Source organism: Chelon labrosus (assembly GCF_963514085.1).
Source record: "Chelon labrosus genome assembly, chromosome: 14".
Lineage (NCBI taxonomy): Eukaryota > Metazoa > Chordata > Actinopteri > Mugiliformes > Mugilidae > Chelon > Chelon labrosus.
The window spans coordinates 5,362,465-5,432,061 of NC_140347.1; the positions used below are offsets into that span (position 1 = coordinate 5,362,465).

General features: G+C 43.7%; 7 protein-coding genes across 8 annotated transcripts; 4 read left to right on the forward strand and 3 right to left on the reverse strand.

Moving 5' to 3' along the window:
• The first annotated feature begins 10,421 nt into the window (after positions 1-10,421).
• On the forward strand, positions 10,422-13,137 carry atf3 (activating transcription factor 3). The gene is made up of 3 exons (XM_084559747.1): positions 10,422-10,838; positions 10,950-11,057; positions 11,175-13,137. The coding sequence occupies exons 1-3, from the start codon at positions 10,578-10,580 to the stop codon at positions 11,484-11,486; spliced, it is 681 nt and encodes a 226-aa protein (XP_084415873.1). The 5' UTR covers positions 10,422-10,577; the 3' UTR covers positions 11,487-13,137.
• Positions 13,138-20,590: 7,453 nt separating this feature from the next.
• batf3 (basic leucine zipper transcription factor, ATF-like 3) lies at positions 20,591-22,393 on the reverse strand. Its single transcript, XM_084560850.1, has 4 exons — positions 22,226-22,393; positions 21,892-21,996; positions 21,162-21,206; positions 20,591-21,073 (listed from the first exon to the last, which is right to left on the reverse strand). The coding sequence occupies exons 1-4, from the start codon at positions 22,301-22,303 to the stop codon at positions 20,930-20,932; spliced, it is 372 nt and encodes a 123-aa protein (XP_084416976.1). The 5' UTR covers positions 22,304-22,393; the 3' UTR covers positions 20,591-20,929.
• Positions 22,394-23,263: 870 nt separating this feature from the next.
• nsl1 (NSL1 component of MIS12 kinetochore complex) lies at positions 23,264-27,990 on the reverse strand. Of its 2 annotated transcripts, none has more exons than XM_084560238.1 (6): positions 27,792-27,990; positions 26,712-26,784; positions 26,480-26,613; positions 26,299-26,353; positions 23,720-23,787; positions 23,264-23,613 (listed from the first exon to the last, which is right to left on the reverse strand). In XM_084560238.1, the coding sequence occupies exons 1-6, from the start codon at positions 27,969-27,971 to the stop codon at positions 23,374-23,376; spliced, it is 750 nt and encodes a 249-aa protein (XP_084416364.1). In that variant the 5' UTR covers positions 27,972-27,990; the 3' UTR covers positions 23,264-23,373. The 2 variants fall into 2 exon arrangements, with proteins under 2 accessions (XP_084416364.1, XP_084416363.1); XM_084560237.1 differs by having other exon boundaries at positions 26,480-26,616.
• Positions 27,991-28,086: 96 nt separating this feature from the next.
• tatdn3 (TatD DNase domain containing 3) lies at positions 28,087-33,641 on the forward strand. Its single transcript, XM_084560581.1, has 10 exons — positions 28,087-28,235; positions 28,691-28,723; positions 28,947-29,020; positions 29,899-29,983; positions 30,378-30,440; positions 31,321-31,430; positions 31,572-31,627; positions 32,684-32,796; positions 33,052-33,132; positions 33,219-33,641. The coding sequence occupies exons 1-10, from the start codon at positions 28,179-28,181 to the stop codon at positions 33,363-33,365; spliced, it is 819 nt and encodes a 272-aa protein (XP_084416707.1). The 5' UTR covers positions 28,087-28,178; the 3' UTR covers positions 33,366-33,641.
• Positions 33,486-35,584, reverse strand: spata45 (spermatogenesis associated 45). Its single transcript, XM_084560582.1, has 2 exons — positions 35,185-35,584; positions 33,486-33,608 (listed from the first exon to the last, which is right to left on the reverse strand). The coding sequence occupies exons 1-2, from the start codon at positions 35,426-35,428 to the stop codon at positions 33,589-33,591; spliced, it is 264 nt and encodes an 87-aa protein (XP_084416708.1). The 5' UTR covers positions 35,429-35,584; the 3' UTR covers positions 33,486-33,588.
• A 1,827-nt stretch (positions 35,585-37,411) lies between these two features.
• On the forward strand, positions 37,412-48,457 carry flvcr1 (FLVCR choline and heme transporter 1; the record flags this gene model as incomplete). The annotated part of the gene is made up of 10 exons (XM_084561034.1): positions 37,412-38,146; positions 39,165-39,309; positions 40,231-40,377; positions 41,682-41,749; positions 42,585-42,688; positions 42,882-42,992; positions 43,986-44,091; positions 44,620-44,731; positions 44,838-44,905; positions 47,930-48,457. 10 exons carry the CDS (start codon positions 37,412-37,414, stop codon positions 48,026-48,028), a joined length of 1,695 nt encoding a protein of 564 aa, XP_084417160.1. The 3' UTR covers positions 48,029-48,457.
• Positions 48,458-52,401: 3,944 nt separating this feature from the next.
• Positions 52,402-58,971, forward strand: LOC311499403 (uncharacterized protein; the record flags this gene model as incomplete). Its single annotated transcript, XM_084560354.1, has 6 exons — positions 52,402-52,408; positions 53,653-53,964; positions 55,914-56,219; positions 56,302-56,403; positions 56,479-56,507; positions 58,554-58,971. 6 exons carry the CDS (start codon positions 52,402-52,404, stop codon positions 58,593-58,595), a joined length of 798 nt encoding a protein of 265 aa, XP_084416480.1. The 3' UTR covers positions 58,596-58,971.
• Positions 58,972-69,597: the final 10,626 nt, after the last annotated feature.

Here is a 69,597-nt window from a genome sequence, read left to right on the forward strand (position 1 = left end):
AAAAAATATATATATATTACTGTATCTTATATAAATATGCGACTATAATATGGGCAATAATAAAATATTATAAATAAATAAAAAACAAATAAATGTATAAACAAATAAATAAATAACATAATAGTATAATATGATATACAGGCTACAATAATATTGGCAATTATAAATTATATTTTAAAGATTAAATCAATAAATGTATAAATCAATAAATAAATAAATAAATAAAAATATAATATAATATAATATAATATAATATATAGGCTACAATAATATAGGCAATAATAAAATATATTTTTAGAGATTAAATAAATAAATAAATAAATAAATAAGAATCTATTGCATGATATATCTAGTAGATTACAATAATATTATTATAATAATAATAATAAAACATATTAAATAAATAAATAAATGAGTAATATAATTAAAATGTGGATTAATTCTCATATAATTCTAGTAGATGTGATTTCACTGAAGTAAATAAATATATTTTATATATAAATACACAGTATCTGTTTTATTTATTTATTTAGAGTTGTAGCAAAACAAAGCCTCCTCCTCCTCCTGCTCCTCCTCCTCCTCCTCCTCATCTTTTATTCTCAGCTGCTCCACATTACGTCATCCTCTTCCTTTCCGGGAAATAATGCCTCTTATCCTTCAGCTGGATTTACCGGGCAGCCGGCGGGGAACCGGGAAGAGATACCGGCAGAAATCAGAAAGCCTCCTCCTCCTCCTCCTCCTCCTCCTCCTCTTCCTCCTCCTTTACCAACACACATCACGTGACCCATCATCATCATCATCATTATCATCTCTTCTACTTCATTATCAGTTCAGAGCCGGTCTGGGTGTTCAGGAAACGGGAAAGGTCACGGCCTACGATCACAAGAAGCACAACAACAAATCCTCTCCTCCTAATCTGGAGCTGAGGGGGCAGGAGGGGGGCAGGAGGGGGGTAGGAGAGGGGCAGGAGAGGGGCAGGAGGGGGGCAGGAGGGGGGCAGATTGTTAGAGAGGTCATTTCTTCCTGTCTGGACTAAACTGACCTAGATGGAGCTAAAGCTGAACATAAACAGAAATAAATAAAGAGGAGGAGGGAAATTCAAAGGTGCACTCACACGCCAAAACATTAGGAACACTGGTGAAAACGGGGTCAAGGTCAAGGCAGGTCTGTTCCTGGAGATTAGGGACGGAACTTAAATATTAAATAATAAATAAATAAATAAATAACAGGAGGCAGCACCTGAGTCAGTTCCTGCTCTGGAGGATAAAATCTGGGTCTAAAGCCTTGACATGTTTCTAAATGCCAAAACATTAGGAACACTGGTGAACTCATTCTAACCTCCCCCCCGACCGATCTGATGCTCACTTTAAAGGTGGTGATTCAGCTGGATTCAATTAAAATAAATAAATAAAACTTTGTTATTTAGCCAGGCCCACAGGTGGCCAAAATAATAGGAACAGCACAATACAGGTCAGTGGTGCTACAGACCACAGCCTCAGACCACAATGGAAACCCAGTGTGACTAATAAAAGTGGAGCAGGTGTGTCTGCAGGATGATGTAAGTTTCATGAGCTCGACTGGGATATTAAAAAAAAAAAAAAAAGAATAATATTTTCATGTGTCACAACCAGGTCTGCTGCTGAGGCTTGTTTACAGTTTCGTGTGAGCTTTAAAAGTGCTTGTTTCTCTCTCTGTCTCTGTGTGTGTGGACGACGCCGACAACCAGAGCTCCTTTCTCTTTTCACTTTCTCTTCCACAGAGAGTTTTGGGATGAGAAACTCCCTCATGTTTCTGGCTGTCATTACGAAACCGACGCCGCCGCTCCCGCTTTTCTTTCTCCGCCGACGTCCGGCGGAGGGAACTGAAAGCTGGCAGCAGGTGAAAGTGAGAGCGCGGTTACACCCACCACCGCTCTCTCACTTTTGCAAAGAGAGACAACGTACACCAGTTAGTCATAACATTATGACCACCTTCCTGATATTGTGCCGGTCTCCCTTGTTGTGGTGACTCATCGGGGAATGGACATGGGTCCTTCTGAGGGTGTCCTGTGGTCTTAGTGGGGGGACCTTTGAGGGGAGGGGCCTATGTGGATCATCCCACAGATACTTGATCAGTTTGGGATCTAGTGAATTTGGAGGCCAGGTCAACACCTTGTGCATTTCTTCATGTTTTTTTAGTTGTTCCTAAAGTGTTTTTGTGGCTGCATCCTGCTGGGGATGGCTGCTGCCATCAAGGAGTGTCATTGCTATGGGGTGGGGGTGCCTGGTCTGGTCTAGGTGGGTGCTACATGTCTAAGTAGCATCCACACCAATGAATGCCAGGTCCTAAAAAAATCTCCTGTCAGTGGTCATAATGTTGTGGCTGATTGGCGTATAACTACATAAATATGACCAGAATAAAGTACTAAAGCGCACATCTATGGATCTATGGATAAGTACACAATGAAAAGCAGTTAAATGACTTTTAAAGCATCTTTTATATATATATTTTTTTCTCTGCATCTTTAATGAAAATGAACCTCTGCAAGTTAAAACCTTTGGAGGATGGAGATCTAATAATTTCGCAAATAAGCTGTAAAGTAAAAGTAAATCTAGTAAATAGAGACACGTCGTTCAGGTGAAATGGAGACGACTGAAAACAGAAAGAATCTGGAGTTTCTGAGCGTAGAGAAGCAGCTGGTCGGCCTGAAACCAAGGTAGTAGTAGAAAAAAAACACTTTCATTTATCCCTACGTTTCATAACGAAACGTAGAGATAAATGAAAGTGTGACGCCCGGGGCGTAGCAACAGGATGACTCAGCCTCCCTTTTTACTCCCTTTTCATGTCAACAGATGAACTATGATACCCAAGAATCTCAGTAGAAGACACCTAAACCGACCTAAAGACCTACAAAGTTGATGGTTTATGTGGTTAGACCTGTGTTGTCGTCCTTAATCAGTGACTTCTTCACAATTTTTCTAAAATGAGAGCGACTCCGTTTCAATTCAGAGCTTCTCATCCGAGAGAAACGTGTTAAAAGTTAAATATAAATCTGTTTCTCCTTGTTGAAGTGTCTGCTCAGGAGTTTCTCCCCACGGTACCCGGGCGGCCTGGCATCGAACCCCTGCAGATGTAAAAATAGAGAATGTAATATCCAGGAGGAGGGTTAGCAGCGCTCCTATCATCTGGTATTAATAGTCGACGGAGTCAGCAGTGACTTCACGTCGCAGAATCAATCTGGATTACCACGCTGACCCCATAAACTTTTCAACGCCTCCCTCCCCCAACGGTCCGTCCGACTGTCCCCGATTATAAATACGTCTTTCAGCTCCAGCGGTTTCTAAAAATAATTTTAAAAAATACAACTGTGTCAGGTCTAGCCGGACGCACGGCGGCGTGTTTAGTGATGAGGCGAGGAAGCCGTGGCATTTAATGTTTATTAACGCCTGTTGTGGTCTATTTGACCGGTGGATCCACTGGTGGACGTCAAATGTCCTCTCCTCCACGCGGCTCAGACTGGGAGAGGCCTTCACATTCATACATCTGCTCCCCGTCGCTCCGTTTGAACTGGTTTTGTTTAGTCTGAAACATTTTTCTGCCTCAGTCTGGAGGTTTCCATCCTCAGGGAAGTCGGGGGAGGGGTGGCGGGGCTGGCGGAGGTGGCGGGGGAGGGGAGGGGTGACTGTGCGCGAACCGAGGCCCCGTCGCTCTGGAAAGCCCCTCCACCTGTTTCACACCGGGGGCCGATCGCTTCTGTAAGTTTCCACGATCTGACACGGTCCTGGATTTCAACTTCTCTGTCGGCAGCTTTATTTTCCAACTAGACCAGAAGTAAAAAACATGAACTAGTGCTCTCTCTCTTTCTCTCTCTACACTGCAAAACATTTCAAGTCAGTGAAACTTAGAAACTAAAATTCACCTGCTGCCTCCATCCATCCATCTCGGAAGGACGGAAACTCATTTTATCTCATTACATCTGAGTTAAGATCTTAACATCTTGACGATTAACGGCAACAGGTTCAACTCTCGTCTTGGCAGAAACTCAACATTTATTTTATTTAGGCCGTTTAGAGAGGAGGAAATTAAAACTTAATCCACTTTCCAAAGAAATGTCAGAGGAACGGCTTCTAAAATCCGCCAGCCCTTATTGTAATACCGTGGTTGTAGAGGCTTGTTTCATTTTACAGTAATAGTTCTGTCTGATTAAAATATGCGAAAATAACGGCAGCCTCTAGATTTCCCAGTATTCAAATCACCCTGTCACCCTTCCTCCTCCTCCTCCTCCTCCATCTCTTTTTCCAACTCAAAACTTAAAGACATGAGTTGAATGAGCATTGACCACACAGACAAGGAGTCAAGACAATAGATTACTTTAGGTTTAAGTTTAGGAAAATTAATTAAATTGAGTTCAAAATCAAAAACTTGACCTGAACATACTGTGAGCTGCAGGTATGTATAGCCTGTATAAAAACAGGCAGCACCTCAACACCATCAGCAGCATTTAATAGTACTCCACAGCGTTTACTATCTATCTATTCAATACCAAAAACTTGTTATGACTGTTGGAGTTGAAGAAAAAACATTCACATAACTTCACGGGGCTGTGATGTGAAGTTGTTAAGAAGCACGTATCTGAGCGTATATATTTAAAAGGTTCTGGTTTCAGTTCAGAGCAAACGCTAAATGCTAACTTTCTTTTTCTGAGAAAGGCCAGAAGGCACAACTGCATCCTCACTGTCCCACGTTTCTGCTCCCTGGTTGAATATTTACAGATTCATGGCTTTTACAGCTGCGAGTCCTGCACCATGACCCCCCCCCCCCAGTTATATGAGCAATACACAAACGGTTGAATGGAAAAAGAAAAAGCAGCCGTTTTCAGGACGTTACAGAAGCTTCCCTGGAAACCATGCCAGCGACAGCAGGTCAAGCAGCGTGGCGTCACAGAGCCCCGTTTCCTGTCGTACGATTCATTTCGAGAAACCGCTTTGTTTTCGTGGGATGCCAATGCAAGAAGTTCTGACTGCTTGATTTTTTTTATGTTTCACAACTCCTTAAGCAATGTTAGTTTCTGAGAAAAAAAAAAAAAAAAAAGGGGACGAAAGTGAAAACCAGCGGAAACGGGAAGTTTCTGGATTACAACAAAGACAATTTATGAGCTGGACGTGACAGGAAATGAAAGGAAGTGAGGCCTTTTCCTGAAAGCACTAATACAAAGAATGTAGGTCAAGTCAGTCACGCATAAACAGCAATATTAAGCATTTTGTGCTTTTATTGTCCTCTAGGCCTTTAACTTTATCGTTTTTCAACCATGTTAGGCGTCAAGATTGTAAAAGAATAAATCATTTGGATGGATTTGCACCGATAAGGCAGCGTAGCTTTAAATACCAAAACCATCTGAAAGCTCCTCAAGTGCTAACGTCATGAATACACCCAAGCAGCAGCTGTACGTCTTGATGCAAAGTCATCTACAAAGAAAGTCTTTATCAGCGTTGCATAAAGTTCATTGTTGCCGGAGACGTCCTGCGTTGCCCAGCCCTGTTTTCCGAGCAGCTGAATCTGATCTGAATGAGCCCACGTCAACAACGGGCTCTGATGTCGGCCACCCTCGGAGAAAAGGACAAAACAAAAATTATCGTGTTCTTATCTGAGGCTTTGGTCGCAGCGGTGTAACAGGGTAAGTAGGGAATTCCAGACACCCCCTCTCCATAGCAACACTTTCCGCTTCTTCCTGGTGGATCCCAGGCCGGTACAGATATACAATCCCTGCCTGGTAAAGCTCCAAACACTAGGCATCCTCACCAGATCCCCAAATCACCTCAAATAGAGCAGCGATTCTACTCTGAGCTCCTCACCCTCTCTAAGGCCGAGTCCGGCTGAATCCTATAGATTAACTTTTCCTTTTCATATCACTAATAAAAAAAATAAAAAATAAAAACACAGAAAGTAATGAAATCTATATTCTTGACCTGAATACTTATGCTGAGAACAACACACACACTGTGAGCTACAGATATGTATAGACTGTATAAAAACAGGCAGCACCTCAGCACCATCAGTAGCATTCACGCCACAGCGCGTTGTTAGCCAGGTAAGCTAACGGTCTAATAACTTTATCAAATAGTTGATGTGCAGCCTCCTTCTCTCTGTTACCACAGGACGTTTGGTGAAGTTGTTAACTGACTGCTGTCCAGAGGATTTGGACCGTTCCTCTGCTAGCGTTAGCGTTAGCCTTTTCAGAAGCATTACAGTAGTACTCTAGTTGTATTTCAGGGCTGACGTGTCACGTTAGTGTGGGTTTCATCTTTAGTGAAGTATTTCCACACACTTGATGAACCACTACTAGTTTGCTGCAACGACCCACTGGGCTCCTCACCTGTCTTCATGGAGGTGTCCATGTTGTTATTGTCACGTGATCACAATGTTAATACTATGGAGGCCCGTCAGGGTCTAATTTACTCCGCCATGGTCTTATAATGAATCTGAAATATTTGTGCACGTCTCTAATGGTCCCGAAATCATCCCTCCCCTTCCCAAACCGCCTCCCCCCAGACCCTTACCTGCTTTGTACCGAAAGCTATTTGTGTTGTTCGCTCATAAAAATTGACGTTACCGCCACTTTTTGAAACCCGATGTTTGCGCTCTTTTTTTTAGACGGTGGAGATTTAAAATTATTTAAAATTATTTAAAGAGAGTTGATCAAAACCAAGAGGAAACGACTCCAAACATAACGTGAACTAGCTTAGCTTTATAAGCATTAGCTAGCAACGTTAGATTGAAAGTCTACTCTTAATTAGATTTATTCGCTGAGCCACAAATTACCGTAATATCTATGTTATTATGGTAATTTAAAGACGGAGTGATACAAAATCCATGATCTTAGTCTATGTGCCATAATAGTTTGGAAATAGTTTTTAATAGTTGGGATAGCATCAAAAAAAAGAAAGTCTGACCAACCTCTAGCAGTTACTAAAAAATTAAAAACATTATAATCGTATACGCAGACGATACGCTACTAAATATATACTGATATTGGTGCGACGTCAGCGTTCCTTCTTAAACGATAAATATCATGTATTTCAGAATCAGACCAACACCTCCTCGCTGCTGCTATCAGGTAATCTGTCTCAGCAGACGAGTAAACAAGCTCATCAGATTAAAGACTCATCAACAACGTAGCATCACCACATGCAGTAGATTACAGTGAAGCCGCCTCTCGGCTGCCACGGCAACTGTTTCAGACCAACAAGAAATAACCAAAAACCTACCGACCGGATGAAGTTCAGGATCATTTCCATCTCCACCCGTCGCTGTAGCCTCTGGGTTTTATAACCCGTCCCAGAGGGATGTAAGCCCACAATAAATAACCGGCTGGTGTCACTCAGCCACCCCTCCCTCCCTCCCACCCACCCTAAACAGACTTATTCACTCGTTCATGAGGAATGTCTGGAATGGAAATCTATGTCAGTGTCAGAACAGGGAGAGGAGAGTTTCATTCAGGCCCTCTGGATGTGTATTCGTTTATATTTAGAGGGTGAGGAACGTGGGTGAGGAGAGGGAACGAAGGAGAGGAAAACGAGTGGCGAGGAAAGGACGGGAAGTAGTTGGGAATGGAAAAAGAAGGGAGGAGACGGGAGAGAGGGTGAGATAAGGATGGAAATGAGAGAGGGAGTGACGAGTGACGAAGAAGACGTAACAGGAAGGAACATAGAAAGAAAGAAAGAAACTGATGAAGGAGGAGGAAAATAAGAGAGGGGGATGAGCGGAGGAGAGGTTGAGAGGAGAGGAAGCAGAGGAATGGGGGCAAAAGAAGGAGAAGAAGATAGAAAGAGTAGGAGTGGAGGGAGAGGGGGGTGAGGTAATGATGGAGGGATGGAGTAAAGGATGAAATGGAGGGAAGGAAAATGAGTGAGGAAGAAGAGGAAAGAGAGGGAGACGTGAGGAGCAGAGGATGAGAGAAAAGGAAAGAATGGGTAAGAAAAGAAAGAGGGAGGAGGAAGAAGGGGTGGAGGGAAAGATTGGGGGGGTGAGATAACGATGGAGAGAAGGAAAACGAGATGAAGAGGTAAAAAAAAGATGACAGGAGGATGGGTGGATAAGAAGTTGAGTAAAAGAAAAACAGAAGTGAGTGATAGAAAAAGACAGGAAGAGGAAGAGAGGAAAAAAGTAGACGAGTAGAAGAGAGTAAGGAGTGAGGTAATGATGGAGGGATGAGAAAAGGATAAGGGACAGTGAAGAAGAAGTAAAGAGGAGAGGAGTAGAGGTGGAGAAGAAAAAAAGAGGGGAGTAAAGAAAAAAGAAAGAGTGATAAAAGGAAAGGAGGGGAGCAAAACAAAAAACAAGAAAAAAGGGGCGGATGGAGAGAGAGAGAAAGAAAGGAACGAGAGATAAAAGAGGGAAAGAGGAAGAAGAGGAAAGAAGAAAAAAGAAGAGAGGAAGATTTGAGGAGTAGAGGTGGAGAGGAAGAAAGAGGGGAGTAAAGAAAAAAGAAAGAGAGGTAAAAGGAAAGAAAGAGAGGAAGATATGGGGAGCAGAGGTGGAGAGAAAGAAAAGCAAGAGGAGGAAAAAGAAAAACAAGAAAGAGTGATAAAAAGAAAAGAAAGAGGGAGGAGAGAGAAGATGGAAAGAATGAGGACGAAGAAGATGTAAGGGTGGATGGAGAGATAGAGAGAGAGAGAGAGAGGAATGTCAGAGATAAAAGAGGGGAAAGAGGAAAAGAAAAAAGTGAGGAAGAGGAGGTGAGAAGAAAAAAGAAGGGAGGAAGAATCGAGGAGGAGAGGATAAAAAAGAGGAGAGGAGGGAAAATGAGAAAGAGTAAAAAACAAAGAAAAGGAGGGGAGTAAAAGTATGGAAAGAATGAGGAAGAGGTGGATGGAGGAAGGAGAGGGAGAGAGGAGGAAAAATAGAGAGAGACGGGAGGGGGAGGAGGGGAGGAGAAGGGGAGGAGGAGGAGGGGAGGAGGGGGAAGCCTGTCCTGTTATGGGATAGCAGCTCAGCGTTGCTAGATTGCATCACCGCAGGATCAGCCTTCCATAAATAGAATGACGTCACCCCTCTGCTCTCACCCTCCCTCCCCCTTCCTCTTTCTCTCCCTCCCTCCCTCCCCCCTCTCTCTCTCTCTCTCTCTCTCTCGTAGGAATCTCTTGTTGCGTCACGCAGGCCCCGCCCCCTCCGTCTCTCTTTATAGGAGCCGGTGATGCAACAGAGACACCACAAGCGAAACTCAGCGGCAGGAGTCACTGGAAGAGGAGCGACGCTTTTTACTCCCTGCACCGCATCGGACCCGGTCCCGTACAGATATTAACAGGTAGGAGGAGGAGGAGGAGGAGGTGGAGGAGGTGGTGGTGGTGGTGGTGGGGGTCGGGGTTTGTCAGGGAGACAGGCGGTGTTGTGGTTGTTCTGGTCCCCGGGAAGAAGTGTAGAGAGAGCCGGTGTTGAGCGCTCCACGTCCCGGGACAGTTCAGCCTCCGCGCACCGGGACCAGCCTCCTGGATCAGAGTAGAAGTTTTAGTGACAGTTTAAAGCTTTGATTCACGATTAATTCATTCGTTTGTTGTCTTTATAACTATTTAAAAAGTGAGATTAAGATTTAAAGTCTTTTATTTTAGTAAGTTAGAATATTGTTACCTCTTATTTTGTTTTTGTCTTTAATTTAAGAGTTAAAAGTTTGTTAAATTAAAAAAAAAAACAAATGAGAACAGACTCTTAAGAACTCCTTATAATAAAACCATGGATTTAAATTTATATTTTAGAATATTTTTCTATTCTTCCTTTATTTTTGTCTCTTTTGTTATTAATTTCATTACAGACTTTAACAGTTTGGTTCATTTACTTATTTATTTTTAAAATTTTTATTTTACAAGATCTCTTCTAATTAAGATTTAAATCTTATTTTAGGCTGCCATACATTTTTTTTATTATTATTATTTCTTTATATAAATATATTATAATTTAGTTTCTTCCTTTTTTAAAAAAAATTGTTAAAGACTCAAACATTTATTTAGATTTAAAGACAAATAAAGACCTTATAGCAAAATGTGCAGATTGAAACTGTAATAATATATTATATTTATCATTATTTATTCATTTATATATATATATCATAGTGTAAAGAAAAAAGAAGAAGAGATTGCAAGTGAATTTTAAGGAATATAAAGTCTATTTGAGTCGTTTTAACTTTTCTAGAAACTACAGCAGCAATAAATCGCGTCTCTTTGCAAAGTCATCCAGTGGCTGTAACCTCATACATGTGTTTGTTTTGGTTTTGTTCTCACGGAGCTGATAAGAGTCCTCCATTAGCCTCTGCTCTGTTTACCCCTGCTCATGATTTAAATTCATTTATTGGTATCTCTCTAAAGAGCAAATATCAGCTGGGACGACTCTCCCTGTCGTCTCCTGTGACTTCTCTTCTGTATAATCTTGACACTTAAAGAAACTCATCCTTACACATTGTTCCTCATCAGCATTACTCAGCAGAAAGCCGTCAGCTTTTATTGCCAGCATAGAGTCTTGATAACGTCTTTATGGTGCAATCATTTCATTCTTTCGTAAACTGACCTGACTAAAAATCTCCCTCCGGTGTTTTTTTTTCTTTTCCCAGAATGATGCTCCAGCACTCGGGCCCATCGCTAGCCGACATCAGCTGCTCCGCCATGGTGCCCTGCCTGTCCCCGCCGGGCACGCTCACCCTGGACGACTTCACCAACTTCACGCCCATAGTGAAAGAGGAGCTCCGGCTGGCCATCCAGACCAAGCGCCTGTCCAGCGGGCTCAGCGCCGACGTCAGCTCCGACGGCGGCGCCAGCTCCAGCTCGGACCGGGCCTCGGAGCAGCGCTCGTCCGGCACAGGCGTCAAGAGAGAGGTAAGGGGGGGCGCGGGACGCTTTATGGGGCCCTCAATGTGCCAAGGTGTCTGTAGGTTAAGAGTGATGAAGGGAACGGTTCTTTAACGGTTTTTCTTTCTTGGCTTTCAGTACACTCAGGAGGAGCACGAGAGGAGGAAGAGGAGGAGAGAGAGGAACAAAGTCGCCGCCGCCAAGTGCCGCAACAAGAAGAAGGAGAAGACAGAATGTTTGCAGAAGGTAGTTTTCAACTTCCGTCAATAGCGGAGATCGTGGGCTCTTGAATTTGTTCCGGTTCTACACCATAAACTACGTTATTTATAAGGCTGACGTTCCTTGTTTTCATTTTTCCTGCAGGAGTCGGAGAAGCTGGAGAGCGTCAACGCCGACCTGAAGGCTCAGATCGAGGAGCTGAAGCAGCAGAAGCAGCAGCTAGTCTACATGCTCAACCTGCACCGTCCGACCTGCATCGTCCGGGCGCAGAACGGCCAAACGCCCGAGGACGAGAGGAACCTCTTCATCCAGCACATCAAGGAGAGCGCTCTGCAGCTCCACAACCTCACCTCCTCGTCCTCCACCTCCTCGTCCTCGTCCTCCACCTCCACGGTCGCGCCGCTCGACGCGGGACTCCTGACCCTCGACCACATTCACTGCCCCGATCACCTATGAGACGCCGGGGGGTCTTTTTCCATTGACTCGCCACCGATACTCGGCGGAGACGCCACAAAGACTTTATAAAAACACGAGACGCGACAAACACCAACTACCAGATGACTCCTCGGGCATCGTTCGCCGTCCACGAAGCCGCCAGAGAGTGGCGCAGAGACACCTCAGTGCCCCAAACTCCTCCAGACTGTAGCTGCTGATTGGACAATGGGCATCACCCTTGACATGCGTTATGTATATTTTCTAACAGTCAGGGCCAAGGACACATGCTAAAGCACTAAAGACGTCAACACTTACCGGTATTTTCATTAGTCTAGGGTCGGATTTATTTGCCGTTGTCGTACCAACGTGTGATTTCAAGGTGATCAAGGCACATTTATTTAACTGTTCACCCGTGGGGAGAGAAAGAGCAGATCGACTGTTTCGAGTGTTTGAGCCGCGACTTTAAAAAAGATGTTTGTGTCGTTTGTGCTTAGCATATGAAGAATAGTGTATTTATTATTAAGTGACTACTGTACGATGTATGTTGTAGCTGCGTTAACCCTGTCCGCTTGTACTTTACACGACATGATTACTAAAAAATCTGCTGCTACTACTAACCACTCAGGACCTACACGGGCTGTACAAGTCTATTTCATTACTACTACTACTTTTTTTATTTTGAGTTTGAGTAGCAGTCACAAAAAGGGACATAAATGTACTTTGCAGGCAGGGTTTTAAATTTTAAATTCTGCTGAAATTACGATATAATCACGTATGCAGACACGTATATGTGCTACCAAACAAAAAAAACTAATTGAACACTGCAATATTTCACATTTATCACTGCGTTCCCTCTTAAAAATCCAGGATCTACTGTTTTTTTTTTTGAACAGCTTCTGTGACAGTGAAGCTCACATGAGTGTTATGTTTGTTTTCTACCTGAGATCTTGTATATTGTATTGACTGCGCATTAACTCTGTGCTGCTGTATGTTAAAAACAAAAAAACACCCGGATGCCTCCGTTTGAGCTTGACAGAGCAAAAAGAAAAAGCAAAAAAAAAAAAAAAAAAAAATTGTTATTTTATAAAAAATGTATTTATTGATGAGATTTCGTGGATGTCGTGTTCGCTAGATATCGTTAGCTAGGTATCAGAAAACGCTGCGTCCGCTTAACACATTTACGGTTAAATCGTATTTATTAGTTGTGAATTTCGGGATTAAACCCACTGCCAAATATTCTTCCCTCGGTTTTCTGTTTTTGTTTCTTTTCAAATACGAACGGTGTCCCATCTGTAGCTGTCTTCTCAATAAGGGGAAACCCTCAGTGTTTTAATATTTGCAATAATTCAACGCCGGTACAAACCCCAAAAGTGATAAGTTAGGACTTTTCAGCTGCACATACTGTTGGTTCAAGGTGTAGACTGGAGAAAGAAAGAAAGATTGTGTTTGTAGTATGTCAGCAGAAAAATTTTAGAGTGTTAACAGGACGCAGGCGTCTGACTTTTGACTCGTATGTATTCTATCGTGCCTGTTTCTACTACTGGAGGCGATTTTCTTTCTTTTTTCTTTTTTTTTGTTGTTGTTTTTGTTTCTGTCGCTGCTCAAACTATCGGAGCATCAATGCCTAAATGAATAAATGTCAGGTACAACTGCACTGCTACTACCACTGTGTACTTCCATTGTTGTTCTGTTTATTGTTTTTTGATACTACTTTGTTAATTAAAAGTATGCAATGCAAATGATGCCTCCGGGGGTTGGTTCTTTTGGTTCATGGAGACCGTTATAATAATATTAGTACATGACAATGGTAGCACTGATGCCTCACGGCAAGAAGGGTCTGGATCCATCGGCCGACTGTCCCAAAGATGCTTTTCTAACCACTACTCCATGGCTCACCGATTAGCCACAACATTATGACCACTGACAGGAGAAGTCAATTACATCGACAATCTTGTGACAGTTCAGTGTTCTGCTGGGAAACTTTTGGACCTGGTATTCATTGGTGTGGATGTTACTTAGACATGTAGCACCCACCTAGACCAGACCAGGCACCCCCACCCCATAGCAATGACACTCCTTGATGGCAACAGCCATCCCCAGCAGGAAGCAGCCACAAAAACACTTTAGGAACAACTAAAAAAACATGAAGAACAGCACAATGTGTTGACCTGGCCTCCAAATTCACTAGATCCCAAACTGATCAAGTATCTGTGGGATGATCCACAGAGGCCCCTCCCCTCAAAGGCGCCCCCACTAACACCCTTCTGGGACACCCTCAGAAGGTCCATGTCCATTCTCTGGTGAGTCACAACTGTTTTGGAGGCACAAGGGAGACCTACACAATATTAGGTCATAATGTTATGGCTGATCGGTGCACATAAATGCATTGTTTTTGCCTTTTCTTCTTCTACAAAACTCAACACAAAGTTTGATGTTGTGACAGCAGGAGCTCATCTGATGACCTGATGAAAACTCTACGTAAAAAAGAGTTTACGAAACCTCCAGGAAGGAACGCTGTGTCTCCTGACAGATCCGTTCCCAGATAAACGACGGGAACTTGCTGTCCTTTGAGCACATCATACATCTTTCACAAGTGGAAAATTTCATAACATCAGCACAAGTTCACCTACGGACTTCCTGAATGTGAGATTACAGCAGCTGGGCTGAGGTGAAGGACAAGACTGGACATGTCAGCAGTTCACCGAGGAGGGAGGAGGGGGGGAGGGCTTGTTGCAAGACATGACCGGACATTTGTTGTCTCTGCAAATCAGCCGTGAAAACACACTTTAAATTCTCTGAGTTTAAACGGCCGATCTGAGGAACGAAAGAAGAAAATGTTGATTTGAGGAAAAAGCTAGTTTCTAGTTTTCTAAACATAATTCTACACTTTACACGTGTTTTAAAAGTGTACGCAGCGTCAAAAAGTGAAACACGTCCTTGAGATTATGTCATAAAAACAACTTAATCAAGCGACAGATATTTAACTCGACGCACAAGATTCCAGCCGTCACTCTCGGCTGAAAGACGGTTAAACGCGACGTTAATTACCCAATTACACAAGATGATGATTGCCTCGGGGCATTTAACCCCACCCTCCTGGCCGCACCACAAAGGCTGGAGGATGACTCCTCACCGACTCCTGCGTGAAGGCTGACATTGAAAGATATGCGTCATCTGGAATCAGGAGCAAACATACGTGAGCAGTTTCATAAACCCAGTCAGTTATTATATATGTCACTACTGTACCTACTGTATGTATACATCTATACAAACACGTCTTCATATACATATTATTATATATATATATATATACTTTGTATTTTATATATACATTTATGCATAACCATCTATCTATCTATCTATCTTTTAAATCTATCTATCTATCTATCTATCTATCTATCTATCTGTCTATCTACCTATCTATCTATCCATTCATCCATCTATCCGTCCGTCCGTCCGTCTATCTATCTATGGAAGTCATTTTAGAAAAATCCTCGTTCTTTAATTCCATTAAAACATTTTTATAAAGAATTTAAGTCATAAACTTTAAACTACAGTACTATAGTTAGTTACTATAGTTACCATCGTCCAGGCTGCTCAGCAGTCAGAGAGCTGGTGTTTCTCTGTTTTACTGGTTCAGTGTTTCAACTCGTCTCCATGAACTTTGATAAAGACGTTGATGTTATGTTGATTACAACACATCCAGGAGTCTCTCTGTTCATTTCTGTGTGAGCTTGTCTCTTCTATCAGGTTACGATGCACTGAGAGGATAAACTCGTCAGAGTGCCAGTGGTAGTGATGATATCAGGGACACCAGAAGTTTAACAACCGATATTAATGACAGCGCAGATGCAGAGATCTGTCGTCCAATACCAATTTTGGATTTTCTTGAAGAGAAGCTTTTGAAGCTCAGTGTGGCGTCTCCGGTCGCCGCCATCTTGGCAGGGACTGACTCCGTCTGACACCCAGCTGAGTCAAAAAAAAAATGCTCAAAGAGGCAAGAAACCTTTGAAAACATCGCCCTAGGCTGTAAACGTGTTTACTTCAAGGTGGCCCACACGGGGTTGAAGCCACCAGTGGACATTTGAGAAACTGCAGGTTTGGGACCTTGCTTCACGTTTCAGCCCCTCACCTCACCAGGGGCACGGCTGCAAAGTCAAAGTGATATAGTTTACAAGACTGCCACACCCCAAGGGAATTTCACACCTCCTGTAAAAATTCAAGACTTGAGACGTGTGAGAGCTAGCTCTATCTGGGACGGGGGGAAGGAATGCGTAGGTGGCTTGAACTGAGCTGATTACAGGAAGGTCTAAATCATTGGTGAGAAATTACCCAGGACGATATGCTGTTGATTTATTTTGGAAATGGTGCAGTTTACTCCTCAGCGACGACGACTCCTCTATGCTGTGGAGTTTTATTTGTGCAGAATACGCCTTTAAGAGTTGGCAGCCGCTTTTGTGTCAGCTTTGTTTTTGGATATAACATTGATGGGGCCTTTGAGGGGAGGGGCTCATAACTCAGATACTTGATCAGTTTGGGATCTAGTGAATTTGGAGGCCAGGTCAACACCTTGTGCTGTTCTTCATGTTTGTTTGAGTTGTTCCTAAAGTGTTTTTGTGGCTGCATCCTGCTGGGGATGGCTGCTGCCATCAAGGAGTGTCATTGCTATGGGGTGGGGGTGCCTGGTCTGGTCTAGGTGGGTGCTACATGTCTAAGTAACATCCACACCAATGAATGCCAGGTCCAGAAGTTTCCCAGCAGAACATTGAACTGTCACAAGATGGTTTAAATGTTATTCACTTGATTCTGTCAGTGGTCATGATGTTGTGGCTGATCGGTGTAAGTACTCTATCTCTTCAGTTGGCTTGGAGTTGAAACGGAAGCAGAAGTGAGAAGTGTTAGTTTCAACACGGCCGACGGTATCCTCTAAGTTCTCTCGGGGTCAAAACTGAGGTCAATGCGAGTCGAGCGGTTCCAGAAAGACGTCTCAGTTTATTTATTTATTCATTATTTTATTTATTTAAACCTCTGCTGTAACTTTGATCGGGCCGATTATAAACCAGAAAAGTTTCTTGCCCCGTGTGAAGCGGAAAACTGAAATCCTTAAGTATCGTGGCGTGTGCTCCAGAGCAATTACGTGATCTGGATATTGGCTAATGCCGGGCTAAAGTCCAAACACACACACACACACACACACACACTCACACACAGAAAATAAAAATGATTTTGGGGGGGGAGGGTTATAAGGAGAGGGAAAGAGGGAAGATGATGTGTCATTCTCTCAGAGGGGAAGTCAGATGTAATTCGGTCACAAGCGGAGGCAAAGTATCTGATGAAACAGCGGTGGGGTAATCTTTGACCAGCGGCGTCCTGTGTGCCGAGGTCAAAGGTCGACGGCTCAGCACACAAACACACGGATCTGGACAGAGGACGAGTTCACAGACACCTTATCGGCCGGGTTAAACAAACACACCACATGTAGCGTATCTGCGGTTATAATTGGTATAACCCATATTAAAGAGGTCAAAAAAAGGGAACAAGAGTGTGTCGACCTGGAGGTGAACCGCCTGCGTCCAGAACTCTCCGATTACTCAACGAAATGAGTCAGAAGCTTCAGAAATATCCGGCGTACAGGATTTTAAATAACGAAATCCGTGACATTTTAACGTGTCGGGTCAAAACATCCGACGTGTTTTAATTATTAATTACATCCTCGACCCTTGCCTCACACGCGGTCGACCGGATGTTTCTGCGTCGAGCTTTTCTGCAAGACTAACCCTAACCCTAACGAGATGGCAGCAGATTCAGAGCAGGACGGCTGGAGGGCCCGTGTGCTGCCGGCGGAGGTGGGCTGCCGTGGATTTGTGGCAAAATCCACCATCGCCCTCCTAAACGAGCTGGGCGTACGCGGCAAACGCCAAAGGGTTGCAGTAAGCAACGTGTCCCTGGCAGCGGCGCGAGCAAGCGAGTGGCTGTGGGTAAGGAGGAAACATGCTAGATGGGGAGCTCGCTAAAGGTAAGGCTGGATGGGGTAACTTTAGCATTTGGGGTCGCGGTTCAGTCCGCATCAACGGGACTAATCTAACCCAGCCAGAGCCTTGGGATCTTACTTCTTGAACTCCTCATTTTATTGCCTTTTATTTTATTGTCTTATTTATTTGATTATTTTAGGAACGAGCTGGGCCTACGCAGCAAACGCCAAAGGGTTGCCGTAAGCAACATGTCCCTGGCAGCGGAGCGAGCAAGCGAGTGGCTGTGGGTAAGGAGGAAACATGCTAGCTGGGGAGCTCGCTAAAGGTAAGGCTGGATGGGGTAACTTTAGCATTTGGGGTCGCGGTTCAGTCCGCATCAACGGGACCAATCACGGCGGATTTGGTCGTTTGGGGTCGTGGGTCAGTCGGCATCAACGCTTCAAGAAAGTTCGATTGTTGGCTCTGATTGCTGCGTAAAAAGGGCAAGGTTCATTTCTGGGTTGTTGTGCAGTTGCAGTTCTTGAGGTGCCTGAGGTGATGGGAGGTGCCCACTTGAAAACCCCATTAACTTGCTGCATACTGCCGTTGACTAGTCCAGGTATCTGATGTCTTCTTGTTGGTTGGTAGCTAGCCAGCTGGCTGCTAGCCTGCTGCTCTGTGTCTTTTTTCTCACTTGGACTGGGGCCTCTAAATGTGTTTTGCCTGGGATCTTGGCACGAGGGATTGTAACATCTCATCCTGTTTATTAGCAAATGATAAAATCGTGGCTGCTTATTCATTATTCCACTGTAACTCCCAGTGAGGCAATCATCATCGGCCTGCGCTCATTTCCAGAGTATGCATTACGCCGTGTTCCAGATGTGAGAGGTGTTTTGTCGATTGAGAGCCAACAAAAAGCCAGGACACTGCTGCTGCTGCTGCTGCTGCTGCTGCTGCTCTTCCGGAGAAGTTACAGGGAATTCACCGGCAGCACCAAGCCTTTGCTTAGGGCGTGTCGTGTCGTGGTTCATCCTTCGTACTGTATTCCTCAGAACAGCTCCAGTGACGTGCTGCTTCCTGCCCCGCCAGCGTTTTCATTTAGAAACCAGCCTGGGCTCGGTTTCGTTGTGACTGCGGCGTCGGTTTCCTGTGGAAGTCGTCGGCAGTGGAGCGAACGGAGCCGCGGGACTTGTTTCCTAACACTGAGCGCTTGTTTATGCAGCAGGTGGGCGGAGGCGGCGGGTGGGGTGGTGCAAGGGGAGGCTAAAAGTGCACTGTTTTTTTTTTTTCCTTCTTCTTGTGTGTGCATTTGGACTTTTTCTTTTTCTGTTTTTGTTTTTACTTGTGGCGTTGGAGCCCCACCCCGGCTGGTCGTAACCACGCTGCGGAAGACGAGTCAGAACCACAGAACATGAACTGAACCTGCTTCATGGGTCTAAAGAAACTTTTTGTTTTTAAGGCAGAAACCAACAATGACACAACTGAATCTGATCATGCAGGCTGGGAAGACTCAGCCAAACATACGCGGACGGATCTTCCAAATTAAAAACTCTTTTGGACAGATTTTCTTGCAGATTCAAATAAGTAAATAACTGATGCCTCACAGCCAGAAGGTTCTGGGTTCTAATCCATGGGCCAACTGGGCCTTTCTGTGCGGAGTTTGCATGTTCTCCCTGTGTCTGCGTGGGTTCTCTCCAGCTTCCTCCCACCTTCCAAAGACATGCTCGTTAGGTTCATTGGTGATTCTAAATTGGCCGTAGGTGTGAGTGTGAATGGTTGTCTGTCTCTCTGTGTTAGCCCTGTGCAAGACTGGAGACCTGTCCAGGGTGTACCCCGCCTCTTCACCCAATGACAGCTGGGATAGGCTCCAGCAGACCCCTCGACCCTTAACAGGAACAAGCGGTTACAGAAGATGAATGAATGAATGAATGAATGAGCAGGAGCCGACACAGGCGATGCCTTCAGGTGCCGATTTTTTGGACTTTAATACTCAAATGACCACAGTTTTTAAACTCAATCCAGGGCCTGAGATAGACTGGCGTCCTGTCCAGGGTGTACCCCGCCTCTCGCCCTAATGACAGCTGGGATAGGCTCCAGCCCCCACCTCCGCCCTGACCCTCCAGACAAGCGGTTACAGAAAATGAATGAATGAATGAATAGTGCGTGTTTAAAAAGCACAATATACATCCTCTGTAACCGCTTATGCCTGTTAAGGGTCGCGGGATCTGCTGGAGACTATCCCACTATCTCATCGGGTCAAGAGGTGGGGTACACCCTGGACAGGTCTCCAGTCTATCTCAGGGCTAACACAGAGAGACACTCACACCTACGGCCAGTTTAGAATCACCAATGAACCTAACCAGCATGTCTTTGGACGGTGGGAGGAAGCTGGAGAACCTGGAGAGAACCCACGCAGACACAGGGAGAACATGCAAACTCCACACAGGAAGGAACCAGTCAGGACGACGGATTAGAACCCGGAACCTTCTCGCTGTGAGGCATCAGTGCTAACCACCTCGCCACTGTTCCGCCCGCACAATAAACAGTGAGGTCCATATATGTTTGGACATTTTCTTGTATTTTAGCTTTTTATCGACACATACACTAGTGAATGTGGATATGGGCTTAAAGTACAGACTCTCAGCTTTAACTTGAGGGTCTCTACGTCCAAATTGGAGGAAATGTTTAGGAATTAAAACCATTTTTATGCCCGGGCGTCTAGTTTCAGAGGCTCAAACCTGATTGGACGCTTTAGACACAAAGGCCAAAGTGTCCAAAAAATACCTTGACGTAGGCCTTTGTGAAGGATTAAAACCTGATATAAGTGTCACGGAAGCAAAGGTCGTTGCTTAATTACAACCTTTATACTTCCAAACCACTGTTGTTGTTACTTGGAGATTAAGTTGTAAAATGAACCAATAAAAATCAATGTGACGCAAACAATTCTGATATTTTTCACACTGAAAACACACATTTCAGTGCAAATACAAGCCTCTGACCTCTCGGACTAACTGGCTCTTGTTCATAATATAACACTAGTGTAATAAAGACTCTGTTCTAGTCAGATAAAGTTCAGATTTTCTCATTTTAATTCAAAATGTGGCTGTGAATGCATCACAGGAAATGAATGATTGGTCTTTAACTTCTTTATTTGACTACTGACAGCATGTATGAGGGCATTAGCTTAAGTTAGAGTCCATATAATGAACTCGTAAGACGGATAAAACCTGCAATAAAAGCTTGAAATCATCCCCGACGTCAGCTGATTTGTTCACGAGAGCTTAAATGTTCCTGTAATCTGCAGGACGGACGTGATGCAGGAGCCACGAGAGGACACCTGAGTGTGATGACCCGGAGCTGCCACCAGAGTCCAGCAGAACCTCAAACCTGCCGCAGCAGACGCTTCCAGCGAGGACGGTGGTGAACGGCGTCCTCTAGTGGCCAATGACGTGCACATACACACAGCGTCAGTCCGAGGAGCCGCTCACCAGCCCGTGATCAGGAAACCTGCCCTCAGACGGAGCGGGCGGCCATGTTGTCCTGCTGCAGGCCGGACGAGGTGGAGGAGGCGAAGGAGCAGTGCATGATGGGACACAGGGGCTCGTGAGCTCTGAGGGCTTCGGTGAGCAGGTGCTGCTCCTCGGAGAGAGAGTCCACCTGGAGAGAGGGAGGGAGGGAGAGGGGTCACTGCCACATCTTGTCTGAGTGTTGCAGGACGACACTTTGTTTTATTTTAAATTGGTACCTCTCTCCTCAGCTTCCTGTTCCTCTGCTCCAGCAGCTCACAGGCCTGAAGAAGAAGAGTAGAAGAAGAAGAAGAAGAAGAAGAAGAAGAAGAAAGGTCTCAGTGTCAGACTACTGCTGGAAAACCATGAAATAAATTGAGCATAACCACATGACAATATGCCTTTAGCATGTCTCCTGGCTGGTATATCAGCCACAACATTATGACCACCGACAGGAGAAGTCAATCACATTTAAACCATCTTGTGACAGTTCAGTGTTCTGCTGGGAAACTTCTGGACCTGGCATTCCTTGGTGTGGATGTTACTTAGACATGTAGCACCCACCTAGACCAGACCAGGCACCCCCACCCCATAGCAATGACACTCCTTGATGGCAGCAGCCATTCCCCGCAGGATGCAGCCACAAAAACACTTTAGGAACAACTAAAAAAAAAAAAAACATGAAGAACAGCACAAGGTGTTGACCTGGCCTCCAAATTCATTAGATCCCAAACTGATAAAGTATCTGTGGGATGATCCACAGAGGCCCCTCCCCTCAAAGACCCCCCCACTAACAACATTCTGTTACCAGACACCACAGGACACCCTCAGAAGGCCCATGTCCATTCTCTGATGAGTCACCACAAGGGAGACCTACACAATATTAGGTCATAATGTTATGGCCTGATCGGTTTAACTACAACAATAACAACAGGTAGGAGGAGGAAGGAAGAGACGACCGGGACGCACCTCGTGCAGCAGGTCAGCTCTCTGCGTTTGCCTCTTCCGACTCTTCTGAGCAGCGACTCTGTTCTTCTCTCTCCTCTTCATCCTCCGACCTTCGTCCTCCGAACACTGACACACAAACACAACACAGCACACACACACATATATATGTGTTGTGCACAGCGGCCAATAATAATAATAATAATAGTTTCTTCTTCTGCAGCAGGAGGATTCCCCTGTGGTTAATGCGTGACCTCTGACCTCTCCGTTTGTTATGCATGCGGCTCATTAGTGCAAAAAATAAATAAACGAGAAATAAAACCATATCCCGCTGCTCGTGCGGTGTCAACTCCCTCACCTCACATCCTTCGCTGAGCTGGTGGATCCTACCGCCGCCGCCGCCGCTGCCGCTCTGCTGCGAATCACAGTCTGACATCGCAGGCGCTTTTACAACGAGCCAAAGATTTAAATCGGGGGGGAAAAAGCGCCGAGGAAGGACGTCCTGCTGCGCCCGGGCTCCCCGTCGCAGCTTCAGCGAGCGAGTGTGTGTTTGTTTGTGGACGGGGCCCCCGGAGTCCGGCGAAGTGCAAAAAATAACCCAATCGGAAACACACACACTCACAGTGGCCTCAGTTTCACTTCAGCTTTCGTCCCACTTTGTGTTTTTTTTTTTTTTTTTTTTCAATTTCGCTGCCTTTTTAGAAGAAGCGGTGAGGACGGTTCACATAAGTCATATGACTCAGAGAGAGGGGACGGGAGGGGCCTCATGGTTAACCTCTAATTAGTGAGACGCTCCTGGGTTAATGCATGACGGGTTAACGGACCATTCAGTGCTGCAGCAGCTGTTGCAGAGATAAATAAACGTCTTGACGGTTTATTAAAGTCACAGGAGACAAACAAATATGAACAAACTCTGATTTAAATGTTTGCAACGAAGCGCGTCGTTTGCACAAATTCATGTTCGGCTTTCTGCAGCAACATTTTGGACGGTGGGAGGAAGAAGCTGGAGAACCCGGAGAGAACCCACGCAGACACAGGGAGAACATGCAAACTCCACACAGAAAGGAAGGAACCCAGTCGGCCCACGATGGATTAGAACCTAGAACCTTCTTGCACGTGAGGCATCGGCGCTAAACCACCGCGTTCTCACGTCCAGGACTGCTACAGTCAGCAGTCGGTCGGCGTGAGAACATTTAAGAGGAACGGTTTCTGCACGTGACCCGAGGACGAAGTGATGTTTCCTGTTCCATCGAGGCATCCGTTTGGTTTCACTGAAGACGTCTTAGATTCATTTATACGTTTATTTTTTGCTGTAGTATCGTCACAAGAACAAGAACAAGAACAAGAACAGTGTCCCCCCCACCCCCCACCCCGTCCCTCCCTCCTTGTGTCTCTGCTCAGTTGATTCTTTGTCCGAATAATAAAAGTGATAATAAAACTGTACAGGGTAAAAGAAAAAAAAAACGTCCTTAGTCCACACCATCAAACCACCTTTATCAGGAAGCGTCACTCCGGCTGGTCCTCTCCCACGGTGCCGGCTGGTTTCTTGGTCGGCGGCGCGTAGCACCCGGCGGCCGCCGCTTCCTCCACGGCTCTCTTCACGGGCTTTCTCTGAGGCGGCGCGGCGGCGTCCGATTGGCCGTCGAAGCCGAACACGTCCCTGTGGATCTCGGCCGTGGTCTGACTGGGTTTCGTGTTGAGGATCTCGCAGAGGTCCCGGGCTCGTTTCTGCAGGGTGTCGATGGACTGCGGAGACAATGAGACGGAGTAAAAGACACGCCTGTGTGTGTGTGTGTGGACAAAGCGTCTCTAGATCCAAACGTGGGAAGTAGAATGAAGGTGGAGGCGTTACCTTTAAAACCTGGGTGACCTCCTTCGCCACACCAGGAGCAGCTGATGACAAATGGTTCATGATGCTCTCTGCAAGACAAGAGTGTTGTTGTGTTTGTAGTTGTTGTATTATCAGAGTCCTACTGAGAATAAAGGACATGAACAAAGTGAAAGCACATCAATAAAAGAAAACCTGCCAGAGCTTTAACCACTAGAAGTAGCAATGAAATAAAATGAATTAAAATCTGTTCACTGATGAGTAAGATGTCAAAAATATATGAACTATGAGCTGAGGATGAGGAGTGGCGAGGACCTTAAACTGCTCTTCTACTACAGTTTGGGACTTTTATTTTGAAAACTGGCGCCTCTTTCCAACCAGGGCTTTTATTTTTTAAAAACCTGTTTGTCTTAATTATGAAAACACTTTTAATTTGTAGCCAAAAATAGAAGAATATTATCTGCAAACCTCCACCAGTTACAAGGAAATGTTGGATTATTCGCTGTACTCGCGGGACCACTTTATTGAGTGGTTGGCATGGCAACTGGTGGTTGCCACTAACATGGAGGGGGTGGAGCTTATGACCTATACTGCAGCCAGCCACCAGGGGGAGCGCAACTTGATTTGGCTTCCTCTTTAAGGAGCTGTTCCTCCGTCCATATTTATATACTGTCTATGATTCAGCCCAAGGGTGGGAAGCTTGGCAAGAGACTCCAGTTCCCAGAGACACTGTCACGTGGTCCCATGAGGGAAAGGAAGAACATCCTGGTAAAACTAGACATCCCGTGAGAGGAGAGCTGTGACTGCAAAGGACAAATAGTGTTCGGGATCCTAAATGTCCTAGAGTTGGTCTCCTGTGTCTTCCTAAAGTCTTCCATTGTCTTCTCCCAGAGTTGGTCTCCTGTGTCTTCCTAAAGTCTGTCCTTGTCTTCCTTGTCTTCTCCTAGAGTTGGTCTCCTGTAGTTTCCTAAAGTCTTTCCTTGTCTTCTAGTAGAGTTGGTCTCCTGTGTCTTCCTAAAGTCTCTCCTTGTCTTCCTTGTCTTCTCCTAGAGTTGGTCTCCTGTAGATTCCTAAAGTCTTTCCTTGTCTTCTCCTAGAGTTGGTCTCCTGTAGCTTCCTAAAGTCTGTCCTTGTCTTCTCCTAGAGTTGGTCTCCTGTAGCTTCCTAAAGTCTCTTCTTGTCTTCCTTGTCTTCTCCTAGAGTTGGTCTCCTGTAGTTTCCTAAAGTCTTTCCTTGTCTTCCTTGTCTTCTCCTAGAGTTGGTCTCCTGTAGCTTCCTATAGTCTGTCCTTGTCTTCCTTGTCTTCTCCTAGAGTTGGTCTCCTGTGTCTTCCTAAAGTCTCTCCTTGTCTTCTCCTAGAGTTGGTCTCCTGTGTCTTCCTAAAGTCTGTCTTTGTCTTCCTAAAGTCTTTCCTCGTCTTCCTTGTCTTCTCCTAGAGTTGGTCTCCTGTAGCTTCCTAAAGTCTCTCCTTGTCTTCCTTGTCTTCTCCTAGAGTTGGTCTCCTGTGTCTTCCTAAAGTCTTTCCTTGTCTTCCTTGTCTTCTCCTAGAGTTGGTCTCCTGTAGATTCCTAAAGTCTTTCCTTGTCTTCTCCTAGAGTTGGTCTCCTGTAGCTTCCTAAAGTCTGTCCTTGTCTTCTCCTAGAGTTGGTCTCCTGTAGCTTCCTAAAGTCTCTTCTTGTCTTCCTTGTCTTCTCCTAGAGTTGGTCTCCTGTAGCTTCCTAAAGTCTGTCCTTGTCTTCCTTGTCTTCTCCTAGAGGTGGTCTCCTGTGTCTTCCTAAAGTCTGTCCTTGTCTTCCTTGTCTTCTCCTAGAGGTGGTCTCCTGTGTCTTCCTAAAGTCTGTCCTTGTCTTCCTTGTCTTCTCCTAGAGTGGACTGGATTCAGTCCAATAAATCTTTCAGTCAAAGTTAATGTAGTGTGGAGAGGGTAGCTGGTACCTTGTGTTCTCTACTCCAGAAATGTTCTGGTCGTCCAACGCTGCCATAAACTCCCTAACCCTCTCTGGAAGATGTTTCTCCTTGACGCTGTCTCCAGGAAACTTTTCTCTTCTTTTAAACGTTCAGTGTTTGTTGTTGTTGTTTGGGTGCAGCCTTTGACGGAGTGGACTCCATGGATTCTGTTTAGACGATCAACTACTACCACCTCAACAAACATCCACATCACACCAGCTTGGTTCCTCTTCGTCTTGGATCTCTGACGTGGTTTATCGCGGACTTAAAAACCAAATAACTGGAAAAGATGTGTCCTGGCCGGAGCGATGACCTTTCCTCGGTCTACTCATAACAGATGATGTAACGTGCCCCTAACCTGAAGTGACATTTTTTACTCTGGGCTGAAAATGGCGAACAAAAAGTGGTGATACATTTAGGTATTTCACTTCGGTGTGGGGGAGACTTTCACATGTCTGCCGTTAAAAGAAGCAGTTCTTCCCGTTTAGAAAATGCTAAAAGGACTAAAATAGAACTCTTTCCATTTCTTTTACACACAAACACACACAGGACTGGTAGCGTATCCTGTATTTACACAGAGCAGCTATAGGCGAGCGAGTGCAAGATTTCACACACTTCCTCTCAAACAATCCTTCTTGGTCTCTCGGTGCAGCTACCTTGTTTGGGATCCTTGATTATCTCCTGAGGCTTGACGGCGTTCTCGTAGAGGCCCTGAAACACAAACGCTGCAGACGTCAGAGAGAGAGAGAGAGAGAAGCTTCGTGTTCATTCTGTCGTCTGTTTGTTTACATGTGTTTATTTGTGTCAGGAGTGGTAAGTAAAAAAAAATAGTCCCACCATGATTTTGCGCTCGGCCTTGAGGGCGTGGACCGCGTGTGGAAGGATCTGTCTGGGGTAGACGCGGCGCCTCCTGGTGGTCTCAACGATGGCATCGTCCAGGACGCTCTCCAGGTCGGTGGCCTCGACCTCTTCTGCTGAGTGTGTTAGGAGGAAGAGGAGGAGATAAAGATACTGTTTTACCGATTAAAGAGGGAGTGTAGTTTATAGTGTGAAGAGAAACAACAGTTACCTTCAAAGTCCGGTGCCTCCTCCCAAGGCTGCCCGTTCACCAACACGTTGGCCTGAACAGCTGCCTCGAAGTTCTGCACAGATAAAAACACAGAGGTGGTTTAGCACTGACGCCTCACAGCAGGAAGAAGGTTCAGGGTTCTAATCCTTCCTGTGTGGAGTTTGCATGTTCTCCCTGTATCTGCGTGGGTTCTCTCCAGGTTCTCCAGCTTCCTCCCACCATCCAAAGACATGCTGGTTAGGTTCACTGGAGGCTGTACTGTGCCCCGCCTCTAGACCAATCACAGCTGGGATAGGCTCCAGCCCCTCTACGACCGGTCAGAGGACAAGCTTGCATACGGAGACACACACCTTCATCGTCTTGAAGGACGTCTCAGTTCCTAAAATGCTTCTTGAGGTGAGAGGAGACCGTCTGGCCTCTAACTTGTGAACGTTGTGAAGTGAATTATAAATCAATATACAAGTTTATCATGGATTTTGTAACGCTCCGATCAGGCATAACATTATGACCACCTTCCTAATATTGTGCAGGTCTCCAAAACAGTGGTGCCTCATCAGAGAATGGACACGGTTCCTTCTGAGGGTGTCCTGAAGGTCTACAATGTCAGAAATGCCTTTTTATTGCTAAACCGTGATCATAATTCAGTATAATGTCTGCACTAACTTCAGTCTGGTTAATACAGTGGGTTTATTCAGGCCACAGTCAAAATACTGTATGTTATATAAACGTGTGTCTACAAAATACAAACAAGTCGCTTTAAATAATAAATAAATAAAAGTTCGCATAAACATTAAAGCGGAAATTACGAGTTCATTCTGACAACTATTACAAATGCTCTTTACAGTTTTTTGTTTGTGTGTATGAACGCTGACAGCGAGCCAAACCTTAAATCCGCTATTTTTCGAATGGAGTTCGGTGTAGAACTTCAAAATAAAAGCCACAGCCTACAGAGTAATAACGGACACTTTTAGGAATAAATGCCTCGATTAAAGCAACTCTTACCAGTTTTTTATAAGCAGTAAAATACATTTATCTTGGTTAATACTGAGGTAATAACATTAAACTAGCAGTGAGACCCACCTCCAGCAGCTCCAGTAGCAACACTTTCTTCGTCTCCTCTGGGACGTCCGGCTGTCCGTCCAGAGCCGTCTTCAAAATCTCTTTGTATTCGTTTATTTGCTGGATCACTTCCCTCTTCGAGGTCACCTGAACTCTAAACTCCTCGTTTGTTGTCTCCTCGCCGCTCTGAACGGGCTCCATCTTTACCGCCAACTGTTTTCATTCGTTTGACCCAAACCGGAAACTAGGATGACACTTCCGGGTCCGGCTGCTAAACCCGCCCCTCTAGGAACAACACGTTTCTGTTCCGGGTGCCTGTTAGCTGCGCTTCTAAGACTTAAAACTGGGAAATGTCGCTGTTTTTTTCCAACTCTGGTTTAAAATTTAGCTCCTAATTGTTGATTTTCAATGGAGAATGGGTTTGTTGACTCTCACTGTCACATATCAGCCCGTGAGTTTGAAGAGGTAGGGCCTTAAACAGCTTATAAACGTGTATTTAATAACAGTTAGCCCTGACTCAGTTGGAAGTATTTACTGTTAAAAGCCATTTTTCTTAACTTGCATCCTCTGGTACAAAAGATACAACATTTGCACATGAAGGTTGAGGTATTTTTTGCGTTCATGTGCAACTTTAGACCTCAAGTGCAGTGAAACTCAGACATACTGTGCATTATTTTCAATATTCTACTGAGTATGTGTGTATTTACCTCTGTGTATAGTGTTCATATATGTTTTTATGTAGCATTTATACATCCTTTTGTGGTATAAATACTTTTATATTTGCAGTATTTATTGCTCCCTGTGTTTGCACAAGAATCCTTATCGTGACCGTGTGTTTATGCAAACAAAGCTCTGGAAGTTTACTCATTATCGTTTACAGCTGACCGTTGAACAAATCAACAACCTTTTGTTCCTTCTAGGATTTGGAGGACGTGATCCAGAGAACCAGAGAGGTAGCCAAAATAAAATTTATTTACACCGTACATCTTTCTTTCCTTTTACTTTTCACTATTTTTATCTGTGAGATCTGTGAAAGGAACTGATACTGTCACTGAAAACTGTGTAGCTATAAATTATAAATAGAGCCAGACTGACCCTGTTGGTGACTGAAGGAGAAGTGTCATTCGTTCATGTTTGTGTGTGTGTGTGTGTGTGTGTGTGTGTGTGTGTGTGTAGTCCGGCGTAAAGACTCTGGTTGCGGTCACAGAAGAGGTCGAAGAGTTTGCCCGAGTCCTCCAGCTGCAGGAGAGGTCTGTACATCTGGAGCATAGACTGTATATAAACATGGACGACACGTCTCCACGTCCTCTCATTTGGCAAAACTGACTCTATTTTCCCGGGGATGCGGGCGGCGCCATCTTGTGAGTTTGGAGCCAGAGTCTGATCAGTACGAGAGTGGAGCCACCACAATATCGACCCGCCCACATTTCCTCCAGACTCGCTCTCGTTTTAGTTTAATTGATATTATGCTATTATTTTTTCGTTTTTTTTCCTACTCGCTTTACGGAACGGTCGGCATGGCAATCGGTAGTCGCCATTATGTCACATCCTGTTTCTGTAGCGTCAAATAACTACCTAAAACGAAACTCATCCAAAAGAAGTCCCGCCCACTAACATGGAGGGGGTGGAGCTTATGACCTATGCTGCAGCTAGCCACCAGGGGGAGCTCTACTTGATTTGGCTTCACTTTAGAGGAGCTGTTCCACCTTCTATGGTCTGAACTGTTATGTAATGTGTCCTGGGACACTCACAGTATAGATCCTGTCCCATAAACTCTCATTATGTAGTGTCCCTTTTTATTGAGAATGCAGTAAATCTATAAAAGATAGGAAGGACATGATTTTATGAAGGTTTAAAACCACAAGAAGAGAAAACATATAAAGCAAAGAGTGCTCGTAAAAAAAAAAAAAAAGCGACATCAGGCTCGTTCAGAGAACATATAGATTCAAACGCCATGTGAGTAAAAGCACATCTGCGCTCGCAGCACGACCAGGCCTTGATTAAACTGGAGTCAGTCACGCACAGGGTAAAGAAAAACAAATGCATATATTTGTTCTGCACATCTGCCCCCAGCTGGACGTCGTCGTATTTGTTATTGATGCCGTTGGGTTGAATTCCTTCCTCACAGTTATCCAGATCTGGTGGCTCCGTGTTTTGGCGTCCACCCGCTGCAGGCCGGCGGGGGGCCCGAGCTACGCGGCGTGAAGCCTCAGGTAAGGAAAACAGTCCCGTCGTTTGATTATTTTTACTTCAGTGGTTCTGAGAAAGTGGGGCGAGGATCTGTGTCCAGGGGGTGAAGGTGTGTTTGAGAGGTTTATTATTATTATTATAGGTTATTTATTACAACAGACGCCTTGGACGTTGATGTATGAAGACTCTTTAGATATTTGATCAGTGAATGTGTTCTTGGCATCAGACTGAAAATGTGCTCATGCAGGTCGACTGATCTGAGTTAATGCCTCTAAGGTATGGTGACAGGATGCAGAGACAGTGTGTCCGGATTGTCTCTTAAAGACAAACATCATCCTGAGTCTTTCTGCTGCCATAGTTATATATACTTAGATGATATTCGGTTATTCATTTTAGGATGTATCTTATGTTTTGCAGGACCTGGACGCTGCTCTGCCTCAGTTCTATAACCACAGAGAACGCCTCGTCGCTATAGGAGAGGTACACTCTGAGCTCTAACTAGCCACAACATTATGACCACTGACAGGAGAAGTAAATAACGTTTAAACCATCTTGTGACAGTTCAATGTTCTGCTGGGAAACTTCTGGACCTGGCATTCATTGGTGTGGATGTTACTTAGACATGTAGCACCCACCTAGACCAGACCAGGCACCCCCACCCCATACCCCATGACACTCCTTGATGGCAGCAGCCATCCCCAGCAGGATGCAGCCACAAAAACACTTTAAGAACAAACATGAAGAACAGCACAAGGTGTTGACCTGGCCTCCAAATTCACTAGATCCCAAACTGATCAAGTATCTGTGGGATGATCCACAGAGGAACCTCCCCTCAAAGACCCCCCAACTAACAACATTGTGCTGCCAGACACCACAGGACACCCTCAGAAGGCCCATGTCCATTCTCTGACGAGTCACCACAAGGGAGACCTACACAATATTAGGAAGGTGGTCATAATGTTATGACTGATCATAGCATTCCTACAGCTCCTTCTTCTCCTTCTACTCTACAACACATTCCAAGCTTTACAAGAAGAAGCTTAATTGGGAGACTTTCCATGACTGTCCCCTCCTCCTCCTCCTCCTCCTCCTCCTCATTTAACAAATCTTATCTTTAAAGTGACTCCTGTTGGAGTAAAGGAGATTAAGCTCGTTAAAGTCTACCGACCGACCTCCTAATCTCAGTTGTGAGGAAAAGTTAAAGAACGCGGTCGGTTCCAATCTTTCTCACGCAGATAGACGATCACACGCACGTATTTAAACGCGACATTTTAACCGAGAGTTAATTAAGACGTGGATTTACAGTCAGTTGACTCAGATTTCCCATGTACTACTAACATCTCGTCCCGTTTGCCTCCAGATCGGTTTGGACTTCACGCCGTGGTGCGCCCCCACTCAGCAGGACAGGGACGACCAGATGAGCGTCTTCGTTAGGCAGCTGGGCGTCGCCAAGGAGCTGGACCTGCCCGTGTGAGCCCCACACCACAGCGACCGAGTCCTTGGTGGCAGTGCAGAACTTGAGAATGCAGTTTGTTGTGTTTGAAAGGCTTGGACCCGCGTTGACGAATGAGAGTGAAGTGACGTTTCTGTTGTTTCCTGTTTCCTGCGCAGGAACGTCCACTCGCGATCGGCCGCTAAGGTCACCATAGAGACCATGAGAGAACAAGGTGGGTTAGGGTTAGGTTTACTGCTTTGCATCATTAGCAAACATTTCTTACTCAACCCTGGTGGGTTACAGTGATGAGGTGCAGAGACGTGTCCCTCAACATCAAAACAACAAGGAGGTGGTCATAGATTCCAGGAGAGACAACATCAATGGTGGCTGCATGGACAGGGTCCCTACGAGGTCAGCTGAAAGGCTATTGGCTAATCTCTACCCTTGTTGGACGTTGGCTCTCCAGGACCAGGAAAATCCTCGTTGACCACCTCCACCCCCAACGCCATTTATCTGACCCATTTGTCCTCGAGCTGTCAGGACACTCAGCTGCCATATGAGACCCATGTTTCACAATGCACCTTTATTTGTATATGTGACTGTCCAATCACAATACAGGCCGTCTTCTCTTGTCTCGTCTGGTCTGACCTTGTCTGGCTTGGTCTGGTCTGGTCTGGCCTTGTCTTCTCTTGTCTTGTCTTGTCTTGTGTGGCCTTGTCTGGCCTTGTCTGGTCTTGTCTGGTCTTCACTTGTCTTGCCTTGTCTTGTCTGGCCTCGTCTTCACTTGTCTTGTCTTCACTTGTTTTGTCTTTACATGTGTGGCCTTGTCTTGTCTTGTCTTCATTTGTCTGGCCTTGTCTTCTCTTATCTTGTCTTGTCTTTACCTTTCCGGGCCTTGTCTTGTCTTGTCTTCTCTTGTCTGGCCTTGTCTTGTCTTGTCTTGTCGGGCCTTGTTTTTACTTGTCTGGCCTTGTCTTGTATGGCATTGTCTTGTCTTTACTCGTCTGGTTTTGTCTTTACTTGTCTGTCCTTGTCATTACTTGTCTGGCCTTGTCTTGTCTTGTCTGACCTTGTTTTGTATGGCCTTGTCTGACCTTCTCTTGTCTTGTCTTGTCTTGTCTTGTCTTGTCTTGTCTTGTCTTGTCTTGTCTTGTCTTGTCTTTTCTTGTCTTGTCTGGTCTGGCCTAGTCTGGTCTGGCCTTGTCTTGTCTTCTCTTGTCTTTAATTGTCTTTAATTGTCTTGTCTTGTCTTGACTCTCGTCTATATTATATATATTTTTTCCGTCAGGTATCAGCCGAGCTCTGCTTCACAACTTTGCTGGGAAGCCGTCGGTGGCTCTGGAAGGCGTCAAGGCCGGCTACCTCTTCTCTTTCCCGCCTGCCGTCTGCAGGAGTCAACATGTCGGTGTGAATTCTCACTTCTCCACTCTTATGTAGGAACAGGAAAACAAATGTGCAAACGGTACAAATTTTACAAGCGACCTGTGGTAGACGTGCTCTCAAGTTGAGTTGAGACATACGATAGAAATGTTTTTAGAGTACAGAAGCCAGTGTTGCAACTGTGTGAGTGAAGCTAAAAGCAGCACGTAGAGTCAGTCTTTGGTGAGTTTACCAGCCGAGTCATCATTAAACTGAGGAGACCTTTATATCGCACAGAGAGTGAAGCTAATCAAGCAGATCCCACTGGAACACATCTGTCTCGAAACCGACTCTCCTGCTCTGGGCCCCGACAAACACGTAAGTTACATCCAAACTCATCGCATCCAGAGACTCTTAACACGACTCCTCTCCTCAGACGCTCTGATCTCTTCTTCGTCTCCCAGGCGAGGAACGAGCCGGCTAACATCGTTCTGTCCTGCCGCTACATCGCAGACGTCAAAGGCGTGTCACCGCAGACCGTCGAGCTCGTCACCGCGCAGAACGCATACAGACTCTTCCCCAAGGCTAACGTTAGCGCACTGGAGGTTTGACCAGAGGGTGGCGCCGGAGGAAACTAAACCAACTGTTTGTTTTAGAGTTTGTGCGTTTTATTAGCATGGGCTCAGCATGTTAAATACTTTTGTATTTAGTTAGATAATACTTTTATTCTTGTTGAACAGTCGCACAACAACGCTGTTGCTGATGGAAATGAATTAAAATACTGAAAGCTGTAGTGTGTCTCTGTAGTGTCAGCTCGCGTCAGGCGGCAGACGTCTACACCAGGTGAGATTTATCTGGAAGACAAGAAAATAAAAGTTTGTTACGATTAAGAGAGGACGAGAGGCTGGTTGCAGAGAGATATGCAATTTATCAAACTGCAACAGTTGAGCAACTTTAAACTTAGTAATTGCACTAGAAGATTTTACAGCATGTAATCTAAAGGCTCATTTAAGGTAGAGCGGGACATAGTTGCCGCAACCACAGCTCTTGTGGTCTACGTTGTAGCAACGCATAGTTACATTTCTGGAGAGGCGCACATCAGTCTACGACGTTAAGGCTCATTTAAAGTATTGTGGGACATTGGCATCGTAACCTACGTACGTATCCTACGCTGGTGCGAGCCATCTATACTTGTGCGCTACTTCCTGCTTCACTGTCAACAATGGCGACTGAAACCTTTGCTGAAATTTCGCAGAAAGTCAAGTCCTACGAATGTTTGTATCTCCGAATCTCCTCAGTTTATTCTTCTTTATTGATCCAAACCAATCGATTAGAAAATTGCAGAGATGGAGAAGTAGCCGGAAATACTAAAAGCGGAAACACGCAACAACGAAACGGATCAATCACAGCTCTTGTGGTCTACGTTGCCGCAACGCATTGTTACATTTCTGGGGAGGTGGACATCAGTCTACGACGTTAAGGCTCATTAGAGGTGCTGCGGGACATTGACGCCGTAACCTACGTACGTACGTAGGTTACGCCGCTGCGAGCCATTTATACTTGTTTCTACTTTCTGCTTCACTTTCAAAGATGGCGACTGAAACCTTTGCCGAAATTTCCTTGACGTCTTCCATCTTTATTGATCCGAAACAATCGATTAGAAAATTGTGGAGATGGAGAAGCAGCCGGAAATACTAAAGCGGAAACACACAACAACGAAGCGGACCAATTACAGCTCTTGTGGTCTACGTTGCCGCAACTCATAGTTACATTTCTGGGGAGGTGCACATCAGTCTACGACGCTAAGGCTCATTGACTCAATGGCGACTGAAACTTTCGCCGAAGGTTTTCTGGAGTAGTGCACGTCAGCTACAGCGTTAGGGTCTGCGCTGTCGCTGACACAAAAAGCCTAAATGAATTTGCAGGAATTGTTTGTGGATAATGGTACAAACGAGACTGGAACAATAAGATGTGTGTAGTAAAAGGTGGGATCAGACTTCACGCAGCCCGTAGGTGATGCAGTCGAGGAATTTTGCAGGAATGGTTGTGGATAACGTGTTTCAGTGTGTGGGGCCGGTCATTTGCATATCTGAAATATTCAAAATATGTAAGACATTTCTGGGAGTTGACAGTCGGTTGCATCCTGTACATGTGACTTTCAGGATACAGGAAGAGCTGGGACGAAGAAAAACCCTTAAAAGTTTCCTAGTTAATGGAAGAAATGTGTTAAAACCCAGAAAATAATCTCTTTCACTTATGTTTTCACACACCAACTTAAAAGGAATAGGATACAGTCAGCATATTAAGGCAATAAATAAAGTTGAAATAATTAATAATACATTTAATAAATAAAAACCTGGTTAATTAGCTAATTATTAACTTATTTTAGAGATTAGAATATTTAATAAGTGGATATTCATGAAGTCTTACAGCTCTCCTCAAAGTGCCTCCTCTCCGGAAGCTTCACGGGGGGCGGTCGCTGGGTGGCGCAGGCCGAGCTCCGCTGCGCTCCTGCGGCCAGAGCGCTCTGGAGGACGGGCCCGGTCCTCAGGTGGCTCCGGTAGTGCCTCCTCTCGGCCCTCTCCCAGGACTGCCGGGGGCTCGACTCCACCCGACACCACGACTCCCTCCACAGATTCAGCTCCAGCAGGGCCCGCTCTTCAGATCCGGACATTTTTTTTATTTTTTTGTGTATTTTTATTCTTATTTTCAACTTTAAATTCTCAGAAAGCTCCGTTAAGTTCGTTTGGTTGGTCGCTAGGGTGTTCCTATGGCAACGGGAACCAGGAAGAAGAAGAAGAAGCAGAAGATGAGGAAGTGCACATGCGCGTCGAAGATGTTTTATTTAAAACGATGAGTCACGCTGTGAAGTGCTGAAAAAACACACTCCTTACATTTCCTGGTTTGTTTGGTACCTGAAAAAAGCGACAGAGTGAGATGTCATTACTATATTACCTCTTTTTTTTCTTCCTCCAAGCCAAGACGGCAAGGGGTCAGAAGGTTATTTGATCCTCCTGAGAAAGAATATAAATAGTTGATTTTAGGAAATCTAATATATTATTATAAACTATTCTTTATCCTTAAAAAAAATCCAGTAAAAGTCTCTATTTATTAAAGCCTTGGTAGGATAGCACTGTAGTGATGACTCTGGTATTACAAATTAAATAATAACTTTTATATAAAGTGTCTGTAAGTGTCAAATTAACACTTTATATCATGCTATTGGAATATTTACACCAATATTTACACTAGAGGGCAGTAAAACGCTCGTTTCAATATTATTAAACTACTCTAAAGTGTTGGGTGAGACCACGCAATGTCAGATTATACCATGTTTATGCCCAACGAGTCGACATTTTCTGCACAAACGACACCGGGACAATGAAACCTGTGCAGTAGAAGGTGGGATCAGACTTCATGCAGCTTGTAGGTGCTGCAGTCGAGTCCCACTGGGTCACACGACGATTAGGATTAGGGCAGATAAAGGAAGGCCTGGACATATGGACGGGCTAACTGGCGGATACGGAGCGAGGAGGCGTAGCACAGGTCTGAAAGGAACTGTAGTTTTTACTAGAGTGTGTTTGATTTGTTTATAGTCGTTTATTGGTCCTAAAATACAGATTCTGAACATTTATCAGCATTTTAGTATATACATATTTATTTTTTGTGTGTGTAACTTTAATAAGAATTGTTAAATTTGCAGAAGGAACTTCAATTCAACTTTATTGTCACTGCATACACCGATCAGGCATAACATTATGACCATCTTCTTAATATCGTGCAGGTCTCCCTTGTGGTGACTCATCAGAGAATGGACGTGGGCCTTCTGAGGGTGTCCTGTGGTGTTAGTGGGGGGGTCTTTGAGGGGAGGGGCCTCTGTGGATCATCCCACAGATTGATCAGTTTGGGATCTAGTGAATTTGGAGGCCAGGTCAACACCTTGGGGTGGGGCTGCCTGGTCTGGTCTAGGTGGGTGCTACATGTCTAAGTAACATCCACACCAATGAATGCCAGGTCCAGAAGTTTCCCAGCAGAACATTGAACTGTCACAAGATGGTTTAAAGGTTATTCAATTCTCCTGTAAGTGGTCATAATGTTGTGGGTGATCGGTGCATACACAGTATCAAATGTATTACGCAATGAACACAGGAAGTTGATGGATGCGACGCTGGTTTCTGTTTCTTATTATTTCTAAGTGTTGCATCTGCAGCAGCTTCCACATGGCCACAGATTACATCCACGCTACACACACTACTGAGCCAGAGCTGCTCTACCATTGGCTCGTCAGCATCGGAAGGCCGTGTGTCAGCGACGGCTGAACAAAAGATAGAGGGACCCAGAGAGGAAAGCACAGACAGACAGAGAGAGACGCTCAAGCGTGGCGGACGCACCGGACGGACACATGGAGGCGAAGAGGAAGCCGGTCAGGACTGGATCCGCGATGTTTTAGAAGAACCCGGGACGCGTTAAAGCAGAATTTATTCTTTTTTATTTATCAGGCGCACGCGTCTGGTTTCTGTTCTGCTTAATCGCGTCCTCTGGAGCATCGCTCTGAGCCGAATGAGGAAACAGCCCCGCGCCTCGCAGCTCTCCGTTCACCATCTTTTCTTTTTCCTGACATAAAAAAAAACAAAAAAAAAAAAACCGAGCGAGCGTCATGGTCGCAGGTGAGCTGGTGCAGGAGCATGTGCGCGCGGACGCGAGCGCACCTGACGACATCGCGGTCGCCGGGAAGAAGACGAGCCCAGAGCCCGATGGAGCCGCAGAGCGATACGCGGAGAGGACGGGCGGGGCGGGGGAGGAAGGAGAAGCGACCCGCGCACCCGAGCAGGAAGAGGAGAAGGAGCAGCCGCCGGATGAAAGAGAGGCGATGCTGCCTAACGGAGGAGGAGGAGGAGGAGGTGGAGGAGGAGGAGGGGAGGCAGAGGATGAGGAGGAAGGGAAGAAGCTGGAGACGAGGCTGTACGGGCGCCGGTTCGCGGTGCTCGCCGTGTTCAGCCTGTACTCCCTGGTGAACGCCTTCCAGTGGATCCAGTACAGCATCATCACCAACGTGTTCACCAGGTACTACGGGGTGACCAACGACAAGGTGGACTGGCTCTCCATCGTCTACATGGTCGCCTACGTGCCGCTCATCTTCCCCGCCACCTGGCTGCTGGACTGGAAGGGTCTGCGGCTCACGGCCCTGCTGGGCGCCGGGATCAACTGCGCCGGCGCTTGGCTCAAGTGCGCCAGCGTGAGCCCGGACCGCTTCGGGGTCACCGTGGCCGCGCAGGTCGTCTGCTCCGTGGCGCAGGTGTTCATCCTCGGCCTGCCGTCGCGCGTCGCCTCGGTGTGGTTCGGGCCGCGGGAGGTGTCCACGGCGTGCGCCACCGCGGTGCTGGGGAACCAGGTCAGCGTTTATTGACACTGAATTATCACCGGAGAGCGAACGGAGCAGGGGCGTCACAGTCAGTTTAGATCAGGGGCCACGTCCAGCCCCCTTTAAGATCAGGTTGGGCTGCACCAGTAACATAATACATTTAATGAACTATTCTATTACAAAAATAAATCTGTTCAATTTCAGCACATTGCTTCCATCTATAGTTTAATTCTGGGTCTCAGTGCAACTTTTGCTAAAATTGTAAAAAATATACCAACAAAAACAAACAGTGCAGCCCCTAGTGGACATATTAGGAACTACAGCTAATAGTTTTAACTGAAAATTTTGGTTGTCTTTTAATGTCTTATATGTCATTTTCTCACTTTTTGCAAATTCATCCCATGGGCCAGACTGGATCCTCTGGAGGTCCGATTTTGGCCCACTGGCCGTATGTTTGACACCACTGGTATAGACATAAGTAGAGAACATAGGTAGAGGTGTAACCACTATAGTACGGTCTAATACATGAGTGTCAAAGTAATTTTGTCTTGGTGCAAAGAAGAAATTAAGAGAATGTTTACATTTAATAAAATATCCTTTAAAAAAAAAATGAAATTTCACAAGAGAGGTAAGTGCAGTTTGGTCACATTGCTGTCTGATGTTCAGTCCTGGGTCTCAGTGTCGTATTCTCTTTCTAAAACAGTGGACAAATTAAGAATATTAGTTATTTCCATTGAAGTCGGGGCCAGATTACACCCTCTGGCGGGCCGCTTTTTTATGTTTGACACCTGTGATCTAAGGCACTGCAGTAGCATGAAAAATAAACACTAGCAGCTAATAGAACAAAAAATATAATGCACCAATCAGGAAGTACACAGACCGACAGTAAAGTCTTAAAAAAATAAAAAAATAAACTAAAAGCAGCGTCGTTTCAGATAGAACAGAAATATTTTATCATTGTTTAATGGCAGAAAATAAACTATAATCTAAATCTCCAGTTACATGTGTAAAATGTTAAACTGTGTGTCTCCGTGTCTCTCGTCCTCAGCTGGGGACGGCCATCGGCTTCCTGCTGCCTCCGGTCCTGGTTCCCAACACGGCCGACGACATCGAGTTGATGGGACACAACATCAGCGTCATGTTCTACGGCACAGCTGCTGTCTCCACGGGCCTCTTCATCCTCACGGTCATAGGTTCGCGCCGCATTCACAGCCTCACACACAGTCATGTTACTTTCCATCACGGCATACGTTTACCATTCGCCTCCGTCCGGTCCAGCTGCCAAGGATCAATTATGCTTCAGTTGCCACATGCTCGTGTGTTGAGTTTCCTGCACGTTAGGACAGATGTATGCATGTGTGCGTCCTCGCGCTTCTGAGGCCAAGATGTCCTTACTGGATTGTAAATACTCCAGAGGAAGAGGCGTCAAACATTCAAACAATCTGGATGAATTAGCGAAAAGGTGCGAAACTTTAAAATAAAAACAGCTTTTCCTAGTTTGTCCGCTTGGGATCACACGGTTTGGTCAAAGGTTTAGGGTTAAGATCGGATCAGGAACTGAGTCACTGGTGGTGGAGCGGAGATAAATAAATAAATAAATAAATAAATAAATAATTCAATAAGGTAACATGTGTGCCTTCAGTGAAAGAAAGCAGGACTTTACAACTTGTTCCAAAATATGGATCATCTCCCCAAGTCATGACGCACACACAGCTGTTCATGGTTCTGATCCAGCATTAGATCCATTAGAGACAGCAGCTGTTATAATATGTCCCTCAAATGATGTTGGTGTTTATGTGCATGCAGAGCTTAGATCAGATTTCTAGTGCTGGCTGGGGACGCATGTGTTTAATGCCAGGTACCTGAAGCCGGTCCTTAAATTTGCCAGTCAAATGCAAAAGAACTATCTGAGTTCAGTAGTTTCTGCATGAATTCACTAGTCACACATGTATTTCTGTTAATAAGAAGGCATCGTGGAAACAGGAAGTAGCTATTTTGGCTGACCAACGCCCCATCATAGGCGTGTGTTTATAACACAGATAGCACGTTGGAGTTCCTCAAGGCGCGACCCTGGGCTCCTGCTCAGTTTAAACTGCTTTCTGCTTCTTCTACAGTGATAAAAGACCGGCCCGCTCTGCCTCCCAGTCACGCCCAGGCCGTGTTGCCGGACTCCCCTCCCGAAGATTACTCCTACAAGCAGTCCATCGTCAACCTGATGGTGAACAAGGCCTTCATCCTGCTGCTCATCAGCTACGGCAAGTGTGAAACACCTTCGACATATGGAGGCATTCAACTGACATCCAGAAATTTGAGTTTCCGCACGTATTTCTGTATTCTTGGAGACCTATTTCCCGTCACCACAGTTTTTATGACCGTCCTCACATAAAAAAGGTGAATTTCATAATCCCCTTTTGTTGTCCTGTGTTAGTTTCAAGCCCCTCTGGCCCATTCAAAGCCAAAAAACACAAGCCCCGGGCTCATCTTACACCACACAGCACCGAGCAAAGGTGAAAGGTGTAGTCGTCTCCTGTTAAAGATGATTTGTCTTCTGCTGCGTTTGACGGGTAGCAGCAGTGGACGAGGCGGTTTTTCGTGTCCATATGCATTCAACCTGCATTTACAGTGTTTCCGCTACCTGGCAACAGCCAATCAGGGATGCACAAACACACTCACAGAAAGTCATGACAGCTGGACTACTAGTAGATTCCACTAAATGTACTTCCCTTCAAGAAGTACAAATTCTGCAGTAGCTCTACCTGTCAGAGAGCGTCTCATGCGTTTGCATTTGTTTGCATCTCAACCAAACTACGTTGATATTTGTCATGAGCAACTGAACAACTCCTGAGCTTAAAGGGGAACTACTGTTTTTTTACAACCTGGACCTTATTTCTGGCATAAAATACGATCATTTACTCACTCATATAACTTTGGTGTAATTTGCAGTCAGTCGGGAGATAATTAGATCAGCGTATATGCATATAATGGGAGTGACTGGGGCACCGAAAGGAAGCCTCTGAATAACGCATTATCTGCCGCAAAACTCGTTAATTTCACCAATATTTTGTTATGATACGCCAGTGGTATTCCCCGTTGAGTCTGGAGTTACCTGTTATCATCATCCAGGGTGTGTCACCATCTAGACAGACCCTGGATGATGACGCCTCTGAGCGCCGCGCACACCCACGACGGTCGCCTTGTTTACCTGTAATTTGCTACTGATATTTTTTTGCAAAATGGCTGAATATCTTTCAGATTCTGAGGTTGTGGACGAACCATAGCAGTAGCATGCGATAACAAAATATTGGTGAAATGAACAAGTTTTATGGCAGATAATGTGTTATTTAGAGGCTGCGTTTCGGTGCCCCAGTCACTCCCACTACATGGATATACGCTGATCTAAATATCGCCCGACTGACTGCAAATTACACTAAAGTTAGTAAACGATAGTAGTTTACGCCAGAAATAAGGACCAGGTTGTAAAAAACAGTAGTTCCCCTTTAAAACGTGGAGTTTGCAGACGAGAGAGAATGGCTCAGAGTCTTTACTTCTTTCTTTTTCTCTGCAGGTATAATGACCGGCTCTTTCTACTCCGTCTCGACGCTTCTCAACCAGATGATCATGGCGTGCTATGAGGTAAAACGACAAAACAACAGAAGCACAATCAATGGGTTGGGACTGAAAGCTGACCCCACCCCGTAGCAATGACACTCCTTGATGGCAGCAGACATCCCCAGCAGGATGCAGACACAAAAACGCTTTAGGAACAGCTAGAAAAAAAAAATCATGAAGAACAGTACATGGGGTTGACCTGGCCTCCAGATTCACTAGATCCCAAACTGATCAAGTATCTGTGGGATGATCCACAGAGGCCCCTCCCCTCAAAGGCCCCCATTAACAACATTCTGTTACCAGACACCACAGAACAGCACAAGGGAGACCTGCACAATATTAGTAAGGTGGTCATAAAATGTGAACAAGCAGAAACCCGACGTCAGAGATAGAGAATGAGGGAGGGAACAGAGCAACTAGTGATGGCTTTGATGAGACGTTGGTTTGTTTGTCCGCGGCTCTGAGTTCATTAGCTGCTTTCACGCATGCCTGCTGCTCACCACAACACTGCCGGCGCACACCCAGCCTTCATTCAGTCTCTCTCTCTAGCTTTCTTTCTTTCTTTTCTTCCCCCAGTCTCTCCCAGATACTGTACATTCACTGACTGACAGGAAGCTCGAGGCCCATTCAGCGTCCGCTTGTATCGGCAGCACAAACACAGATCCTCAGCCTTGCATGAACTCATAAAACAGTTGAACCGTCACATGATTCAACGGCTGTCTCCCACCATAAATCCCTCACAATCCACCCCCCTGCCCCCCACATCTAACAGCCCTTATCCATATTTACACAGAGACAGAACATGTGACCGGTTTGTTCTTCGCCTCTTTAATAAAGGAGCTTCCTTTCATCTCTGCAGAACCAGGAGCTGAACGCTGGGAGAATCGGTTTGACTCTGGTCGTTGCCGGGATGGTCGGCTCCATTCTCTGCGGCCTGTGGCTGGACCACACAAAGACGTACAAGTAGGCAACGCACTTCATGTCTTATTAAACACTGTATTAACACTTTTGTGGTTTTTCCCCCACGTTTGCATCACTTCATCATCACATAATTCCTGTGGTCGGGGTAGGAGACAAGAGGAAGGAACAAATCAGTTATTACAGAAGGAACAAGTCTCTTGATTGGTGCTTAATCAAGAGGTCTCTCTTTTTACAGGATGACCACACTGATCGTGTACGGCCTGTCATTTATCGGCATGGTGGTCTTCACCTTCACCCTGGACCTCCAGAACATCTACCTGGTCTTCTTCACCGCTGGAGTCCTGGGGTACGACTAAGTCCCGCTTTCTTTCATGGCATTTACAGCACTCTTAAACAAGTGCGTCAGCTGCTTTTCTGTCACGATGCCGTGTACATGATGCATGTACGTTTAACTTATTCATGGGTTCGACCTTGAGTGGGGAGTAGAGGGGTAATTTGCACCGACGCGTCACATGCCCACCCTCTTTACGATGTCGGGTTTGCGTCAGAGGGTCCATAAAGACTCTGCACAGTCCACATAACGTGTTCCCTCCATCTGTCTCGTGCTTCCTGTCCATTAAAACCTCTGACCTTCACAAGAACATTCAGGGTGTTCTTATCGTGAAGCCCTCGTGTGCTGGTAGAGTACAGTTAATATGTGATCAATCATTGCTGATGCGCAAAAAAATTATTTTGCAAACAGTTCTTCTTAGCCATGTTCAGATGTGTTATACTTTGGGGATTTATGCCAAAATTACTACTACTACTTTCATTGTTTTCTGCATGAAGGAGCAGGGAGCTTATTGAATAGTGGTAAAAATTGAGTGTTTCACCCGAACACAGTCCGTTTCTGATCTTGATTATCTTGATTATGTCTCATTTATTAGTTTTAATGGCTGCCAACCAATATTAAATGCTATGACAACCAACAAGAGTTATATTGTTGGTTGTGTAGGCTACAGTTTTGCATTCGCGATAAAGATGGCTGCATTCGAAGCCAACTCTGAAGACACAAGGTGGTGTGAACTCACCCACTGTTTTGGGTTCAAACAAACCTGGAGGCGATACATGCAGCAGACACTGTGTGGATATTTGACCTGTAAATAATGAAAGAATGTGTTCACAAAATGATGAAGCTTTCACAAAATCACCCGGCGCTTAGAGGACGTAATCGTGGATCAGTGGTGTGGCAGCGAAACCAGTTTGGTGTCTTTTAGAAGTGTGTGTTTAAACAGAGAAGACAGTTTATTTACTTTTTTTTTTAAACTTTCTCTGTAAACTCCTACCTCTGTGGCTTCAGGTTCTTCATGACCGGTTACTTGCCCCTGGGCTTTGAGTTTGGCGTAGAGATCACCTACCCAGAGTCTGAAGGAACATCGTCAGGACTCCTCAATGCTTTCGCTCAGGTACGGCTAAAGATCTGCTGTATGTGTGACGTGCTAAATGAATAAATATGACAATCCTGGTGACATCTGGAGTGAGAGTGGCTTCTTGCTTTGATGAGGAACACTTTAAGAAGGCACATTTCTTCCTGGTCAAACAGTTTTAAAGCCCTTTGAGTCTGTAGCTGGAGAATCTAAGTAACTGCTAGCTAATAATGTACGTTAGCTAAAAGCTAGGTATTACTAGCTTTTAGCTAACGTACATTTGTCTATGTTTCAACGTACCGCAGCCTTGGAGCCAGACCAACTTCCTCTCTTTCGAATTCATTGTGGCGAGGAAGTTGGTCTGGATCTGATAACGCTCCTGCAAAAATCTGCCAGGCCAATCAAATCGTTGGGACTCGATGGACAATCATCTTCATTTATCAAATAAACACTTTGCTTTATAGTTTTTCCGCCTCGTCCCAGCTATATCACTGCTGAGAGCTTCAACAGGGTCAGTGGATTAGCATCTGTTAGCCGTTCGTTGACCTGTTGTGCGTTTGTTTGCAGATATTCGGGATCATTTTCACCCTGATTCAAGGTAAACTGACCACAGACCACAACCCACTGGTTGGAAATCTCTTCCTCTGCGCCTGGATCTTCCTGGGAATCATTCTCACGGGTAGGTTGTGTAAAGTGTGTATGTGTGTGCGCGACTGTGTGTTTCATTTGTGTGCATGTCAAAGCAAATGTTTAAACTGCCATGTTTCCCTCGTTTTATGCTTCAGCCTTAATTAAGTCAGACCTGAAGAGACACAATGTCAACATGGGAGCAGAGAGCAACCGCCTGCAAGCGGTAAGTTTACACGACTTACAGTCACTGTAGAAGCTCAGTGATTATTCTTTGTGCATATTCACACTTTTCTGATTCGTCAGTCTTTAAGACATCTCTACCATCTGTACCTCATAATATTATTATTAAATAGAAATTCAGTGATGTAAGTCTCCGGAGTCGTGACTGTATACGTTCAATCAAGTGCCTCAGCTTCCTCGCCTACAAATATCTTGTGTTTGAAAGTTGTTCTGGAGTATCTCCGTTGGGATTGTGTTCCTGCAAAGATCTGCCAATGGGCCAGTCATATCGTTCGGGGGCGGGGCTTAACGTGGTGATGGACAGAAGAGTAACAGTAGTCATAGACGTCATCTGAGCGTTGAATTGGAGGAACTGAGTCTAGCTACATCAGGCTAAGCGTGTCATACTGTATGTCAGAATTACACCGATCAGCCACAACATTAAGACCACTTACAGAATAGAAAAATAAATCTGTGGGCAGATGACGTCAGGCTGGCTTCCAGACTAGCATGCTGTATTATTAGTAGGCTAATGTGCTAATGCTACATAAAGTCCATATATTAGCACGTCACTGTCTATGCGCTCACATGTATCAAACAAGCTAGAGGTCTGTTTATGTTTCATTGCTAAGAATATGGTTGAGGTTGCAGCTGCAGGACTGAATGCAGGTCAACCACATAGTAAGAATAAAACAAATATTTCATGTAATTGCACATACGCCAATCAGCCATTACATTATGACCACTGACAGGAAGTGACTAACATTTAAATCATCTTGTAACAATTCAATGTTCTGCTGGGAAACTTCTGGACCTGGCATTCATTGGTGTGAATGTTACTTAGACATGTAGCACCCACCTAGACCAGACCAGTCACCCCCACCCCATAGTAATGACACTCCTTGATGGCAGCAGACATCCCCAGAACAGCACAAGGTGTTGACCTGGCCTCCAAATTCACTAGATCCCAAACTGATCAAGTATCTGTGGGATGATCCACAGAGGCCCCTCCCCTCAAAGGTCCCCCCACTAACAACATTCTCGTGCAAGACACCACAGGACACCTTCACTCATGTCCATTCTCTGATGAGTCTCAATGAACCCTGAATCTTTCTTATCTGTCAAACTCTCTGATTTTCTCTTTCTATCTGTGTCCCGTGGAGTGTCCTTCGGAGGCGACTAAATTTTGTCTGGGTGATATTTTGTCGTCCTCCTCTGTCTCACAAAGTGACTGTACGATGAGACATGTCCTTGAACCTTTGTCTGTTTTTATGTTCTAGCCTTTCTCAACATAGATTCTCCTCTAAACAGACACAGCTATATTTTTTCAGTATAACCTTGACACCAGCTCCCTAATTTGGCCCTTAAATCTGATTCAAGACTCTTCAGTCGGCCTTAACTCACCATCCTGCTGATGTAGTGCCCTTTAGAAAAAGCAAATTCATTCTGCCTCTCCTCGTCTGTCTTTCTAAGCACTGGGCAGACCTAAGACATAAGTTTTGCATATGTTATGAATTTATTCATACATTTATTTATTTTGAAAGAAGACCTAAAAAAATGAATCAGATGAAAGAATTTAAAAAGAAAAGAAAATTATTGCTTTTTTTTTAACCCGACTGCCTCATGTCTCAGCTCAACACCTCAATGTGCAGGGTTTCAATGGCGCCTCCTGCTGGTAGCATCAGGAACGACACCAAAAATTGAACCCTCACCTAAAAGCATCAAAGCACCTTTTAAAGGAGAGTCACTGGGATCAATACACTTGGATCAGACCCCATAAACCCTGCGCATTGTTACTTTTATTAATCTGTGTTAAGTGACGTTTTTACTGCTTCTGTGCAGGCGCAGCCACAGCGACACGTCATTTATTTTTCGGTAGATACGGTGGACAAACATTTGCTTATTCCCAAAAACACAAATGAGTACGGCCACTTTAAAGTAAATCAAACCAGCTGCTGTCCTGAGCATCTTTATTACTAATATTGCTTTTATTATTTGATGGATTTCACCAATAAAGAGACTTTCAGATTACATTCAAGAAGGTGTGACTAATAAAAACTCATAGTTATGTGCGAAGCAGACTGGTCTAGTTCCTCCTTTAGTTCCTATCTTATCTTGACTAATGTTTCAAAGCCAGAATGGTCAAACCTTTCCTTTCTTTCCATCAAGCCGATGGAACACAGTTTGAAGCTGAGGCTGTTCTGTTTCATCAAACCCAAGCAGCGTCACCTCAGATTAAATTAAACATCCGCCTGGCTGATGACTAGAAACAAGAATCGAGATCAAGAAGAGTTTATTCTCACTTCCACAAAATGTTAATGAAAACATACACTGATCAGCCACAACATTATGACCACTGACGGGAGAAGTAAATTACATTGACCATCTTGTGACAGTTCAGTGTTCTACTGGGAAACTTCTGGACCTGGCATTCATTGGTGTGGATGTTACTTAGACATGTAGCACCCACCTAGACCAGACCAGGCACCCCCACCCCATAGCAATGACACTCCTTGATGGCAGCAGCCATCCCCAGCAGGATGCAGCCACAAAAACACTTTAGGAACAACTAAAAAAAAACAAAACATGAAGAACAGCACAAGGTGTTGACCTGGCCTCCAAATTCACTAGATACTGGGGGAGGAGTTTAGGTTTTTATTTGGAACAAGTAGCCTGCCATAACTCTTATTTGTGTATGAGTCTGGTAACAAACCATTTTGATTTCATTGTTTCAACTGTTATAGAGAATTAAACTACCTCTGCACTCTTATTGGATAGTCCAAATCAACTCCATGGTGCCCAGATGATGCTGTTATTCTTCTATCCATCACCACATAAAGCCCGCCCAAATGATTTGATAATTTGGATGCATAATCAGTTGCCAACGGAGCGACGCCAGACAACTACTTCCCACCGCAAAACATCTGTGGACAGTGGAAGTCGGGCTGACCTCCAGTCTATGTCTTCAAAGACCCATTGTTCTGCTTTGAGATACCGTCCAAACTTGTTTGTCCTTTCTGTGTTCCAGCTTCCCACTGACTGTCCCGGTGACTGCCCTTCAGAAAAGAAAACCAACGGAGTCAAGCTGGAGCCCTCGCTCAGCTTCTCCCGTGAAACCTCGCTGTGACCTGCCAAGACAGTGATTCACAGTCCGGCTGAGAACAAGGTCTCCCGGGCTGCCCTGGGAAACACCTCGGCACCGCTCTCTAGGCAAAGTACTCGAAGGTGCGCCTGGCTTTCGTTGCCAAGTACAATCTCCTCAACATTCGGAAAGCTGGAGGCTCTGGGTCTGAGACCAGTTTAATCAAGCACAGCCACAATTCACAGAGGATCCGGGCCAGGCGGCCAACGTGGCACAAAGAGAGTTGATCACGGCTCCACCCGATCTTTTACACTCTTTCTAAACTCTTCTGAATGGCTCATGTAGAGGAACTTCCCAAGCAGTGACGTGCAGAAGAAGCTCCAATGGTTGCAGCCTTAGTTTGATTACTGTACGCAAAATGTGATTTTTGAAGGATGACATGTTGGTGAAACAAGCGGCCAGTCCCTGAACGTTTTCTGCGCCTCTAGTGGGATCGCAAGAGCAGGGGCGCCGCTGCTCGGGCCAACATTTCCTGAGTTTACTTGAATTAACTTTAGACTGTAAAAGGAACGCACTGTAAATACCGTCAGCGTTGTTTCATCTCAGCCCTCCTTTCACGCGTCGGTAATCCGAGAGGAGCGCGACTCAGATTCCTGAGATCTGTTTTAAAACGGCTTCAGACAATGTGACAGTTTATTTTTCTAAAAGAAGCATCCGCAGTTAGTTTTGCACGGTTCGCCTTGGCGTTCGTAATGACAACAAATATACATACAATGTGTCTTACATGGCTGACATCGTCTTAAATCGTCCACAGGTTTTTATTAGCTGCTTCTTTCGGACACAAGTTTACATATAGTAGAGGCCAGCCCGAGTCATGTTGTTCCATTGCAACGCTACTTGACACGGAAAAGAAGCTCGGTAGACATATGAGGGCACGTAGGTCCATTAATGTGGAATGACTGATGAAAACCGCTAAAAATGTAATCTGTGCTTTTAGCGGAGGTCTTTTAACACATTATTTTGCATTTTACTGCGATATATGGCAGTGGGAAGCCACAGGAAATGGGGCAACATACATTTTCAGAGGGGTGTAGGGTGGAGAACTGTAGCTTTTGTCAATGGAGTGTCTGCCCAACCAACATTAGCCGGTTACGAAGGCAATACTGAAAAAAAACGAAGCACTATCCTCATCTTTGGCGTCGTTCTTGAATCCGTTAAGTCTTTGTCTATTACATTATGTATTTTATTAATTTCTGATAAAAGCTGACATCACCAAAAGCAAGGACTTTAAACCGTTTGTCATTAGTTAAAAGAAAACTATCGTGTTTTAGTAGAAACCAAGTGCAGTAGTAGAACAGAAGAAGCCTTAGCGTCTAAAATTTGTGGCTGCAGTGTTTTCCAAGTCAAACCACTACGCAACAAACTGAATGTGAATCCGTTCAGCGCACAACGAGAATCAAATGCACAAGTTCAGGTTTCAGACTGAAATGCATGTTTCGAGATGTTGTTTTTTTTTTTTTTTTTAATCGTGTTATTACGCTGAGAATGTCGTGGCTAACGCTGCCGCTGCTGTTAGCAGAGACACAGGCATTAAACACAGTGAGAGTGGATGTCAGAAGCACAACCTTTAGATTCATTTTAGTTCTGCTCCTAATAGTTCGTTTTACCAACGGATGTAGAAGTCTTAGCTGCTGCGAAAAATAAAACGACTTAATATGTTTATTAGCCTAGCGTAGCCTAGCATAGCTATACTCAGTTCTTATCAGAATATGAGTCTGGTTACAGTCCATTTGGATTTCATTACGGGGTGTGTTTCAATACCTCTGCACACAATTTGATAATCCTACAACCAATCAGAGCAACAAATTACGTGAAATCGAGCATCTGTTTGTTTTTCGACTCTAAACGTCTAGCTTCTCTGACGGCAGCCATTTTGTTGTAAACAAATTCAACTCCGCGGTCTCTCAGACGACCGCCGTGTATGACCGCCGTTACGCTTCTGTCCATCACCACATTAAGCCCCACCCACATGATCTGATTGGTCCAGCAGATCTTTGCAGGAGCCGAATCAGTTCCCAGCGGAGAGACTACAGACCAACATCCTGCCACAAAACATTTGTGGAAGCTGGCGTGGCCTCTAGACTAGCATTTTACTTCCTATTATTAATGTATTCCACCATAAATTTTCTTTTTAACTTCCTTATGGTTGAAAATATTTATGTGGTTGTACTTCTTTTACTAATGTCTTAGCGTGTTCTTAGCTAGTTTTTTTAAAAATCATTTTTAAAGCGCACTAAAGTCATATAATTTATTTTTCTCATTAGCTTAGACTATTTATTTTGCCTGTGAAATTATAGCGAAGCGATGAGAGGGTTAATAATGTCTAGTCTACTGTTTTGAACATTTCTCTGTATGACCAAAACACATTTGTGAGCTCCAGTAAAAGAATATTATGTAAAAATTGTGTCCACTGTTTTCTCCCATGACGCGCTCTACATCTTTAGATTTGAGGCCCGTTTTAATTACGAAACAGTGTTTTCAGGAATGTGGACAAAGGACAACTTCTGATGTGTGAGAACTTATGTATGCACAACAGTAATAGACACAAGATCTCATTTTCTAGAAAGCAGATGGTCTACATCGATCAACCATAACGTTGTGACCACCTGCCTAAGATTGGGCAGGTCTCCCTTTTTCTGAAACACCTAGAATCTATGTTTCTCAAAGCATTCGTGCACCAGGTTGCATTATCTTGCAGAATTCCAATCAGGGAATACCATTAAAGGCTGTACAAGGGCTGCAGCAGTGTTGACAGGCAGGGCTCAAGGTTTCCTAAAAGAACATTGCCCAATGCACCACACTTTGGTTTGCCTTCTTCCTATAGAGCATCCGGGTGCAACACGTGGCACGCCCCCCGGATCACCACCTGACTGGTCTGCAGCTACGCAACCCCGTAGCTACGCAACCCCGTACAAAACAAACTCATGCATTGTTTGTTCTGACATTTCTTCAGAAATCTGAGCTACCGATTTCTCTTTGGGAGAGTCTGAAATAAAATAAAGAGACCAGAATGATTGAAATTATTTTTTCTTTTTGCAAAGAAGGTCAGCCAGTCATGCAAAGTGCTGTGTGACAAAATCTGAGTGAAACAAGCTTCCCTCAATAGTACAGAGTGCACTTTTATTTTTTTTGTTGTTGTTGCTGCTACCTGATCAGGTAGCGATAAGTCTGCATGAGGGTGATCCAAACCAGCTCAACCGATGTACACCAGCAAAATCCCACGCTGTCAAAATCCGGTTAACCATTTGCTCGCCTTCTCTAAGCCAGTCATTCCCTTGTCCCCTTGTCCTCCTCCTCCTTGGAGTCCTGGAGTCTAGCCACCAAATAATTACCTTGCATGTCCAGGTTTCCTTCAATAAATGCACTCCCCATTGATCTCAATTGAACTGTGCATGACAAAATTAAAATTTAAATGCTATAAATAATGATTAAGTTCAGTCCAAACAATTTTGCTTGTTGTCGTGTCCATTTTGAGGAAGAGAAAGACAAGTTGCGTTTGAGGGGTGTACGCAAACACCTAAAGAACTCCTTCCTGCACTGGTTGGGTGGTGGATGCTGCCGTTTCGCTCATGCTCGGCCACAAAGAGAAGGAAATTTCATCACGCCTGTCACAGAGGCAACAAGACTTTCAAGAGTCAGACAGAGAATGTCTCCACTGGTAACAATCCTCATTTTTCTGCTTCGTATTGAAGGTAACTGATGTATATTTGTTGCTTATTTAAGTGTTTATCCTCGTTTTTGTTTAGTTTTAACTATACTTGAAGTGGAAATGGTAAAAAATAATCAGAAGATACAAGGATTCTTGGATTTTAGACTTCTGTTTATAATACCATAATAGTGTTTTAAATTTGATGATATACCGTAATGTTTGGCACAGAAGACAGACGTCTATAAGTGACATCGTTAGCAGCACAGGACACTTCCTCCTCTGAGCGGTAACTATTACAAAACTGTGCTGCTCACATTAAAAAACCGATGCATCAGTTATACTTCATTTTCGACATTTCAGTTGTCGGAGAAGTTCGATTGCATCACAACCTGTCAGCATGACAAACTTCCAACAGCTCTGCTCTACAGACAGACTTCAAATACTCATAAATCTGACAGTATACTTTTATACACCTTTTTATATGTTTAATTCCTTGATGTCGCCACCTGGATTTAACTAAGCAAATAGGTAGGAGCCTCCTATTGGATAATTACTGCATGGATGATTATCTTTCAGCTGGAAACAAGTTATTTAACCCCAACTGATGCAATGGGTAGCTTCTCATTTCTTAAACAACCATGTCTAAAGACACATCCTGTAGTCGTGGAAAAAATGTTTCAGTGATGAAACAGTGATGATCATTCAAAAGATGATCAGTGAGGCTAACCGGAAAAAAATGCTTCAGTTTGCTAGGGAGCATAAAGATTGGACTCCGGAGCAATGGAAGAAGGTCATGTGGTCTGATGAGTTCAGATTTACCCTGTTCCAGAGTGATGGGGGCATCAGGGTAAGAAGAGAGGCAGATGAAGTGATGCACCCATCATGCCTAGTGTCTACTGTACAAGCCTGTGGGGGCAGTGCTATGATCTGGGGTTGCTGCAGTTGCTCAGGTCTAGGTTCAGCAACATTATGTTGCCCAAAGAATGAGGTCAGCTGACTACCTGAATATACTGAATGACCAGGTTATTCCATCAATGGATCATATTCCAAGATGACAATGTCAGGATTCATGGGGCTCAGATTGTGAAAGAGTGGTTCAGGGAGCATGAGACATCATGTTCACACATGGATTGGCCACCACAGAGTCCAGACCTTAACCCCATTGAGAATCTTTGGGATGTGCTGGAGAAGGCTTTGTGCAGTGGTCAGACTCTCCCATCATCAATACAAGATCTTGGTGAAAAATGAATGCAACACTGGATGGAAATAAATCTGGTGACATTGGAGAAGCTTATCGAAAAAATGCCACAGAGAATGAGTGCTGTAATCAAAGATAAAGGAGGTCCAACGAAATATTAGAGTGTGGGATGTTTACTCTGAAACAAATCCAGTTTCTTATGGAAGGGTTTCAATTTCCTGGTCAGCCTCTAAACTGTGACACTGTTTCCCTGCGTTCCTGTTGCTATGGAGTCATCTAGTGGCGTTAAGCAAAAACTACATTTTCAGCTGCAATCATCACCATAAACCACATGTTTAATTTTTCTAATCCTGATTGTGCATCCAAAGCGCTCTTTATGTCTGTATAGGACAACACTACTGTTGCATATCTGAGATGCACACACGGTGACCAAGAAACCACCCGAGGCAAAACAGAAGGAAGAATATAACCGATTTATTTAGTTGTCAGAAGTAACGCAGTAAATGTTGTGCACAAGTGTAGTGGAGAAGGATTGGACCATGTGGTTGAGCCAAATAAATGAAAACACAATAAAACAAGGTCTTTTAGTCTGTCCCTATCTCTAAATCACAGTAAGTTGCTTTGCTTTGCGTTTGTTTAGACAAACGATAAAAGTTAAGATTTTGAATTAGCTTTTTATTTCTTCCCAGTTCCCCTCGAAATTCAGTCCCTGTCATGTGTAAAAGTCTGACATTGATAAAAACAATGTTCATTTCTTTCCAGCAGATGTCAGTGCAGGGTTTGGCACTATCTATCGCAGACCTGGAGGAGATGCCACCCTGCTCTGTGAGGCAATCCAGAATGTGAAATGCTCCGTCATTAACTGGCTTTACAGCAGAGATCCGTCTCAGACCGTATTCGTGGCAGAGAACGGCAAAGTTAGGAGGAACTCTGCCCGGGCTGCCCGGCTAAGTCTGACCGGCAACTGCTCTCTGATCGTCAGCAACATCACCCCTGAGGACGCTGGTCTCTACACCTGCCGGCCTGGAAGGACCATTGACCAGAACACACTGGTGTACCTAAACATTCTGACTAGTGAGTATTTTAAATGAGTTTGGGCCAATTATTTTCTCGTGTCTTACAAACGCACCCCACGTATTTGAAGAGTTTCAATAAGTGAGGACCATTTAGGTGAAAACTAATTAGAGATGAATTAGGCGCTTTATTGTGTCGTTAGTTGGTTGACAAAGGTTGCGCTTTAGCTGCTATGCAAGTAAACAACACTTAGGTTTACCTAAGCAGCTCCTTCAGCAGCAGACTGCTGCATCCACGCTGCAAGAAGGAACGCTACCGCAGGTCCTTCATTCCAACAGCCACCAGGCTGTACAACACCAGCCTGAGTCAATAATAACTGTCTTTTTGCACAAATAAATCTGCTTTCTTTGCACTGCCTTTTTTGCACGAACCACTACCTCACCGTCTTATAGTTTTTTAAAGTTTTAGCAATTATTTATTTGTAAAGTTTATTCCACCACCACACTGTATATACAGAATGTCTTTATATTTCTCTATATATTTTTTACAGTGTTGTTATTTTTTGTATATATTTCTCAAATTAGTACTTGTGTTTTTTTGGTAATTTCCCCTGTCAAAGTCATCATATATATTTTTTGCCAAATTCCCGCGCTACTGTGACAAGGTAATTTCCCATACGTGGGATCAATAAACATCTTATGTCTTATGTTATGTCTTATTTCTTAGGTTTACGGCTTTCAGGAGACGGGGTTTAGATGGGGTGGGGGGCGTAGATGGACAACGACAAAAACACGCGCATCTGGGTGGAACTCACAAATTATAAATGCATGGTCATGTAGACACAGAAATGACATACCGTCTTGTAAATAAGATAAATAACACAAGGCCATTTAGTTTGTTTAATCAAAGAACATTGCATAGACGAGGGCTTGTATTCCTAAAGATTCTGAGAATCCTCTCAGAGAGCTCCTGACTTAGCCTAGCAAGGAGTCTTAGCTCAGGAGTGATTCCAGAACATTCTCAGAGAACTCTGAGCAAGGAATGGACAGAAACTCTTATCTTAGTGAGGAGGTGTGGCTGACCCCGTTGCTAGGTATGAGTCAGCATTTCAAAAGGTGTGATAGGTTGACCCTAAAAGCTAGACGTTTGTTGCATTTTTGCATTTTCCCGTTGCTAAATACCTCAGCGTTGTGATGACTTTCATTTCCGGTGATACTGCATTGTGGCGTTGGGCTGGAGAAGTAAGCGCATCTCTAATGAGATCAACCACGAACATGATTCCTGCACGATCTAATCTGTAGCGTTTTATAAATTCGCTGTCAGTGTTTGAAGAATATCTCTCCTGTTTTCTTTCCTCCATTTTCTCCTCTGCTTCAGAAACTCCTAAGCCTCTTAAAAGTCCTTCTCCCTGCTCTTAACAGATCTCTCTCTGAAGAGCTAAGATTCTTTAGGAATACCTTTTATCTCTACCAGGATCTACTCTGAACTTTGAGGGGAAATTCTTAGAAAATATCATGATTCTAAGAGTGTGGCCTTTGAGCAACTCTTTGAGCTAAGAATCTTTAGGAATATGGCCCCAGTTCTTTAGGAAAGGTAACCTTAGAATGACCTCTGTTGTGATCTGGAGCTGTATAGAAAGTAAAATTAAGTGAAATTAACTTGACCTTGGGGTGCTGTTGAGGGGCAGGGCGTGCCCCTAATATAATGGTAGGGGAAACACTGCAAAATCAGATGTCATGCTTTGTTTCCCATTTTGTTTTGGTAGAGAAATTTTCCTTGTGTCATGTTTGCCAGTACTTCCTGACCTTGACTGCCTCCTGTCCTGTGATGTTGCTTGCTCTTCCCTTCGCTGAGCAACTTAAATCGTCAAAATTTGTACTTTTTTAGTTTGAATCTTGCAGACAGCAGTTGGAACGGAGACATGAAACGAGTCTGAAAGCTGTGAAATATTAAAATTTAATTTGAAAGTATTGGCGTTAAATGTGGGAACGTCTTTAGGGACCTCGTAGTATATTTAGTGTATGATTTCACCACTTGTTTTCCTTCAGTCTCTCCATCTAAACCAGACACCGATCCAAAGAGGGATGGAAATGTCACATTAGAGTGCTCTCTGCTGAAATACAGAGGATTACCTTTTTGTCAACCAAACAGCATCCGCTGGGTGGATGAGGCCGGAGCTTTGCTCGGTGGACAGAAGAACTGTGTTTCTTATCTGACTGTGAAGCGTCAGAGTGGGAACAACAGAAGATACACCTGCCAGTATGTTGAGGGAAACAGTGTGAAGATAGAAGCTCACTACACTCCTGTCTTCACAGGTAGGACCCCAATGTACAGGTCAATCTTTCTTCTCTCACTAATTTCCATAAACTCATCATTTGAACCATCTTCTGTCCACAGACTCCACTCACTGGTCTCCTCTGACCTACATCATGTTGGCTTTGCGGGTCACAGCATTGATCCTGATGACTGGAATCACCGTTCTTGTCATCAGAGAAAAAGGTGAGATAGTTCTGGTCCTAACTTAACATAAATTAGAAGTTAGGGATTTAACCACAGCCCTCTTTTTGTTTCCAGGAAGTAAGAAGTCACTGGAACACACCAATGTGAGTACAATAAAAACTATTCAGTCAGGAGAGACTTTGTTCTGAGTGAACAATAAAGATTTATTTCATAACATGCACATAAGAAATATGTAAAAAAAAGTCTTTGGCTATTAGACCGAATAGCGTCATCGTAAGATTTTTAGGGGTAGAAGGTAAAGCCGTGGTTAGTCAAGGAAACCCCCCTGGGTGAACACATAGGATGAAAAGTGGACCCTAATGAGTTTGACCCAGACAATGGATGTGAAAACTGGATGTGACAAGGGCAGAGGAGAAACTTATTTAAAATTTGACAGCAAGGACTTCGTTGGTTGATTGATATAGTGGCAAAATTTGATGAAACTGTGAACTTCCGCTGTCACCTGATTACAGCAGCAGAAAGAGAGAGAAAGTCCCAGAGGCAGATGCCCAAGTCACCGCAACTGACTCCTCTCAACGTGGAGGAGCAGCGGTTCTACTCTGAGCTCCTCCCGTATGTCCAAGCTCCTTACCCTATCTCTAAGGCTGAGCCCAGCCACCCTGCGAAGGAAACTCATTTCGGCTGCTTGCATTCGCGAGTAGTTCTTTCGTTCATTACCCAAAGTTCATGACCATAGGTGAGGGTTGGAACGTAGATCGACCGGTAAATTGAGACCTTTGCCTTCACCACGACTGACCGGTTAAGCATCACTGCAAATGCTGCTCCGACTGTTGATCTCCTGCTCCCTCCTACCCTCACTCGTGAACAAGACCCCGAGATACTTGAACTCCTCCACTTGAGGCAGGACCTCCTCCTCGACCCATAGTGGATAATCCACCATTTTCCCGACTGAGGACCATGGCCTCAGACTTGGAGGTGCTGATCTTCATCCCAGCCACTTCACACTCGGCTGTGAACAGCCCCACCAAGAGCTGGAGGTTGTTGTTTGATGAAGCTAAGAGGACCACGTCATCTGAAAAAAGGTTCGGTGATCCTCCGATCACCGAACCCAACACCCTCCCCCACCCGGCTGTGCCTAGAAAAACCGGTGACAAAGGGCAGCCCTGCAGAGTCCAACCCTCACTGGGAACAGGTCCGACTTACTACCGGCTACACGGCCCAAACTCGTACTCCTTTGGTACAGGGACTGAATGGCCCTTAGTAAGGGGCCATCCACCCCATACTCCCGGAGCACCCCCCATAAGATGCCTCTGGGGACACGGTCGTAAGCCTTCTCCAGATCCACAAAACACATGTGGACTGGCTGGGCAAATTCCCATCTCCCCTAGCGAGGGTAAAGAGCTGGTCCATGGTTCCACCTCGATCTGAGGTTCAACCATCGACCTCTTTTCCAGCACCCTGGCATAGACCTTGCCGGGGAGACTGATGATTGTGATCCCCTATAGTTGGAACACATCCTCTGGTCCCCTTTTTTAAAGATGGGGACCACCAGCCTGGCCTGCCACTCCAGAGGTACTGCCCCCAAAGTCCACGCAATGTTGCAGAGGCGTGTCAGCCAGGACAGCCCTATAACATCCAGAGGCTTGAGATACCCAGGGCGGATTTCATCCGCTCCCGGAGCTCCGCCACCACGGGGTTGTTTCACTACCTCGGCGACTTCTGTCCCAGAGATTGAATGATCCAACCCCATGCCCTCCGGCTCTGTTTCGAGGTGAAGCCGACTATATCTAGTTGATAGTGCTCAAACTCTGCCCACAAGCTCCGGCTCCTTCCGCCAAGGCCCCCACTTCTTTGTTAAATCTAAACATTTTTATTATGTACTTGTTCTTCTTTGCACTAAAACAAAGGGAAACATTTGTAGCTGTTGTTATGTAGATGTTGGTCAGTCTGCTTGAAATCAAATTGTGCTATACGTGGCCCCTGAACTAAAATGAGTTTGACAATTATCTGGCTGCCTTCACCAGGAGACCCAAAATACTGACTGTTGTCTCTAAATCCCAAGTCATCAACTGCCGATGTTTGCCCAGATCAATTCGAGGCATGCTGAACCCTCTTATCTGTCATTTTAGCGACAACAGAAGTTCCCCCGAGGCATCTTTAAGCTGGATTATTGTTTGTTGTGTTCACAGGTTCATAAGGTCGATGCAAATCCTGAGGACACACCCAAATGAAGGAAACCATCCTGCAGCTCCCGTGCTGCTCCTGAACTTCAGCAAACCAACTCAGATGAACCAGAGAAATGAGTCATCAGGATTTTATATTATGGAGACTGGAGTTTTAAGTTAAATTAATATATGCTAGTTTAAATATTTTTTTTTTTATTGCCAACCGCATATAGCAGACCCAGTATATAATGAGCTGAGAAGACATTCCTCCGGGGCCATGGAGCTACATGACTAGTACAATTCATAGGATTGAGCATACAGTGTGTGCAAATCCTATCCTTGTGTTTCCTGGTGTTTCTATTCGTCTGCCCTGGATTTACCTTTTGACCTCGCCTGATGTATCTGTGTTTCCCTTATGGTTCCTTTTCTTTTCTGTGCTGACTCTCTATGCAGCACCTATTATTACCTTTATAGTAAGTCTCAATTAAACTGGACTTTTTTATTACATCCACATTTGCTTTTTTTTCTTCAAATTTAAATCTCCGTTAATACACATTAAAGGGGAATTACTGTTTTTTACAACCTGAACTTTATTTCTGGCATAAAATACCACCGTTTACTCACCCATATAACTTTGGTGACATTTGGAGTCATTCGGACAATATTTAGATCCAGTGGAGCGCCGCGTTTATCCATATAGTGAGACACCGAAACGCAGCCTCTAAATAACACATTATCTGCCATGAAACTCGTTCATTTCACCAATATTTTGTTATGATACCCTAGTGCTATTCCCCGTTGAGTCTGGAGTTCACATACGTGAATAGACAACAGGTAACTCCAGACTCAACAGGGAATAGCACTAGTGTATCATAACAAAAGATTGGTGAAATTAATGAGTTTCATGGCAGGTAACTCGTTATTTAGAGGGTGCGTCTCAGTGCCCCAGTCACTCCCACTATATGGAAATACGCGGCTCTAAATATCATCCGAACAACTCCAAATGACACCAAAGTTATATGGGTGAGTAAACGATTGTATTTTATGCCAGAAATAAGGTCCAGGTTGTAAAAAACACACAGGAGCTCTCTGAAGCTGGACACCGGTTCATTCATGGCACAAGATTAGCCTGGACCTGTCCCTCCAAGAGTCTTAGACTTAGACTTAGATAAACTTTATTGATCCACAAGGGAAATTGCTTGGTTACAGTAGCTTAGTTGTACATAAAAAACACACTCTTAAGAACCTCAGATAAAAAGAAAATATTAAATAAAATAAAATAGAAATAAAAAATAAGTAGAATAAAATCTAGTAAGATAAAATAGAAATAGTATAAGCCAAAATGTACAAATTATCATATTAGCATATGAACAAATGTACAAGAAATAAGGAAGGAAGAATATAAATTATATATACAGGGTAAGGTGTAAGGTCCTGCACAAAAAGAATTAGATCTGTGACAATCACGATGCTGCACATTACACGATGGCTCTGTCAGGTTCCCCTGATTGGCCGAAAACCTATTCAGCCAACTACAGACGCCAGTATGTTATTATGCCAAGTGTATGGACATTGTCATGAGCCAAAAAATATCATTTTGTAACTCGACCAAAAAACTCAAGGTAGCTTAGTACTGAATGTGCAATAACAACGTATGTTTAACCATGGCACCAGGCCCAGGTTAATCTAAAACACAGTTTTTTACAGTTACTACAGTAGGGGTGCCTGCTCCATCTCTACATCAGTTTGGGGGAAAAAAGATACCTGCTCTAAATTACATTGCCACATCACCACAGATGATTACGTGTAGTCTATACAGGAAATCCACAACTTCTTCTTCATGATGCGGTCATTTTGAGAAGGGTGAACACAAGCTGTGCCTCAAGGATGTACGCAAACGTCTGAAAGAACGCCTCCTTGCCGTTACTAAGTTTTATCCCTTAGAAATTTCAACACCCTGGTAGTTGCACCACAAAGACAACAAACGTTTCAAGAGATCAGGGAGAGAATGTCTTCACTGGCAATAATCCTCATTTTTCTGCTTCAGTTTGAAGGTAAGTGACATATTTTTGTTGCTTATTGATCTTTTTTATAAGATGTAAACTTTTAAATTATAATTTCTATAGAATGTCGGAAAAACTAAACACACATGGGTTCTTGGGTTTTAACTGACTTCTGTTGATACCATTAAAATGAAAAGGGGGGTTTTGAATTCAGATTCAGATTATCAGAAGTTCACATCACAATAGCGCTTTACAACAGACCTGAGAGACTTCTAGCATCCCTATTCTGCAGTCAGAACTCTGGCTGTTCTCATGACAAATACTCATAAATCTGACAGTATACTCTTATATAACTCTTAATTCCTTAACAGATTGTGCAAAAGCCACATTTCACATGGTACAAAACAAATCCAGTTTCTGATGGAAAAGTCTCCATTTCCTGGTGTGACTCTACACTGGGAGACCGTTTCCCTGTGTTCCTCTTTCTATGACATCTGTATACAACAGACAGAGACTGAGTCATCTAGTGGTGTTGAGCGGTCATTTTTCAGTACAGTCACAGTCACCATGTTATTGTTTATTATTGGGAAAATTACAGACACTTTTCAGAGCCGACGTATCAGTATCTCTGAAGATCAGTAAACCTCATATCATCAGATGTTTTCAGTCTGGTTTATTTTACAGTGTGGTCTTTACTTTCCTGCAGGTGTCAGAGGAGGAGATGTCTATGTTTATTACAGACCAGGAGGGGATGTCATTCTACCCTGTAGCTGTGCGTCCTCATCTGGTACAACATGCTCCAACATTAACTGGCTTTACAACAGAGATGGATTAAATACTGTATCCGAAGTTAACAATGGAATTATTATCAAGAACTCAGCTCGAGCTGCCAGACTGAGTCTGTCCAGTGACTGCTCTCTGATCATCAACAATATCACTGCTGACGATGTTGGTCTCTACGGCTGTCGGCTTGGAAGAACCACTGACTTGGATACAAATGTGTATCTAAATATTCTCACTGGTGAGTATTTTGACTTGAACGCATTAACCTGGACACAATCTCATGTTCATTGTAAACCCTCCCTCAGCTGTGTATGAGTTGACAGTAAGAATTAAACATCTGTCGTCATGGTGACAACTCTTTAAAGTCCATAACAAGCTGTTCCTGGTGCATCTGAATGCCTCACTTGTTTGGGACAGCATTGAACAATGAGAGACCCTCTCAGTCATTTAGATGGACACAGGACTTACATGGATATGCCTGTTTTTCAGAAACTGAGAGGAGTCAATCTGATTGGCCACTGTTTGTTTATGTGTTAGTCAAACTCTCTAAAGTTTTTATGCTACAATAATTATCATCACATTTCTTTCAGTCTCTCCATCTCCAGGTGCTGATCCAAAGAGGGATGGATGTGTCACATTAGAGTGCTCTCTGCTGAGATACAGGGACGCCTCTGATTGTCAACCAAGAAGCATCCGCTGGGTGAATGAGACAGGAGCTGAGCTGCATGGTGAAGGAGTTGGGTACAAGCTCAGTCGACAGAATAAATGTGTTTCTCATCTGACTGTGAAGCGTCAGAGTGGGAACAACAGAAGATACACCTGCCAGTATGTTGAGGAAAACAGTGTGAAGATAGAAGCTCACTACACTCCTGTCTTCACAGGTAGGACACCAAGTACAAGCCAATCTTTCTTCTCTCACTAGTTTCCATAAACTCATCATCTGAACCATGTGCTGTCCACAGACTCCACTCACCGGTCTGCACTGAGCTACGTCATGCTGCTTCTGCGGATCATAGGACTGATCCTGTTCATTGTAATCACTGTTCTCATCATCAGACTCAAAGGTGAGGCAGTTCAGATAATAATGAATTAAACATAAATCTGAAACTGGGAAGTTAATCACATCTCTCTCTTTTTCCAGGAAGCAAGAAGCTACTGGAAGACAAGAATGTGAGTAAATACTTTACATGCCTGTAAAGCCTCTTGTAAACAATTTGATACTTGTCATCTGCCCCCTGGTGGATTTGTCCATGCTCTGCAGTCAGTAGCAGGCTATTGGCAGCCATTTCCAAAATGGCTACTCTCATGGACTTGCTAGTTTTATGCTCGGAAATCTCTCTGAAAAGCTTTACTTGATTGAAGCAACGCAGTATTACTTCATACTTTATACATTATTTTGGAGTAAAATTCTGTTGATTTAATATTCATTTTTTTGCCATTTTTTTATTACATTAAAAAGTCATATTACAATATGCATTAATTTATTCCATATCAATGTATATTAATGTGGCAGAGGTTCACTTGGTAATCGTTTTTGTTGTCCTTACAGTTAATATAACCTTTATAATATATATTTACCAATTCACAGAAGAAATTCATAGACAAGCATCAGTTGTTCAGTCCATCTTTGTCTGAACAAGGACAGAAATATTATCTTTCTCTACCAAATTGTAAAATAAAAAGGTCATCAACAGAATCCTGTTTAGGAGAAAAACAAAAACAAACCAACAGAAATGTCTGAAATGTTTCAAATACAATAAACAGACAAAAACTGAGTTCAGTGAATTTGGAACAAACGCCTGGCGTCTCAAATACTATACAAAACTAAAATCGAACATGGAAATGGTTATTTTTTAAGCACTCTAGTTTAAAGATAAAAAAAAAAAAATCTGACTATTATTTCATATGTCAAGCTTCACAGGGTTGGAATACAGCTTATAAAGATTCAAAATGGCACTGATAAATCAGTTTAGGGTTAGGGTTCTCAGTATGATTAGTTCAAAATAATTATTTTGTCATGTGGTTTTTAAAACCCTTGACTCCCCCAACTCTTCCTCCTGAAATTACTTTTATGCAATCAGAAAATATGTATTTAAGGAAACATGGAAACTTAAGGAAACTTAAATTGATGGCTTGTACACATAAGTGGGGCATCAAATAATGTGATCCAAAGAAAAAAACCAAAAACATTCAGCCTCTCTTGAATTATCCAGAATAACTTCCTCTGAAGGTCTTTTTGAGCTCCTCATCTGTCATAATTTCCTGATTCTGAGATGAAAAAGCTTTGTTAGATGTGTGCTAAAGATGCTGTATGACCTAAACAGATTTCTGGACATATGTCACATTCCAACAAAGTGAGCGACCCAAATGCAAGGTGCCATGTAAAAAGCAGGTGGTCCCAGTAGTGAGTCTACACGAACGAGTTATTTAAGTGCAAGGAACAGGAATGACAATATGCTGAATCTGTAGGTTCTGTCGTTTGGACCAGATGAAGAGTTGAGACGTCACATCTCAACATAAAGCTGCTGTATTTGTTTTAAATTGTTTTTGAAGGGCAGCTTTGCAGTGGTAGATGACATTTCACAACTTTTGAGTGCACTGGACAGGAAGTCTTGGTGACGTTCACCAACTGGATGACTGTTATCCAGCCAATGGGTTGTTTCCCAGACTGGTTAGCGGCATCCTGAACCCGTTAGCTGTCACCACAGAGGCTCCCTTGAAACTCCTCTTAGCTTATTATTTGTTGTGTTGTGTTTCACAGGTTCATAATGACGATGCCAATGCTGATGTCACACACAACTATGAAAACGACGCTTCTGCACCGCACTGAACCTCAGCAAACCAACTTCAGCTCATCACTTGCTTTCTCTTCTGTCATGTTCAATCATTTTATCCCTCTGTTTTCAACTGCTTAAATGTTTTAAGTGTTTTGGATCAAAATCCACCATAAGATGACGGTTTTCAGTAAAAAATTAAAATCTATGGATTTCAATCAAATTTGACTTTGACACAGTTGTTTAAAATTGTTGTGCCATCACCACAAATGATGTGAAAAAAGTCAAATTGAGAGGAAGTTAAGAGGACAGTAACGCTGTTTCATTGTGTCTTTCGTAGATGTCAGGACAGCAATTGTGTAATGGTGATGTAAAATATGAATGAAGCAGCATTACTGTGCTCCTAACTCCCTCTCAGGGTCAGTATGTTAGTATCTATTTATTCACTATATTTATACATATATATACAGAATGTTTACTCAGTAACTGTTTCACTGCCAACTTCATTCACTTTTGTTCTATTTAGGTTTTGTTTTATTATTATGTGAGAAAGAGAGAGAAATGCTTTTTTTTTCATAACATATTGAGAAATTGACAATAAAGAATCTTGAATCATGAATATACCAAGTGTGTGGACATTGTCATGAGCCAAAGTAGATAATTTTGTAACTCGACCAAAAAAAATCCAAAAAAATCAAGGTATGTTTAAACATAGCAGTGGCTCGTCTACCCTACTCACTGTACCTTTGAGATGAATTGATAGGAACCTGTGAACTATTTGAATAGCTTAGTACAACTTCTGTTTATCCATGGCACTAGGTCCAGTTTAATCTAAAACACAGTTTTCTACAGTTAATACAGTAGGGGGTCCCTGTTCCATCTCTCCATCAGTTTGGGGGTCATTGGCCTGAAAAAAGTTGAAGATACCTGCTCTAAATAATGTTGAGTCATTCACCACAGATGATTACGTGAAGTCTATACAGGAAATCCACAACTACTACTTCTTCTTCATGCTGCGTTCATTTTAAGAAGGGTGAACACAAGTTGTGTTCCGAGGATGTACGCAAACGTCTAAAAGAACGCCTCCTTGCCTCACCCACAAAGAGGAAATGTCAATACCTTTGTAGTTGTGCCACAAAGACAACAAACGTTTCAAGAGATCAGGGAGAGAATGTCTTCACTGGCAATAATCCTAATTTTTCTGCTTCAGTTTGAAGGTAAGTGACAGATTTTTGTTGCTTATTGATCTTTTTATGAATTGTAAACATCACAATAGTGCTTTACCACAAACCTGAGAGAGAGTTCTAGCATCCCTATTCTGCAGTCAGAACTCTGGCTGTTCTCATGACAAATACTCATAAATCTGACAATATACTTTTATATAATTCTTAATTCTTTGATAGATACAAAAAATACTTTCAACAAAACAAATCCAGTTTCTCATGGAAAGGTCTCCATTTCCTGGTGTGACTTTACACTGTGACAGCGTTTCCCTGTGTTCCTCTTTCTATGACATCTGTGTACAACAGACAGAGACTGAGTCATCTAGTGGTGTTGAGAAGCAGTGTCATTTTTAGTTTTAAAATTTAATCCAACATTGTAAAGAGGGAGAAAAAAAATACAGAAACTTTTAAGAGTGGACGTATCAGTATCTCTGAAGATCAGTAAACCTCATATCATCAGATGTTTTTGGTCTATTTTAGGATTAGAGTGGTGTTGGGGGGGTTGTGTGTCAACCCATTTCTTTGCTTTCTCTTCACCTCACTTCACTTTTTTCTTCAGTCCATGTTGGTTAATTTAATGTGAATGAAAACAGAAAATTTAAATGAAACAAATGATTGTTTATTTCCTGCAGGTGTCAGAGGAGAAGTCTATGTTTATTACAGACCAGGAAGTGATGCCATTCTACCCTGTAACCTTGCGTCCTCATCTGGTACAACATGCTCCAACATTAACTGGCTTTACAGCGGAGATCCATCTGCAGCTCTACACAAAATAAACAATGGAAATGTTATCAAGACCTCAGCTCGAGCTGCCAGACTGAGTCTGTCCAGTGACTGCTCTCTGATCATCAACAACATCACTGCTGACGATGTTGGTGTCTACGCCTGTCAGCTTGAAAGAACCACTGACTTGGATACACTTGTGTTTCTAAGTATTCTCACTGGTGAGTATTTTGACTTGAACACATTAAGCGAGACACAATCTCATGTTCATTGTAAACCCTCCCTCAGCTGTGTATGAGTCGACAGTGAGCATTAAACATCTGTCGTCATGGTGACAACTCTTTAAAGTCCATAACAAGCTGTTCCTGGTGCACCTGAATACCTCCCTTGTTTGGGACAGCACTGAACAATGAGAGACCCTCTCAGTGATTTAGATGGACGCAGGACTTACATGGATATGCCTGTTTATTTCAGACACTGAGAGGAGTCAATCTGATTGGCCAATATTTGTTTATGTGTTTGTCACACATTGAGCTTTCTTCCACCATCATGATTAAAGTCACATTTTAAATCCATGAAACTAAACTTTTTCTTCGACAATCAATCAACCTGTGAGGATAACAACAGATGAATAGGAACTTATTGATGTCTCGTCATAAAGTTTTTATGCTACAATAATTATCATCACTTTTCTTTCAGTCTCTCCATCTCCAGATGCTGATCCAAAGAGGGATGGAAATGTCACATTAGAGTGCTCTCTGCTGAGATTCGGAGTATTTCCTTTTTGTCAACAAAAAAACATCCGTTGGGTGAATGAGACAGGAGCTGAGCTGGATGGTGAAGGAGTTTCATACAAGCTCAGTAGACAGAATAAATGTGTTTCTTATCTGACTGTGAAGCGTCAGAGTGGGAACAACAGAAGATACACCTGCCAGTATGTTGAGGGAAACAGTGTGAAGATAGAAGCTCACTACACTCCTGTCTTCACAGGTAGGACACCAAGTACAAGCCAATCTTTCTTCTCTCACTAGTTTCCATAAACTCATCATCTGAACCATGTGCTGTCCACAGACTCCACTCACTGGTCTGCACTGAGCGACGTCATGCTGCTTCTGCGGATCATAGGACTGATCCTGTTCATCGTAATCACCGTTCTCATCATCAGACTCAAAGGTGAGGCAGTTCAGATAATAATGAATTAAATATAAATCCGAAATTGGGAAGTTAATCACATCTCTCTCTTTTTCCAGGAAGGAAGAAGCCACTGGAAGACAAGAATGTGAGTAAAAAAATACTTTACATGCCTGTAAAGCCTCTTGTAAACAATTTGATACTCATCATCTGCCCCCTGGTGGATTTATCCATGCTCTGCAGTCAGTAGCAGACTATTGGCAGCCATTTCCAAAATGGCTACTCTCATGGACTTGCTCGTTTTATGCTTGGAAATCTTCCTGAAAAGCGAACGGTAAAAATGTAAAATTGTGTTTTATTCATTTTTTGGCCAGTTTCTTTTTAAATTATATTAAAACATGCATCCCAACATAAAGCTGCTGCATTCATTTTAAATTGTTTACTGAGGGGAAAGCATTTGGTCAAGCACCTTTGCAGTGGTAGATGTCAATTCACAACTCTTGAGTGCACAGGACATGAAGTCTTGGTGACGTTCACCAACTGGATAACTGTTATCCAGCCAATGGGTTGTTTCCCAGACTGGTGAGCGGCATCCTGAACCCGTTAGCTGTCACCACAGAGGCTCCCTTGAAGCTCCTCTTAGCTTATTATTTGTTGTGTTGTGTTTCACAGGTTCATAATGACGATGCCAATGCTGATGACACACCCAACTATGAAAACGAAGCTTCTGCACCGCACTGAACCTCAGCAAATCCACTTCAGCTCATCACTTGCTTTCTCTTCTGTCATGTTTAATCATTTTATCCCTGTTTTCAACTTTTAAGTTAAATTATATTTGCTTCAGATAGTTTAAATAGTTTTTTTCTGGACATTTCAACTGTATATAGCAGGTGTAGTACACAATGAGCTGAGAGGATGTTCCTCCAGGGCCATGGAGCTACACGTGTGCAAAGCCTATCCTTGTGTTTCCTGGTGTTTCTATTCGTCTACCCTGGATTTACCTTTTGTCCTTGCCTGATGTATCTGTGTTTCCCTTATGGTTCCTTTCCTTTTCTGTGCTGACTCTGTGCAGCACCTATTACGTTCATATTAAATCTGCATTAATCTGAACTTTACTATTACATCCAGACTTGCTTTTTTTAAAATTTAAATTTCTTTTTATACACATTAAAGGGGAATTACTGTTTTTTTTTTTGTTTTTTTTTTTTTTTACAACCTGACCTTATTTCTGGCATAAAATACGATTGTTTACTCACCCATATAACTTTGGTGTCATCTGGCGCAATAACAACTTATGTTTATCCATGGCACTAGGCCCAGTTTAATCTAAAACACAGTTTTCTACAGTTAATACAGTAGGGGGTGCCTGCTCCATCTCTCCATCAGTTTGAGGATCCTGGCCTGAAAAAGTTGAAGATACCTGCTCTAAATAATGTTGAGTTCTTCACCACAGATGATTATGTGTCGTCTATACAGGAAGTCCACAACTACTTCTTCCTGACCTCTGTGTCTTAATATTTCTATGAATAAATCCAAAAATGGACATTTCCATCACCACTGCTGTCATTTTGAGAAGGGCGTACACAAGCTGTGTTTCAAAGATATACGCAAACCTCTGAAAGAACGCCTCATTGATGTTACTAAGTTTTAGTCGGAACCTCGCCTACAAAGAGGAAATTTCAACATCCGTGCAGTTGAGCCACGGAGACAACAAACGTTTCAAGAGATCAGGGAGAGAATGTCTTCACTGGCAATAATCCTTATTTTTCTCCTTCAGTTTGAAGGTCAGTGACAGATTTTCGTTGCTCTTGTTATAAAATGTAAACTTTTAAAATATAATTTCTATAGAATGGGGGAAAAACTAAACACACGTGGGTTCTTGAGTTTTAACTGACCTCTGTTGATACCACTAAAATGAAAAGGGGGGTTTTGAATTCAGATTCAGATTATCAGAAGTTCACATCACAATAGTGCTTTACAATGGACCTGAGAGACTTCTAGCATCCCTATTCTGTAGTCAGACCTCTGACTGTTCTCATGACAAATACTCATAAATCTGACAATATACTCTTATATAATTCTTAATTCCTTAATAGATTGTGCAAAAGCCACATTTCACATGGTACAAAACAAATCCAGTTTCTCATGGAAAAGTTTCCATTTCCTGGTGTGACTCTACACTGCAAGACCGTTTCCCTGTGTTCCTCTTTCTATGACATCTGTATACAACAGACAGAGACTGAGTCATCTAGTGGTGTTGAGCAACAATCTAATTTTTCAGTACAGTCAGTCACTATGTTATTGTTGGGAAAATTACAGACACTTTTCAGAGCTGACGTATCAGTATCTCTGAAGATCAGTAAACCTCATATCAGATGTTTTCAGTCTGGTTTATTTTACAGTGTGTTCTTTACTTTCCTGCAGGTGTCAG

Coding starts and splice junctions, on each gene's coding strand:
- atf3 (XM_084559747.1), top strand. CDS start 10,578: ATGATGCTCCAGCACTCGGGCCCATCGCTAGCCGACATCAGCTGCTCC. Junction 10,839..10,949: donor GCACAGGCGTCAAGAGAGAG/GTAAGGGGGGGC, acceptor CTTGGCTTTCAG/TACACTCAGGAGGAGCACGA. Junction 11,058..11,174: donor AGACAGAATGTTTGCAGAAG/GTAGTTTTCAAC, acceptor TTTTTCCTGCAG/GAGTCGGAGAAGCTGGAGAG.
- batf3 (XM_084560850.1), bottom strand. CDS start 22,303: ATGTCAGACTGTGATTCGCAGCAGAGCGGCAGCGGCGGCGGCGGCGGT. Junction 21,207..21,891: donor GAGCTGACCTGCTGCACGAG/GTGCGTCCCGGT, acceptor CTTCTTCTTCAG/GCCTGTGAGCTGCTGGAGCA. Junction 21,074..21,161: donor ACAGGAAGCTGAGGAGAGAG/GTACCAATTTAA, acceptor CCCTCTCTCCAG/GTGGACTCTCTCTCCGAGGA.
- nsl1 (XM_084560237.1), bottom strand. CDS start 27,971: ATGGAGCCCGTTCAGAGCGGCGAGGAGACAACAAACGAGGAGTTTAGA. Junction 26,354..26,479: donor AGGCCGAGCGCAAAATCATG/GTGGGACTATTT, acceptor TTTGTGTTTCAG/GGCCTCTACGAGAACGCCGT. Junction 23,614..23,719: donor AGGTCACCCAGGTTTTAAAG/GTAACGCCTCCA, acceptor TTGTCTCCGCAG/TCCATCGACACCCTGCAGAA.
- tatdn3 (XM_084560581.1), top strand. CDS start 28,179: ATGGAGAATGGGTTTGTTGACTCTCACTGTCACATATCAGCCCGTGAG. Junction 29,984..30,377: donor TACGCGGCGTGAAGCCTCAG/GTAAGGAAAACA, acceptor TATGTTTTGCAG/GACCTGGACGCTGCTCTGCC. Junction 31,628..32,683: donor AGAGACCATGAGAGAACAAG/GTGGGTTAGGGT, acceptor TTTTTCCGTCAG/GTATCAGCCGAGCTCTGCTT.
- spata45 (XM_084560582.1), bottom strand. CDS start 35,428: ATGTCCGGATCTGAAGAGCGGGCCCTGCTGGAGCTGAATCTGTGGAGG. Junction 33,609..35,184: donor GAGGCACTTTGAGGAGAGCT/GTAAGACTTCAT, acceptor CTTGTCTTCCAG/ATAAATCTCACCTGGTGTAG.